Genomic DNA, 72,089 nt, shown 5'->3' with positions numbered 1-72,089 from the left:
AGCCTAGAAGTTGTAGAAAAGGTGCCAACCTTTATTGGTAGAGGGAGTTTTGTCAACCAGAAGTTTACCCTAACAATGAAATCACGGATCTGGTCCCTACTCCTTATCTCTAGCATTGACTTGGAAAAAGGCATAAGTCACATATCAAATTGCTTGCCTTCTCAATGAGGGGTTGGGGCAGGAGAGGGAGAGGAAAGAATTAGGAACTCAAAAAAAAATTTTAAATGAGTGTTAAAAATTATTTTTATATGTAATTGGAGAAAAATTAAATTGTAAATTTTTTTAAAAGAAAAAGGCATAAATCATATGCTTATCAAATTTGTAGATGAATAAAATTTGGCAGTTCTCTAAGATTTTAGATAATATAATCAGGATCCAAAAAAAAATCTTAAAAGATCATAGATTTAGAGCTAGAAAGGACCTGAGAAGCCATCTAAACTAACTCCTTCATTTTATATATTAGGAAACTGATGTTTAATGAGATTATGTCATTTGATCATAGTCTTCCAGCTAGTAAGTAAAAGAGGCAGGAGACCATGGTACAGTAGGAAAAAAAAAAACCCACTGGTTTTTGAGTCCAAGGTCCTAGGTTAAAATCCTGACTCTGATGCTTAACGCCTGGGAGATGTTAGGCATGTCACTTAACCTCTTTGTGCCTCAGTTTCCTTATACATAAAATAAGGCAGTTGCAATAAATGATCTCTGGGGCTCCTTCCAGCTCTAGACATAAAATCTTATGATTTGAACCAAGATTCTCTGACTCTAAATCAAGCATAGTTTCTGTATACCACATCGCCTTTCTTAACACACTAATGGTGAAACTTCATAGAGATGAATGTAAAGTCTTGGACTTATAATTTATGAAACTGGGGCTATACTTTAGTGTTCCATCACTATTGAAAGCTCTGAAATCATGGAGAAATGTCTTGGAATAATTCCATAACCTGGGTCTATTGCATAAGGCAAAATTTAAAAATCCGAAAATCATGCTGAACAAGAACACAGAAAAAGCCTCACTCTGGAGATAAAGAGACAGATAAATGGGAAAGGGTATGTGTGTGTATCAAATCAAGAGAGAATTTGCTGATTCTGCTACTCCCTAAGTATCAGTAACAGATTTAGAACCAGAAGAGACCTCAGAAATTGTGTAGTCCATTTCCTCTCCCACTCCCCTCCATTTTACAGATGAAGAAATTCAAACCCAAATAGGTTAAATGATTTGCCCCAAATTACAAAGGAAATGGGTGGAAGTTTTGTGGTGAGATTGCACAGCAGCTAACAAGCTAAACTGACTTGAGGTCTCAAACAACAGGTCTCAAATACATCAGTGACTTAGTGGGTCACTGACCACCCCAAACATGTGAAGATTTCCCCTGGCAGAATGGGTGGATGAGAACGTTCTAATAGCCATGAAGGCAGCTGAAAGAGGCACTGAGGAGCTCTTAGAGCTTGGTCAGACATCTGAAGACACCAAGGTCATCCACTGCATGCAGAGCCATAGCCAGTCATCTTTTGTCCTGCCACTAGACTTTAATGACTCTGGAAGACAGAGTGAAACTGACAATTTTTCACAATTCTGCCTCACTTAAATCCAGTTCCAGGGCAAATCAGGACATCACCCATATTCTGATATCATTGACCCTCTTCAAAAAAGAAAGATCAACAACAATAGTGGTGGGGTTGGAAACAATCAAGTTCACAAACAAAGAAAGAAAATAATGAATTTCATATTCTCAATTCCACTTAGGTAGTCCTTCTTGTGCATTCTAATCAAATTCCCTTTTTATTCAAGCATGAGTTAACGAAGTTGGACTCCTCCAGTATTGCTCTTCTCAAACTGGTTTCCAAGATCCATATCATCATAATTATCATCACCAATGTCAATATTTACTGTGTCCTGGTTTAATGGAAAGAAAGAGGGACACAGAGTCAAAAGATGAGTGTTAAAGGATTGACTCAGTTGTATCTTAGCCTATGACTACATACACATTATTTATCTATCTTTCTCACATTGATATCATACAGTCACAGGATTTAGAATTGAAAGGGAATTTAGAGATTGTCTACTTCAACCCCCTCATTTTATAAACAGGGAAACTGAGACCCGGAAAATGGATATGATTTGCCCAAAATTATACAAATAGTTAGCAGAGGAACTAAGGTTAGATCCTAAAGTCCTCTAATTCCAAATCTAGTACTCTATATAATACTAACCCTGGTTACTTGTGTCATAGTTACTTCTTTTACTACTACACTGTCATTTCTTTAGACCAAGATCTCTAGTGTATATATTTTTGTAACTCCAAGATAAAGTACAGAGCCTTGGCCATAGTATTTACCTAATGTTTGTTAAGTCTTATAGATTTTAACCTTGCAGAGCACAGTTTCCTCATCTGCAAAATGGGAATAATATATTATTTACCTCACTGGGTTTTTCTGAGGAAAGTACTATATGTTATTATATTTTAAAATGAAAAACATCAAAATGAAAGATAAGATAAATTTGGTTACAGTTCCCAAAGAACTTTGTATATTTCCAGGGATTCCTGAATAGAAACCCTTGGTTTAAAATGCCTAAAAGAATTTTAAAATAAAGATCATGGGCTTAAGATAATTTAATAATGATTAATGATAATCACTAATATTTATATTGTGCTTTGAAATTTACAAAGGGCTTCATATATATGTGTTATATATAATGGTGTACTGATAAATATTTAACAGTCAACTCTCAAAAAAACCCACAATAGTATACAGGAAACATTTTAACTTTTGTTTGCGTTATTAGTATTTTTCCTATCACTTTCTTAAGTCTAGATAATCAACAGTCTCTGGAACTGATCCTCAAAATTCAACAATCAGCTTGGTTTGAGCTGACTCTAGCCTTATACATACACGTACATGTGTGTGCATATATACATATATGTGTATATTTTGTGAGTACATATATATAGGGTGTGTGTATAGTCACACACATAATACCATTTGATCCTTAAAACTACCCTATAAAGGAAGTGTTGTTATTTATTATATCCATTTTTACAGAGAGGGAAAGTAAGGTTGAAAAAGATCCACTGACTTTCCTGGAGTCTCACATTCAGCAAATCTCTGAGGTAGAATTTTAACCCAGATCTTCCTAAACCAAACCAAATCTAACCATTACACCATCTAGCTGCTCCATAACAATTTCCCTAACAGAAGAGGTAGTAAATAGGCATTCTAGTATTAAAACAAGCAAACAAACAAAAAATCCAAGTCCCATAATTCCAAGTGAAATGCCCTTTCTACTCCAACACATTCCTCTTAAAAGTCACAATATTTTGCACATTCCTTCAGTGTAGGCGTATGTGTGTGGACAAACCAGGATCCATCAGTCCCAACGTCAAGAAGAATCAACATTTTTACATCAGAATCTAGAGGTCCCCAACTAGACAACCAAAGGGAGTCCAACAGAGAATTTTAACATTTAATCCAAACTCAAATAGTTTTAAGTTCAAAAAGGCAAAGCTTATTCTGGGCCTTGGGCCTGGACTTAGCTCCCAAACTGATGCAATCAGATACTAAGTCCTACAAGTGTTTACCAAAGGGTATGTCCCAGAGGAGGAAGATTTCTAAATCTCCCAAAGTGATGTACTGCCTTGGGGCCCAGAGACTAGATCCTGCTTACGTCTGTGGGTTGTTGTCGTGGCTTAATTTTTTTAATTCTTTTCTGGCAGCAAGTGCCAGGAAGCTCCACCCTTCCCTTTCCCATTCCCTTTGAGTAAATGAGGAAACCAAACTTGTTGGTATAGAAAGTACTCATGGTGATGGGTGGGGCTAGTAACTAATGGAAACTGGAAAAGAAAAAAGGAGGGAAGGGTCAACTAGAAGGGGTTGATACCAACTGGGGAGAGGAAGACTCTGGAGATTTTAGCCTCTTTCTTACACCAGGGAGATGGCATTTAAAAGACTGGGGTTCCTTTTCATCTAAAATAAGATGAGGATTCACCCTTACAACACACAGTTTTACTTAGATTTCACTCTCTCCCCTTGCTCCCCGGCTTGAAGATTTTATTGGACCATTCTGAGAATCACAGTACAATTTGCAAGTTCATGCCTGCAGGGCTTATTCATAGCAGGATGGAAAAAGAAAAGCTGTGAACTTTCTCAAGGATGACTCACCGAAGAGGGGTCCTTAGATTACTCTCAGGCCCCCACCCACCCAAGGCTATAAACCCCAGTAACCTAGATTATTTTCCCCACCCCAATCCCACCAGGTGTAAGGGTCACTGAGGACTGGAGGGCATCTGGAAAAATATGCATTAAGTCTTCCCTCCTTTGTGGCTGCAAACACACATCCTTTGTACACTCTGTGTCCCCCTCCTTATTACCTGCTTTGATAGTGATTCATCCACTTACTCATTTGGCATTCATTTATTTTATTAACTCATTCTGTTAACATAATGCTTTCCTTCTTTCTTTCCTCAAATCTTATTTCAGTGTGCTACCTGTAGGGAGAGAGTTTCTTTGATTTGCTTCTTCATTCATTCATCCACAAACATTTTAAGTGCTTATGCATAAGACCTCATGTTCCATCATCTTGCCTTTGTCTCTTTCACTTTACAATCAAGTTCCAAGGTTGAAGTTAGAGACAAATTCTGTCATTTTATATTTGCTGAGTGCCCTGAAATGGATCCCTTAAAAATGCCCTAGTTTCTTACTTTTTGTCAGAGGAGATAGATGGCAGATAATAACATCTGTAGAGCACTTTAAGGTTTGCAAAGTACTTTCTATAGATTACCTCATTTGATCCTGACTATAGCCCTATAATGGGCAGCTAGGTGGAGGAGTGCATAGAGTCAGAAAAACCTGGACCTAGAGTCAGAAAAACTCTTCCTGATTTCAAATCTGGCCTTGGTTGGTTGTTGTCCTTCATCTTCAAAGAGGACCAAAATGACATCACTATTGTAAAGTGAAATTTCAGTGTGTCCGACTACAGCTGATCAGACCAACACGAGCTCAGAATGCTCTACCACAGGTTGGGCATGGATAATCTGTGTGAATTTTTTGGGGTGGATACCCCAAATCTGCACATCCTGCGTTTACTTTGTGCTGTCTCAATTCTTCTTTGCTCAAAGAGCACAGCACCTTTTCTTATGTGGGCATGCCATGCTGAGCAGTCCTGTGCCAGTGTCTCCCATGCTACACAGTCAAATACAAAGTTCTTGAGAGAGACCTTGAGAGTGTCCTTGTATCGTTTCTTCTGGCCACCATGTGATCTCCTGCCCCATGCAAGTTCTCCATAAAATAGTCTTTTTGGCAAGCATACATTTTACATTTGCACAACATGGCCAGCCCACTGAAGCATAGTTTGAATGCTTGGCAGTTCAGCTCAAGCAAGGACTTCAGTGTCTGGTACCTTACCATGCCAGGTGATCCTCAGAATCTTCCTAAGACAGTTCCAATGGAAGTGATTCAGTTTCCTGGCATGGCGCTGGTAGACTGTCCATGTTTCACAGGCATACAACAATGAGGTCAGCACAACAGCTCTGTAGACCTTCAGTTTGGTAGTCAGTCTAATACCTCTTCTCTCTCAAACTTTTCCTTGGAGCCTCCCAAACACTGAGCTAGCTCTGGCAATGCATGCATCAACCCCATTGTCAATGTGTACATTCCTGGAAAGTACACTGCCAAGGTAAGTGAACTTATCCACAGCATTCAAAACTTCTCCATTTGTTGTAACCATTGGTTCCATGGATGGATCGTGTGCTGGTGATGGAGCACTTGTGTTTTTTTGGTGTTAATTATTAGGCCAAAATTAGCACAGGCAGCAGAGAATTGATCCATACTTTGTTGCATCTCAGCTTCAGAGCTGCATTGAGTGCACAGTCACCTCCAAACAGAAAATCATGCACCAACATTCCCTCCACTTTGGGCTCAAATATTTACTAGCTGGGTGAGCTGGGCAAGTCACTCAACCCTGTTTGCCTGTCTGTAAAATGAGCTGTCAGAAACAATTGTCTTACCAAGAATTCCAAATGGCCATTAGTGAATTTAAGAAAAAAATGTTTATTTTACATCCTTTCAGAGCAGTAACATCTAAGAAAAAGGAACAACAAGCGCTAGGCACAGCCAGCTTTTTAATTCCCCTTCTAGACTGCCAGGTTCCTTCCCTGTTCCCCATTGGCAGGATACAACTTCCTGAATTGACCATTCCATGTTCTTCTCCTAGATGGGTTCCCTCACCCTTTCATGCATTGCATGTGCATTCAAATTAGCTCGCTCCACCTAGGGGTGTGTTGTTTAATATTAAGTAACTTCTTAAGCGTGCATACAAGCTTCTGACATTTTTCTCCATCAGAAGCCTGCTTCTACTAGGTCACAGTTCTGGTTGGAAAGAGTTATTTTTGATTTACATCCTGTTATCTTTCCTGCAAGACTGAGACATGTTACTTCTGTGGAAACAGAATACCTTCCTCTGTTTCTCACAAGCTGTAGAAGGAAATGGCAAACCACTGCAGTATCTTTGCCAAGAAAACCCCAAATGGGGTCACAAAGAGTCAAACATGACTGAAATGACTGGACAACAGCTCTGTAAAGTAGGTAATGTTATTATCCCCACCTTACCAGTGAAGAAGGAGACAGAGGGACACAGAGGCACAGAGAGAGAGAGAGAGAGAGAGAGAGAGAGAGAGAGAGAGAGAGAGAGAGATTAAGAGACATACACTGGTCACTCAGCTAGAAGTGGCTTTGGCAAACTTCAAATTCAGGTCTTCCTGACTCCAAGGCCAGCGCTGTAGCTAGCCACCCATCTTCTTTTTAAAATTCCTTATACTCAAGAGAATTTCAGAGTTGGAAGAGATCACACAGATATTCTAGTCTGAGGTTCCCAGTTTTATTTGGCTCACTGCACCCTTTTCAAAAAACAAAATTACTCAGTGTCCACCTGGAAATTTACTGTCTTTAACCCTTTAACTTTTTTAAAATTGCATTATTTCAAAAGTATGTATATTTTTAAAATGACATTTTAAATTAATAATTTATTGTAAACTTGTGGGGGTTTTCTGCATTGAAATTTTGATGATAGAATATTGCATCATGTAACCATATAATACTGTATTATAAACAAGTCATTACACGCATATATTCAGGTTGATGCATCCTGGACTTTCCAACAGTGTTTGACACTGTGCTGCATACTTGCCTGCCAATACTTGCTTGTTAAGACCTATCAGTGGACTTGATCACTGATCTGTTATAACTTGCATTTTGTATGTTTATTTGGAAAATAATATAATCACTATGACTTTAACTCTGTTACACAACAGATGAAACATATAGGAACATTTTTCAAAACTTTCTTTTCTTCTTTATGCTTCCACCACCCCCTTTTTTTATTTAACACCCCCCAATTGCACCCAAGGCTACTACCACCTGGATGGATCATTCCAGTACTCCCCAGGGGGCAGAATAACCCACTTTGCAAACCTGTGTTCTAATCCAACCCAAACCTGAATTGGAATCCTCTATCTAAAAGCACTGAGTGGTTGTCCAGCCTCTATATGAATACCTCTTTCATCACTACACTTTTGTATAATTAGGGAAGTTATTGCTTGCTTATTCTGCTTTCTTATTCACAACATATCCAGTCCCACACTGATCCACATTTCATTATTTCAAATGCTTGCTTGCACTTATTATATCTACCTAAGTTTTCTCTTCTTCAGGTTGAACATCTTCATTCTCTTGAACTACTTCTTGGGTCATGAGATCTCCGATTCTTTCACTATCTTCAGTATCCTCCTCTGGATGATAAATGATAAAATATAACTATTATTTTGATCAAATATATTAAATTATCAATGTTGTCAAAAAATCTAACTTCCAAATACACCCTAAAAGGAGTCAGAGTTGAAAAGTCAGGTAAAACAGACATGTTACCGTTGCTTTGATTTGAGATAATAATAAAATGGAAATAATTATACTTGTCCTACCTCCTCATAGAGATGCAGTTTAGGTTGCTGGAAACCCCAAAATGTCTGGGTACAAGGTAGTATCCTCCTGGGATAAATTTATACACTCAAACCAACTTTCAGACAAATTACAAGGTTTATTGTAACACCATTAGTTTAGGCTGAGGTTCTTAGGGAAGCTTCAACTTCATGGGAGTGAGACTGATGCTTATATACAAAAAAGGACAGTGAAAGGATCTGGATGGGATTAAGGAGTGGTAAGTAGTCTGGGGTGGGCCAAGAATGTCAGTAACGACTGTCAAGTAAACTAAGTAAGTGATCTAGGTGGGCTGGGCAGGCCAGATATCTTGGATGGAGACACTCATGACTTGCTACTGAAATATACGGGAAAATTCAGGGACTGAGTTACTTTCACAGAAGACTGTCTTTTCCTTTTAGGGATCCAGGTCACCTCACCCCATTAATAGGACTATGGCAACAATAATAAAATTAACATATCATGATTTAAGGTGTCAATCTCAATTAAGGAGAAGACAGACAATATAGCAAAAATTAAGATCTTTATTTAGGGCAAGGAAGTTGTAACTAGGGTTCCATGAAGCAACAAGTACTGGGGAGCCCAAAGCCAGGGGTGGATGCAGGGTTCTGGTAAAGTATTGGAGCAAAGGGAGAAGAGCTGCAGGTTCGAGGTGGTTGGGACATTCCCTGGTTTCACAAGATAAATTGTTCTGCATAAAGACTGAATATTCGTTGAGAAAGCTTGAGAAAAGCCTGAAGAAAGAGTTTAAGATACTTACAAAATAGTCCAAGACTGGGAGTGATAATATCTGGTCAGCCTCAGGCAATTCATGGTTCTGGGAACAAGGGCTAGGACAGTTTCAGTAATCTGGGGTACAAAAGTTTGCAAAAAACTTTAATAGTATGTTCCCTCATTTGATGTTCACAACAACCTTGTAAGGTTATTATTGTCCCCATTTTATAGATGAAGAAACTGAGGCCCAGAGAGATTGAGTGATTTACCCAAGGTTACATGATAAGTAAATGTCTGAGGCAGGATTTGAACCTATATCTTTCTGATTCCAAGTCCATCAGAGGTTCCCAAAGTGGGTGATATTGGAATGATGGGGGGGAGGGCCCTGCAGTAGTAGCCTTGAGTGCAATTGGGGGGAATTGAATAAAAATAAGAGAGCAGTGGAAACGAAAGGAAAGAAGAGAAGAACATTTCAAAAAACTGTTCCTACACGTTTCATCTGTTGTATAATAGAGTTAAAACCATAGTGATTACATTATTTTCCAAATAAACACACAAAATGCAAGTTATAACAGATCGGTGGTCAAGTCCACTGACAGGTCTTAACAAGCAAATGTTGGCACACAAGGGAGTAGCACAGTGTTACATATTGTTAGGAAGTCCAACATCCATCAGCAGGAATATGCATAAGTAATGATTTATTCACAGTATGATACTATGTGGTTACATGATGCAATATTGCGTCATCAAAATTTCAATGCAGCAAAAAACCCACAAATTTACAAATAAATTATTACATTTAAGATGCATTATTTTTTTAATTTAATTTTTTTGAATGACACAAATTTCAAGGATCATAATGAAAGCCTTTGGATTCTGTCAATTAACTAGACCGTGTATTATGATGAACACTAGAATATGAGTAATGAAGAAAGAAAGTCCTGAATGCTGCTTCAGCCAGTACTATGACCTTAGTCTTCTTAGCTTCAGTTTCTTTTTTAAAAATGTATTTTGATTTATTTCATTAAATACTTCCCTATATGTAAAAAATTTTTTTTCCTTTTTATCTTTTATTTTTTCCAGTTATGTGTAGAAACAATTTCAAGATACTTTAAAAAAAATTTTGATTTCCAAATTCTCTCTCCTTAACAAGGCAAGCAATTTGATAGAGATTATACATGTGCAGTGATGCAAAATATATTTCCATGTTAGCCATGTTGCAAAAGAAAACACAAAAAATAAGAAAAATAAAGAAAAGTTAAAAAGTATGCTTCAGTCTCCATTCAGAGTTCATCAGTTCTCCCTCTAGAGATGGATAATATTTTTGTCATGGATATTTTGGAATTGTCTTGGATCACTTTCTTGATCTGAGTAACCAAGGCTTTCATAGTTGATCATCCTTACAATAATGCTGTTACTATGTACAATGTTCTCATTCTGCTCACTTCACTTACTGAAACTATCTCCCTCATCATTTCTTACAGCACAATAATATTCCACTACAACTGTATCCCTTAATTGATAGGCATCCCCTCAATTTCCAATTCTTTGCCACCATGAAAAGAGCTGCTATAAATATTTTTGTTCAATAGGTCTTTTTTCTTTTTCTTTAATTTCTTTGGGATACAGACAGCGTAGTAGGTCAATGGGAACGCATAGTATTGCAGTTTTTGGTACCTCCTCAGTTTCGATGGGAATAATGATAAGTACCTCCTCACTGCTCTGGAAGTTATTCCTGATCAGTAGTCTTCCTGCTTCTGGGTCTTCTGCAATTTATTTTTAAATTAGTAATTTGGTTTTCCTCTCTTTTTATATTCAAGTTAGCTTTTTCTATGTTATTATAATCGTGTTTTTTAAACAGCTCCTTATTTATTAATTTAATGTGGGGTTTTTTGATTTAAATTTTGTTAAGAAGAGCTTTCATTTTCAGAATTTCTGTTTTAATATTTAATTGACTTTATTCCTTGGTTTTCTAGTTTTTCAGTTGTGTTCCCAATTCATCAATCTCTTCTTCCTCTTTTATTGATGTAATTACTTCCCTTCTCCCACTCCTCTGTCTCTTGTTTCTCTGTTGAGTGAAATGTAGTTCTACACCCAACTACGTGTCTGTGTGTGAGAACTATTTCCTCTTTTAAACAGTTCAGATGACAATGAGGTCCAAGTTTTGCTAACTCCCCTCATTACTCTCTCTTCTATCTGCGCATCCTAGTTATATATTCTTTTCCTTACTTCCCATAAGATCATCGATACATAGCAAAACCACTACTAGGTCTTTTGTCTTATTTGACTCCTAAGATCTCTGAAAATATTAGGACTCTGAACAGATATTTGTATCATTTCCCACTGTTAGAATGTAAACACTTCATCTATGTTTAGTCCCTTATGATTGTTTACTTATATTTACCTTTTTGTGTTTTTGTTGACTTCTTGATTGTATTTCAGAAGTTCTACTCAGCTTTGTATTTTCATCAGGAATGCTCAGAATCCCCCTATTCCATTAAAGATCAATTTCTTTTCCTCTTAGTATTATACTCAGTTTTTCAGGCAACTTATTCTTGGTTGTATGACTGTATCTTTTGTTTCTCTAGGATATTATATTCCAGTCTTTCCACTCCTTTTTTAGTGGTAGTTGCTAAATCTTGTGACTATTTCTCCTTGGTACTTGAATTCTTGTGTTTGTATTGCAGTATTTTCTTCAATGACCTGGAAACTATGAGTTTTGTCTATGATCTTCCTGTCAGTTTTCGTTTGGGGGTTTCTTTTAGGAAGTGACCAATTAATTTTTTTTTTCTCTATTTTCATTTTGCCCAGTACTTCTAATAGAACTGGACAATTTTCTTAGGTGATTTCTTGAAATTTGATGTCTAGGCTCTTTTCTTTTTTTGGTTATGACTCTCAGAAATTCCAGTGATTGTTAAATTATCTTATCTTAATCTGTTTTCCCCCTCAGTTGTTTTTGAAATGAGATATCATATGTTCTTCCTTTTTTTACCCCACTATTTTGACTTTTAATATTTCTTGTCTCATTTAGTGATTAACTTCTATTTGATCCATTCTCATTTTTCAGAAAGTCTGTTGCTTGGGTAAGGTTTTGTACCTCTTGTGATAACCTGAGTGACAGAATCAGAGTTCTCCTATTTGCCTACTACAGGAATCAGGGGCATTTTTTTCCCTAAAAGATAACAAAGCTGTCCCTGGGACCTGATTGTCCCCTTTCTCCATCCATTCACACAACTTTCTAGCTACCTAAGGTCATTAAAACTCTAACCTAATGGAGTCAGGGACTCTCCAATGTGGTGGATTTCTGAACACCTTACCCTGCTAACCAGACTTTTCTATATGGAGATGAGGGGGGGGTCACATCTACAGAAGCTAAATGCCACTATATTCTTATTGCATTTCCTGGTTTATCAGAGCACCATAAACTACCTTTCATTTACTTTTTAATGACTTGCAAGTATCTCATTGTGTCCCAACATAGAACCTGAACTAACAGGGTGCTAGTGTTAGACTCACCACTGACAAACTGTTAATTTTGTTTCCCTATCTTTCCTCCATAGCTCTCATTTGGTTTGTTTTGTTTTTTCCATTATTTTTCTCCAGCACTCTTATTTCATTTATAACATCATCTTAAATAACTTTATTTAATATTTTTGCAAGGCAGTTGTGATTAAGTGACATGTCCAGAGTCACTCAACTAGTAAGTGTCAAGTATCCAAGGCCAAATTTGAACTCAGATACTTCTGACCCTAAGGCTGATACTCTATCCATTGCACCACCTATCTACCCTTTAAATGTCTTTATAAATTTTAAATATCCTTTTAAAAAAAACAATTCTTTCTTCATTTCTTCTAGGAATTATTTCATTGAACTCATGCCCAAGTATTTTTCTTTGAGGTTTTGCTTGTAGATGCTTTGGAACTGATCTCTTCTCCTGAGTTTGTTTTAACTATCCCTGTCATCATAATGGCTTTTTATGATGGAGTTCTTTTGTTGCTGTTGTCTGCTTGTTCTTCCAGCCTTTCTTACCAAATTCAGACTTTTTGTTAGGGCCAAGTTCTATTTACTTCTGGAGGGAATGTCTGGGCCTTGCTTGGGCCTGTTTTGTATTCCCTTAGTTCTGCTGCTTCTTTTTTCTGGATATTGAGTGCTTTCAGTGCATCTTGAGTGGTTTGATCCAAAAAAAGGTCTAATTCCTGCTTTTCTGATCTGAGTTTTGCAAGCTCTTAACTTGAGTTTGGGCCTGAGCAGCACACCTGTGGCCTTAGCCCTAGTTAGAGTTCCTGTAGGTTACTGGTGGACCTAACTACAGCCAGCAGAGTGAAGATGCAGAGTGACTCTGCTTCAGGCTTCCCTTTGATAGAAGCTCTCTGTCCTGGCTATCTTGCTACAAGCTTCAAATTGGACTGTGGATTGAATCTGAAACCTCTCTCTGCTCCCAAAGTCAGAGCCACATAACTGCTTTCCTCTTCTATTCCCAATACTCAGCCTCAGACCCACACTCACACCCGCCCCTGTGTGCACTCTCCTCCTTAGTTCACAGTGGATCTCTGATCCAGCTCTGGAGAACGAGTGATAGACAGAACTGACAACTGGCACCTGTTCCTGCTCTCTTTACAGCATCATGACCTTCTGTGCTGGATCAGAGATCTGTTCCTGATCAAGTACACAGCTGCCAATCCCAATTCATTCCCTGTGTGGGAAAGCTCCATCTAGTTTTCTCCTTGGTAGACTCTGCTCTACATTTATGTCTGCAGACCTTTTTCTCCCTTTGCCAAATTGGGCTATAGAAAGGAATCACTGTGATTTTCCCTTGGATTCCTTGATCAGGACCCATTTGGGTGTTTTCCCTAGGTCTCTGTGGAATAGTTCTGGGGCGGGGGGGCTGGGTAGCAATGCTTCCTGTACACTATCATCTTAGTTAGCCTCTCAGGATCTCTCCATCTCAAAGGTGAAGCAGAGATGAAGGCAAATAGATCTTTTTTTTTCATTTTGCAAAAAGCTCCTAAAAGCAAACTAGAACACCAAGTGAACAGAGTGCTGCTGGACCTAGGTCTGAATCATACCTCTGCTGCCAACCCCCTGTATAGCCATGAGGAAATCATTTAATCCCTCTGAGTCTCAATTTCCCCAAATATAAAATGAGGAGATTGAACCAAATGTCATGAAAAGTCCCTTCTAGCTCTAATTCTATGACGCTAAACTCGTCTCATAGAAACTCTGTCAGCAACATCCTAGAAAACTGTATTTCCTTAGCCCATTCACTGCCACAGCCTCCTCATTCCCTTCAGCACTAGTCTCTCATTGTAATGATCAAATTCTTAGATACTTCACTTTAAACACATCAGCCCCTTCCCCTGAAACTATACAGACTACTAAATCTTTCCTTCTTCAGCCTTTTAGGCTATTCCCATCAAACTCCTCAGCTGCCTAACTACAATTTTTTTTTTAGCTATTCACCCCTCCTCAGATCCCTTAGCACCTTGTTAGAATTACAATATCTCATAGTTGGAAGGGATTTGAACAAGAATCACTTTATAATAGGGGATCTTAAACTTTGATATGTCATGAAGCCCTTTCAGTCTGATGAAGTCTGTGGCCCCTTGCCCAGAATAATACTTTTAAATGCATAAAACAAAATGTATATGATTATAAAGGAAATTAATTTTATTGAAATAAAGATGTAATTTTTTTTCCCATTAATGTTCTCAAACTCCCCTAAAATTGATCCATGGTACTCCAAAGTGGTTCAATGAGTACAGTGTGGGATTAGGAGTCATCTGACTAACTAGGTGACCCTGGGCAAGTCACTTAACCCTGCTTGCCTCAGTTTCCTCATCTGTAAAATGAACTGGAGAAGGAAATGACAAATCACTCCAGTATCTTTGCCAAGAAAACCCTAAATGGGGTCATGAAGAGTCAGACATGACTGGAAAAAGATTGAACAACAACTTCCAAAGTGAGAATGGGAAGTTCAGATCCCTTGCCCTACAACATTCATATGACATGTAGTCATCTAGTCTTTGTTTAAAGAATTCTAAAGAGAAGGAGCCCTCTAGAGACAACACATTCCACTTCTTAAAAACTCTGGTTGTTAGGACGTAGTTTTTTCCTTTCATGGAGTTGAAATCTACCTCTTTGCAATATCCATGCATTGCTCCTATTTCATTCCTCTATGGCCAAGTTGATGAAACCACATTTTTCTTCCATATGGCAAACCCTCCAGGTAGACGAAAACTGCTCTCATGTTGCCCCTTCTCTAAAATAAACCTTCCCACTTTATTTAACCAGTCATTATATGGAATGGTCTTCCTATGGAGACTCTCCAGTTTTCAATGTCCTTCATAAAACCTGGCATCTCAGAATTGAACAAAATATTCCAGAATTGACCAGAATGAGATGAGAGTAAGAGGGAGGAAGCGAACCAGAAACTAGTAGGAACTTATGAAGTGCTTACTATATACCAGGAGGGTAAGCTAGATGACAAAGTCAATACAATACCAGGCCTCAAGTCAGAAGGACCTGAGTTCAAATCAAACTTCAGACACTTACTAGCTGAGTGACCCTAGGGAAGTCACTTTACTCTGTTTGCCTCAGTATCCTCATCTATAAAATGAGCTGGAGAAGGATATGGCAAACTACTCTAGTATCTTTGACAAGAAAACCCCAAATGGGACTTGCTCACTTTGCTAAGCTGTGTTAGAACTGTACTAAATTATTTACAAATATTATCTTATTTAATCCTCACAATAGCCCCATGAGGTAAGTGCTGTTATACTCCCTACTTTACAGTTGAGGAAACTGAGACAGACAGAAATGGAATGTCTTGCCCAGAGTTAAATAGATAAGAAGGGGCTATGGTTGGGATTTGAACTCAGGTCTTCTTGACTCCAACCCCAGCACTTCATCCCCTTTGCCACCTAACTTTGCAGGACAGTGGGACTATCACTTCTCTTGTCCTGAGTACTATCATTTTAGCCTAGAATCACATTGGCATTTTTGATTACTGTATCACACTATTGACTCATATTGGGTTTGGAAGCCACTAAAATGTCCGGATATTTTATCAAATAACCTTCTACCTACCCTTCACCCAACATCTACCAGTAAAATATAAAATATTAGTCATTAATGTCTACTCTAAATAGCTGTGAATCTACCTAAGTATTGTCTCATCTAGTGCTTCTTAAACTGTGGGTTGCACAACTGAATGTGGGGGTTGTGAAAAATTTGGCAATAGTTGGTTTCTGAACATGCAATGACCAAAAATTAATTCAAAATCAAATGGTGATGAATGTGAGGTGTTTCTGGCAACTTTTGCCCACAGTGCATCATATGACTTCTCTGCAGCCTTGGCTCTGAACACACACTGTGCATGCCATCACACCACACAATGCCAACAAAGGCTGCCAGAAACACCTCAGCTCATATTCAAGACTGTAGTGTGTTATCAGTTGCAGTGTTTTTACTATACATACAAAGTTTTCTGCTCTTACAGGAACATAATAATTTAATTACAGAAAATAAAGACTTTTAATATTTTCCTACTGTTATTTCTCAGCATGTAAGTATCACATTAGTGTATCTTTGGATTGTATTGTGTTAGAATTTTTGTTTTTTAAAACTGCTGTTATCTCCTTTTATAGAAACATAAGTGTTTAATTGCAGGAAATAAAGACAAAAGTCCTTTAGTAATGGGTTTCTCCTCTATCATTACTGTATGTATAGGTAAGTGTGAACATCAATTTTTTTTAAAATTAGGCACAAACCAATGTAATTTCCTAAAGCTAGTATATTATTTGAGAAATTATTAGCAATGTTTACATTTTAGGACAAAAATATTTTTCAGTTAAGGATAAATGGCTAAATTTAGGCAGAAAAGGTAAAAATAATGATAACAGTGTGGCAGAGTCTTTGCTACCAGGTTGTATTACAGATAAATTGACAAAAAAAAGAAAATATATTGAATCATTTTTGCAATATGGATTTACAAAAATTTCTTTACTTATTTTGTAATGAAGTTTTGTCTGTGGAGAGCATGAAACCAGCCAAACTAAAATGACATCTTAATATCAAGCATGCAGTGTACTGCAATAAATCAAAGGAATATTTTGAATGATTTAAAATCTTCAAATAAATAAAAAACAATGTTTTGAGGAATTTGTTATTGTCAACAAAAAGTATTTACTTGCATCTTATGAAACTTCTTATTTATTTTCAAAGACTAAAGAGCCCTATGTAATAGGAGATCTCATGTTACCTCCTACTACTATTAAAATGTCAGAAATGTATGTGTTCATCCTTCATTGTCGAAGAAGACTATGCCATCAGAGAAATAATGACATGACTTGCACTTGACTTTGTTTTGAGTGAGGGAGGGCTGTGCAGGTCACTAGCCTCACTTCCCCTCCAGAGCCATCTGAATCCAGGGACAAGATATTCATAAGGATGACTGGAGATGACCCAGGATGAGGTAATTGGGGTTAAGTGACTTGCCCAAGGTCACACAGCTGGTGAATGTCAAGTGTCTGAGGTGAGATTTGAACTCAGGTCCTCCTGACTCCTGCAGTGGTGCTCTATCCACTGCACCACCTAGCTGCCCCCAAATGTCAGAAATAGTTCATGAGAAAAAGGAGATGAAATTTGAAAAATTACTTTATCAAATGATACTGTTTCCAAAAGAATTTCTGAAATTAATAATGAACAATTCCAACACCTATTACCAGTCTTAAGGGCAGCCCAAAGTTTGCAAATGAGTTAGATGAAACAACTGATATTTCTAATATGGCACAATTGTTATTTTATGTAAGATGTTTATCAAGGAAGCATACATGAGGAATTGTTTTATCACCTTTTGGAAGGGCACACAAGAGGGGAAGATATATATCTTAAAGTCAACGAATTGTTCAGTCAACGAGTTTTTTCACAAATGAAGGTTTACAGTGGAAAAATCATGTCAGATATTTGAAAAAACTCAATGATTTAAATGTTTCAAGAAAAATTGCAACATATTTATGTTAAAAGATAAAATTGAATTTTACTTAAAAATAGTTAGTATATGGAAGAATAGGGTAGAAAATGGTTCTTTGGAAATGTTTACAGGCACAAATGATTTTATAATTGAAAATAACATTCCAAAAGACAATGGTAAGCTATAGTTGATCATTTGAAGTGACTGGAGACAGTTTCAATACTTCCATTCAAATTTTGATTCTAAAAAACTAAATTGGATTCATAAATCATACTCAATTGAAATAAAAAAAGTTAGTCACCTGCCATTAAAAGTCCAAGAAGAATTTGCCTAGTTATCAGGCAATACAGTGGTGTGGTCTAGGGGTGCTAGGAACCTCGAAATGCAAGGGTACAGGGTAGTGGTCTGCCTTGAAAGAATTCAACCACTCAAACCTTCTTTCAGTCCAAGTAGCAAGTTTTTTATGACACTGGTTGGATGGGCAATATTTCTAGTGAATCTTTGGTATTTGTGACACCAATACAAGTGGTTCAGATTATAAGAATGTGAGCAATTTAATGGAGGTAAGATTAATATTTTTATACAGAAAGACTGTGAGAAGATCTGGTGGGATCAAGGAGTGGCAAGTAGCTTAGGGTGGGCCAGGTGCAGACAATGAGGACCACAAAGAAAGGACAGTTAAAACGATTATACTGGGATATACCCTGGGATGGCTAATGCCCAGGATGTGGTTGCTGAAATTTCTAGGAAAGTTCAAGGACTTTTCAGGGGTCCAGGTCTTATTACCATCAGCAGGTTTAAAACTTGAGTTTCTAAAAAAATCATTAAATGAATTTTGGCTTGATGATGGAGTACAGACTCTGGGAACCCCCTTGAACTCTCCATGAATCCTTCCCACTTGATCTGGCATTCTCCTGAGGCCATAAGCTTTCATTATCAATTTGTCTAATTGCTTTTGGCTGCTTCCCATCCTTGATTCTATCAAAATACCCTTGACCTAGCCTAGCCCTCCATAGTCTGTTACCTTTGGATTGCCTCCAGCTGTATATAAATTCCATTTCTATATATAAATTCCATCTTGCCTCTAGGAAGGTGTTCACATTCAATCTAGCTCAGATTCTATCTACCTCAGATTCTATCTGGCCCACTTGTCAATACAAGCATCACAAATAAATGGTGAGACTTCTTAAGAGTTAACCCAATATGGCAGATCTGAAACAAACTGTTTTACTTTGGCTGAAAGAAGGATTGGATCAAATTCATTTGGGCAGGATCCAGAGTGTCAGTATTTTGGGGTCTGTAGTACCCTAAACCTCAACATTGGGATTAAGACAGGATTTCCAACAATTTCTGAAATGGCCCGAAACATACTTTTGCCATTTTCAACTATGTATCTATGTGAAGCAGCATTCTCAGCATTGATGATTATAAAATCAAAATAGCAATAAATTCTGAAAACCCCTGAAGACGCTCCACATCCTGCGGTATCAAATATTTTGCCAAGATTTAATTCTTCATGAAAAAATAAACAAGCACCTTCATCTCATTAGTTTGCAAGTTTGTTTTCATCTCTAACAAATGGTAAAATTATAAATCAAAGAATTGTTTTAAATTTCTTTATGATTATCAGTAAATGTTTAATTTGTATACCTATTTTATATACCTATATGCCCATGTATATAGGATCACGTAAAAATTTCTCTGGTTAAAAAAAAAGTGGAAAAAGTTTAAGAAGCCCTCGTCTAGTCTATACTTCTTTATCTTTTTCTACGAAAATAACACAAGTAACTTTGACAAAGGCACTTTTAAAAACAAGGGAAGCTGTCTTTCAGAATTACTCTGATCTTCTAGTTAACCCTCCCACTCAGCCTGATTGGCAGTCCTAGACTAGAAAATACCAGTACTGTATGTTTTAGGCACAAATCATCTAAAAACAAATTTTATTTAACATTAAAATAATGTATAATTCATTTTCAGCTGGGGATTGGGGGAGAGGAAGGGAAAAACAAAGACACAGAGACATGAAGGAAGAAACACAGAAAGAGAAAGTTTCCTCACAAAGTGGCACAGTTCTTTCATGCCCTTGGATGTGATTCCCTACCCCAAAATGATCTGAGATAACATTTATATAAATCTAGAATAAGGGAAAGATCATACTATAATAAAAACACAATTTGGGGTTTTTAAATTAAGCAACAAATTCGTGTCATTCTTTCCTGGAGTACTCCCCTTAAGTGTTCTCTCTGAAGTAAACAAAGGGAATTCCTTTCCTCTAAGTCAATAGGGAAGTGTTGGATCCTCCCACCAATTGTTTCTAGTAGATGGACAAAGTATAGGCTGCTTATCTTTTCAGGAATTGGTTATTATCTTTAATCTATTTCTCTAACAAAGACCTTAGCTTTGTTCTGCTGATTTGCCTAAAGGAAATATTATAGTCTGCAAAGGGTTTTAGGTTGGAAGGGGAGTGAGAGAGAAACTATTATAATAATATATAATATTTTCAGTTTTACTAAAAAGAAAGGGTTTTTTTTCAGTGTTTCCTACAATTGTTCAGCTTTTCCTTTTCTTCCCAAAAATCCTTTAAATGCTTTTTCCCCTTTCTAGTTGTCCTTGCCAACCCTTTCCCTAATCTTATGGAGTAGAATGTAAGCATCATAAGAGCAGGTGCATTTTCATTTCTGTGCTTCTATCCCTAGCACCAGGCAGCTAGGTGGCTCAGCAGGGAGAATGACTGGATTTAGGTACCATCAGGAGTTCAAATGTTTATTTCATTTTATTTATTTATTTATTTTAAGTTTTCAACATTCATTTCCACAAAATTTTGAGTTCCAGATTTTCTCCCCATCTCTCCCCTCACCCCACCCCAAAATGCCAAGCATTCTAATTACTGCTACCTCCAATCTGCCCTCCTTTCTAACATCCTTCCCTTCCCTTATCCCCATCTTCTCTTTTGTCCTGTAGGGCAAGATAAATTTCTATACCCCATTACCTGTATTTCTTATTTCCCAGTTGTATGCAAGAACAATACTCAACAGTTGTTCCTAAAACTCTGAGTTCCAACTTCTCTTCCTTCCTCCCTCTCCACCCACCCCAATTGGGAAGGCAAGCAATTCAATATCGGCTACATATGTGAGGTTTTGCAAATGGCTTCCATAATAGTCATGTTGTGTAAGACTAACTATATTTCCCTCCATCCTATCCTGCCCCCCATTTCTTCTGTTCTCTCTTTTGGTCTTGTCCCTCCCCAAGAGTTTTGACTTCTAATTGCTCCCTCCTCCCATTGCCCTCCCTTCCATCATCCCCCTCATCCTGTTTATCCCCTTCTCCCCCACTTTCCTGTTTTGTAAGATAGGTTTTCATACCAAAATGAGTGTGTATTTTATTCCTTCCTTGAGTCAAATGTGATGAGAGTAAGTTTCATGTTGTCTCTCTCACCTTCCCCCTTTTTCCCTCCATTGAAAGTCTTTATCTTGCCTCTTTTATGAGAGATAATTTGCCCCATTCCATTTCTCCCTTTCTTCTCCCAATATATTCCTCTCTCACCCCTAAATTTTATTTTTTTACATATAATCCCTTCCTATACAACTCACCCTGTGCTCTCTGTCTCTCTATCTCTCTGTCTCTGTCCCTCTCTCTCTCTATGTGTGTGTGTGTGTGTGTGTGTGTGTGTGTGTGTGTGTGTGTGTGTGTGTGTAAAATCCCTTCACCTACCCAGATACTGAAAGAAGTTTCAAGAATTACAAATATTGTCTTTCTATGTAGGAATGTAAACAGTTCAACTTTAATAAGTCCCTTATGATTTCTCTTTCCTGTTTCCCTTTTCATGCTTCTCTGGATTCTTGTGTTTGAAAGTCAAATTTTCTTTTCAGCTCTGGTCTTTTCATCAAGAATGCTTGAAAGTTCTCCATTTCATTGAAAGACCATTTTTCCCTTGAAGTATTATACTCAGTTTTGCTGGGTAGGTGATTCTTGGTTTTAGTCCTAGTTCCTTTGGCTTCTGGAATATCACCTTCAATCCCTTAATGTAGAAGCTGCTAGATCTTGTGTTATCCTGATTGTATTTCCACAATACTTGAATTGTTTCTTTCTAGCTGCTTGCAATATTTTCTTCTTGACCTGGTAACTCTGGAATTTGGCTACGATGTTCTTAGGAGTTTCTCTTTTGGATCTCTTTCCAGTGGTGATCGGTGGTTTCTTTCAATATTTATTTTGCCCTCTGGTTCTAGAATATCAGGGTAATTTTCCTTGATAATTTCGTGAAAGATGACATCTAGGCTTTTTTTTGGTCATGGCTTTCAGGTAGTCCCATAATTTTTAGATTGTTCCTCCTGGATCTATTTTCCAGGTCACTTGTTTTTTCAATGAGATATTTCACATTATCTTCCATTTTTTTCATTCTTTTGGTTTTATTTTGTGATTTCTTGGTTTCTCATAAAGTTGTTAGCCTCCATCTGTTCCATTCTAATTTTTAAAGAACTATTTTCTTCAGTGAGCTTTTGAACCTCCTTTTCCATTTGGCTAATTCTGCTTTTAAAGCATTCTTCTTCTCATTGGCTTTTTGAGCCTCTTTTGCCAATTGAGTTAGCCTATTTTTAAAGGTGTTATTTTCTTCTGCATTTTTTGGGTCTCCTTTAGCAAGTTGTGGACTCACTTTTCATGATTTTCTTGTATCTCTCTCATTTCTCTTCCCAATTTTTCCTCTACTTCTCTTACTTGATTTTCAAAATTCTTTTTGGATTCTTCCATGGTCTGAGACCATTGAATATTTATTTTGGATGTTTGGGATACAAAAGCCTTGACTTTTATGTCTTTCCCTGATGGTAAGCATTGTTCTTCCTCATCTGAAAGGATGGGAGAAGTTATCTGTTCACCAAGAAAGTAACCTTCTATAGTCTTATTTTTTTTCTCCCTTTTTTGGGCATTTTCCCAACCAGTTACTTGACTTTGGGGTCCTTTGTCAAGAGTAGGGTATACTCTGGGGATCTGTAAGATTTCAGTTCCTCCAAGGTGGCACAATCAAGCATGTATACTGGTCTGGGAGCAACAAGAAACTTTTGTCCCCAGAATCTGTGAGTAGTAGAGTTTCCTCTCTACAATCACCTGGCCTCCAGTTCCACAAGCCAGAACTGGGGGCTGAGATTCAGAGAAGCTGCTCATTTTCCCCAGGAGCATTAGGTGGGAGCAGGGCCACTACACAGGGCTGAGGTATGGATCAGCTGTTCAGTTTCCCCAGGGGCTTTACTATCCAACAATGGATGCAGGCTGCTGTGGGAGCTGCTGCTGCTCGATGCGGCCTCTGCCTCTGCCTGGGGCTGGAACTGTGGGGAGACCCTGCTCCCTTCTCAGCCAGCTGAAAAAAACCCTCTCACTGACCTTTGGCACCTGTGGGTTGAGGGATCTGCAAACTCTAGCTACTGCTGCTGGGGATTCCACCCCTGAGGCCTGCTCAGGTCCTCATCCAGGCACCTGGGCTGGGCTCCACTCTGCGTCCAGGTGTGACAGACCTTTCCTGTCTGCCTTTCAGGTAATCCTGGGCTGGAAATCTCCTCCACTCCATTGTTCTGAGGCTTCTGCTGCTCTAGAATTTGTTGAGACTTTCTTTACAGGTATTTTATGGATTGTGGGGGAAGAACTAGTGTGTGTGCATCTTTCTACTCTGCCATCTTGGCTCCACCCCCCAGGAATTCAAATCTTGTCTCTGATTCTTAGCTGGGTGACCCTAGCTGGGTGATTACCTGAGTGACCCCTGGGTAAGTAGCTTAATCCAATTTACCTCAATTCTTCATCTGTAAAATGAACTGGAAAAGGAAATGGCAAACCATTCTGGTATCTTTGTCAAAACAAACAAAAATGGGTTCACAAAGAGTCGGACGCTATAGAACAACAACATCTGACCAAAAAAAGGTAATTTTTTCAATGCTGTTGAATTGGAAAATGTGTGTGAAATGAAGATATTAAGTTTTCCCTTTTTAAATTAAAATTTTTCAATTATCAAAAAAGATTTTCTTTCTCTCCCCCTACAATGGAAAAAGAAAAAGAAAATACTCTTGTTAATAAATAAGCATAGTCAATAAAAACAAATTCCCACATTGATCATGTTAAAAATTATATGCACTCTCGGTCTATATCACCTCTCTGTCAGGAAGTTGGTAGCATGTTTCATTTTCTATCCTATAAAATTATGAGTAATTATTGCATTGATCAGAATTAAGGCTTTTAAAAAACTTTCATAGTGCTGTTATTAAATAAATTGTTCTCATTGTTCTGTTCACTTCTAAGACCATACTTTTCATTGTTTCTTAGGGTACAACAGTATTCAGTTACATTCATATACAATAATTTATTTATTCATTGTTCAGTTGTTTCCCCCTTAGTTTTCAGTCTGGAAAGGAGTTTTTCTTTCAACTCCACAGCAAAGTTCCTTAATCAAGGAACTTCTATCAAGGAGAGGATTGTAGGACTTCAGCCATTGAACACCACACAGGAAATATCTAGTAACTGCAAAAGCAGTTCAGAGTTGAGGAATAACTGAGAGGGGGTACTTCATCTAAATTGCCCATCTTTCATAATCATTCTTTCTTGTCTATCTTTGATTTCATCATGTGTATGGGTCTTTTAAAAATATAAGCTGATTGGTAAAGTTCCATGGACAACCATGTTGGCCTCTTTATATCATAAGGGAAAATATTTAAATTAGAAAGAAAGGTGACTATGAAGACATCTAAAAGTTGCAAACATCTTTAAATAAATATTATTAGACCAAGGAACCAAAGCAGGATGTTCCAGAATGGTTTAAGAAAGAAATCTTGAGAGAAGAATTTAGATAGGAATAAATGGGAACATTAATGGTATACAGAGCAGAAATAATTAGCAGAATGAAAAAACTTGAATCCATAGTAGCAAGTATCTCCAAAGAAATGAAAGAGAAAAACAGATTAAGAATACAATTATACTGAAGTGAAGGACAATCTGAAAGAAGACAAGCAAAAACCAGTAATCTTAAAAGAAGACATGATCTCTACACAAATAAAATACATTGGACCTTAAAGACAAGATGTATAGAAACAACTTAAGGATCTGTGGCCTATCAAAAGAATATGAACAAGTCAAAAAAAATCTGAATACCATAATGGAAAGTAATGTAAGAAATTGCCCAGAATTTCTGAACACAGACAACAAAGCATCAATTAAAGGATTAAAACATCATATGCTTTCAACTCCAAGATGAATAATCATTAAATTTAACAATTCCAATGACAATAAATTTTATTGGAGACCAAATAAAAAGGAAAGAAAATTTGAAAAACGTAAGACTGAAATGATAACTATCAAAAGAATTTTGAACTATTATCCAACCATTTGAAAGAAGAATTCAAATCATAAATAAGAGACATACAAATCAAAACAACTTTGAGGTTTCACTTCACACCTGGCAAATTGACTAAGAGATGACAAAAGACAGGAAAAGTCAAGGTTGGAAAAAAGATGGTCACTCTACGGTACAAAAACTTTCTTTGTATTCCCAGCAATTAAAAAGATGCCTAGCCTGTAGTAGACACTTAATAAATGCTTAATAAATTTGACTTGGTCCAACCATTCTGCAAAACAATTTGGAATTACATAGAGAAAGGGATTTAAAAGATCCATGTCCCTTGATCTAAACATTTTACTAAGTTATATACCCTAAGGAGGCCAATAATAAAAAGGCTCCATATACATCAAACTATTCATATCATAATTTTTTTTGAAGTAACAAAGAATTGACATCAGAATAGATGCTCATCAACTCAGATATGTTTAAACAAGGTGTGGTACACGAATGTAATGGAATATCACTATGTTGAAAGAACTGGTGAACAAGATAAATAGAGAAGCATGGGAAAGTTGATATTAACTAGTGCAAAATGAAATGAACAGAATCAGCAAAACAATATACTGTACATATTGACTACAAACACGCAAATGGAAAGAACGATTGAAACTACAGTCTGTGAAGTTGTAACAACCGAGTTTGGGCCCAAAGATGAAACAGAGAAGGAATCCCTCTCCCTTCTTTGCAGAGATGGGGGCTTATGGGTGTGGCACGCTAGTGATGTCAGACACATGTTGGTTAGTTTAGCCCAATTGCTTTTTTTTCTTTTAAAAATTTTCACAATGACTTCCTTAGAGGAGAACTAGATGTACTGGAGAAAGTGAGTGACGTAAAAATAAAATTTTATTTTAAAAAGTGAAGAGGGGAAAAAAATACCCTGTTCTCCCCAAATCTAGGTTGCCCGTCTGGCTTCTTCTATCAGAAATGCATAGATGGAGTAGTGACTTTCTCACAAAATTCCCATCATTACAGCAGGGAAAAGAGCTCCTCCTGGGTACTAAGCGGCCACTTGTTGGGGACTCTGGTCGGGGGTGGGCTGTGAGGTTCTGGTTCAGGCCAAGATTAGCTGGGGTCCTGCCAAATCTGAAGCAACCGTGATTCCGATTTTGCTTCAGTGATTCTTCTCAACGTCTTCCTCATTCAGAAACCTCCAGCCCTCTCTCTAGCCAATCCTCAAAGCGGCACCCCACCTGTAGCTCCTTCTGCCCGTACGCTCATCTCCACGGGGAGAAGGGAGTGTGAGGTACGCGGGAAATCTACAAGTGAAACCTACAAGGGGAGCAGCCTGGGAGGCGTGACTTCTCCGATACCTGAGCCCTGGTTGGTCGGGCGTAGTGAAGGGGTGGGGCGTGTCGTGTCGGGGCGAGGCGGAGGCGGGGCGGGGCCCGGGAAGGGGTGGCAGACGTTGGGAGACGAAGGACCGACCACTTCACTGATTATCTGCGGCTGCAGCGGCGGGGACCGAGGCTTACCACCCAGAGGGACCATGTCTGACAAGCGGCCTGTAGCGACCGACCCAAAAAGCCGGCGGCTCCCGGACTCTTTCAATGGTGAGTTCGGAGCTACGAAGTCTTCCTACTGAAGCCCGCTAGCCCCCCCGCCCCCGCCCTTTGCATTTACTACCCCATGGCATCACCCCATCCCCCTGATGCCCCACCGTTATTACCAATTAGTGGGGTAGGGGAGCAATTCATACTCACAAATTGTTAGAGCTAAAACAGACCTAAGCTCATGGAGTGTCAGAGCTAGAAGAGAAGCTGGTACGTTAAAAGTTAGAGAACATCTAGTCCAAACCTCTTATTTTTACAGATAAGGAAACTGAGGACCTGAATTGCCTAAGGTCTGCGTCAAAGCTCCCAGCTTCATTTAGAGACCTCCCCGCTATTTGTCAGTTTTCCTAACGTACAACCCACCCCCGCTTTTGGCGCCCTTCTCCCCATACACACACTTTATTTTTCCCTTGGGAAATATTCACAGCTGTCATCCTCAAATTAGACGCTGCTCCCCATACCGTGGTACTTTTAAGGATTTCCACTTTCATTCACTTTGGCAAATCCAATCTCCACTCTCACGGTCTGTTGGCTACCTTAGAATCATGGCATTTGACAGTGGATGGAGAGGTTAATCTAGTCCAAAAGGTCCGTGGAAGATGAAAATGACTTGCTTGGAGACACTGAAAAGATTAGTACTGGAGCCAGAACTTAATCCAAGGTTTTAAAACTCCTAAAACAAATTCCCCTTTCCAGTATTAGATGATGCCCCTCTTACTTCTTCTATCTCCCATCTTTCAGTCTTCAGGGATGTACATTCTCTGAAACTATACTAGACCAGGAGTGCATAGAAAGGTTCCATGTTCTAAAAGCCCTTAATAGAGCTACCATTCCATGATTGCATGATTCTTCTTTCCATCCTGAGTCCCCAGGTAATTTTTATTATTATCCCTGGAGGGAACACTATACAATACCTCCACCCTCCTGCAGCTGAGAAATGGGTCTCTGCTCCTCATCTGAGTCCTTTGGCTTTACAAATAAAATAAGCTGAGTTCTTTCTCCCTTCTTAAGCATAGATTATTATGCCTATAGGACCCAATACAGTACCTATGAAATTTTGCCCTAGGGTTCTCAAAATGTGTTGTAAGAGACTATTATTCCTTCTTTCTTTTCCTAGCTCAGGCTAGGCAAATAACATCTCTCCCATTCCTAAAATATTTTGTACCTCAGCAGCCTTCAGCTGAACCACTTAGGGTATGAGGTGATAATGATCTAAGATGTTACTCACCCCCAAGACCTCCTCACTCTAGTAATTGCATTTTCTTAGGACACTTTTTAATTCAATAAGCATTTATTAAGTGCTACTATGTATCACGCACTGTGCTAAGCTCTGGGGTTGTAAAAGAGGCCCAAGATGGTCCCTGCTCTGAAGAAGTTTATAATCCAATGGAGGAAACAACTTTTAAACTATATGCAGGATAAATTGGAAATAATTAAGAGGGAAAGCACTGGAATTAAACAGGATTAGGGAAGATTTTCTGAAGAAGGTGAATTTTTAGTTCAGACTTAAAGGAAGCCAGGAAAGTCGCTCTTAAGACTAAAGAAGTAATGCCATTAATGGTAACATTAGTGCATATTGGGAATGTTTCTTCACTGTAATCCCATGAGATAAGTAAAACAAATGTTATTATGCTTATCAGAAGCTTCTCCCAGAAACAAAAGTGGTCTCTTTAATGCCAGTATTGTACCCAGTATGTCATATGGCTGTGAGAAATGGACTCACAGTGTCCCTAAGAATGACAAATGAGTATCACCCTGAGGGCAGTATAAAGGCACATGGCAGATGTAAACAGGCTGCACCTCATCATAAGGAACTTGAAAGAACTGGTGTAAAGGATAATCAGGGATTTTTATGATCAGAAAAACAATGGGGTTGGTCTGAGGGCAATGAGCAAACATGGAAGGGTTATCTGCATCCATTGAAGGGAACGGCCAAATCAGTGATCTCACAGGTCCATTTGAGTATAGGCCTTATACCTGAAAAAATCCTAGTTTGAGGTCACAGGGCTAGTAAATATTAGAGCTGGACTTGATCTCCAGACCAGTCCTCACTTTGTTACACTGGGCTGGCATGATAGTAGCCAAAAGAATACTGGATTTAGAGTCTGAATACCAGCTCTGCTACATTGTCTCTGAACACCTGGCCAAGTCATTTGACCTCTTTGGGAGTCAACTTTTTTCATCTGTAAAAAAAACCTCGCTTTCCAAGATCCCTTCCAGCTCAAAAGTCAAACCAAAAGAATTCATCTTTAATGGTGGGAAACTTCTGGTAGAATAACATAGTGAAGGAGATAATGTTTGGTTAGTAAGTGGGAGATTTCCAGCATGCTTCAAAAAAGACCACTAATGTGGCTATTGATTCTGCTTCCTTAGAATACTAAGAATTTGTGTTCATTTTTCTCATTATAAAGGGCTGTGTATATATAATCTCATCTATAACAATCCTGTGAGACTAGTATTCCACTTTATGAAAGACAAAATTGAGACTCAAGAATTAAAATATGTTTCAGAGCTGGGGTTGGATTCTGAGTCTTCTGTCTCTTAAGGTAATGACACAGTGTTCTTTTTTCCTAGGCACAGCCCTGGTTTCTCCCCACCACACCCACCCTTGCCTTACCACTAGGCTTATCTGTTCTCTCCAGACATCTCCATTTATTACCTGACTTCTGGGCTTCCCAAGGAGGACAGTTGGTTCCCTTTCTTGATAGAGAAAGTGATGAGTCTGATAGCACCATAAGATATACTTTTCTACTCTATTAAACATAAGAAGCAGACAATACTGGTATAGTTATTCCCATTTTGTAATTGAGGAAGTTGGGGCTCAAAGAGTTGAATTTTCTTGTTGGAAGTGACATCGTGAAGTGTGAAGGGCTAGAATTTGAAGCTAGGTGTCTTGGGTCCTAGTCTGTTGACTGAAGAGACAGAGGACCCAGTTTAAAATCTTGGTTCTACCATTTATAAACTGTATGACTTTGGGCAAGTGATCCTCTCCATTTTCTCACCTGTAAAATGATAGATGTTGAATTGGATTTTAAATGTTCCTACTCATTAATATCACCAACACTTCCCTGAGCTTATCTATGATCTCTTATTCTTATCATTGCTGCTACAGCACGTCATTAGATCAAGAGCTCCTTGATAGCAGGACCTTTCCCACCCCTGCTTCCCACTTTTTTTTTGTTTCTGACCCCTTAGCCCAGTACCTGGAACATAGTAGGTGCTTAATAAATATTTATTGATTGACTATTATGGTCCTCTCTTGGCTCTGAGTTAATACTAAAACAACATCTGTTAAATTGGAGACGTTTGGAGGTATGTGTGGACATAAGATTGTGACAATGGGCATAAGATTGGGTTTAATCTCTATCACCAACCCTTCTTCTGTGAACTCCAATATTCAGCAAACATTTATTAAGCACCTACCACATGCAGAGCCCTATGCTTAATACAGAGAAGAATAGCAAAGTTTAGGTAAGATACTTCCCACCAATATCTATCCTTTCTATTGACTGAGAAATGGGATACTGCAGTGTTCCAAAGAAATAAACACTTCCCAGAGATGCAGGATGGTTGTGAGTCTTCTGCACTATATTTCAAATAAAGAACTTCAAAGAAGAACTTCTTTAGAGGATGCAATCAGGAAAAATGGATCTTTGAAAAGGAAATTGGACTGGTCATGAGTGTTGGAGCATTTAGTAAGCACATGCCAGGCTCTACAGTAAGTACTACAGATGCAGACACAAGCAAGCAAAACAAGAAAGACCTCCTTGACACCAGGAGCTTCCATTTGAATAAGAAAAAACAAAGATCTGGAAAGGGGAGAATACAAGGGTTGTACTGGTGCCAGAAAGTGGCCTGGCAAGATAAAGGCTTAAAGTTCACTTCTCAAAGCTGAGAGATCTAGGGGCAGAGTCCAGGTTAAGCATGGGGAAAAGGTAGAAGTGATGATCAGTGTAGAAAATGATTGCCATAGACCCAACTGAGCCAGGAAGTGACCATATTATTTATTTTAGGTGATAAGTGCATCAACAGGGAGCAAGCAAAGCATTATGGGAGATCCAACAGGGAAAATCCTTAGTGTCCAGGAAAAGCTTCCTAGAGGAGGTGGCATCTGAGCTTGGGCTTTGAAACATGGGTAGAATTCAAAGGTAAAGAGAAGTAGGGAGGTATCTAGATGATACAGTGGATAGGACACTGGCCCTGGACTCAGGAGGACCTGAGTGCAATTCCAGCCTCAGAGACTCTTACTAGTTGTGTGATCCTGGGCAAATCACTTAACCCCAATTGCCTCAAAAAAAAAAAAAAAAAGAGGAAAAGAGAAGTAGAGAAGGTGTTAGGGACAACATGAATAAGGGCACAGAAGTAAAAGAAAACAAGGCATAGGATCATCATTATCATTTGTAGCAGGACAGGATATGTTCAGGAGACAGAAAGTAGTAAAGTCTAGAATGAAATAGACTACACGGAGGAGAGTAATATGAGAAGCTATCATAGAGTCAGAGCCAGAAGGAATCTCAGAAGGAAGGAAATAAGCATTTGTAGGTGCCAGGTGCTATACTAAATGGTTTACAATTTTTTTCTCATTTGATCCTAACAACAGCCTTGGGATAGAGGTACTATTATTAATCTCATTGTATAGTTGAGGAAACTGAGGCAGATAGAGGTTAAGTAACTTGCCCATTGTCACACACCTTTAAGTTTCTGGGGTCAAATTTGACTCTTTTTCCTTACTCCAAGTCCAAACCTGTGCTACCTAGCTGCCTTGCCTCAGTAAAGAGATGAAGTGACATGTTCATTGCACAGGTGGTGTCAGGTGGGAACTGACCTCTAAGTCCATGGCTTCCTCTGATATAAAATGGAGGTGATAATGCAGTCATTAGCTATCTTAGAGAGTTGTGAGGTGTAAAACTAAAGTACTATAGAAATAGTAGCTAATGTTAAGACAAAGTCTGTGACTCAGAGAGGCAAGAGAATTGGTATCTGGGAGATCTAATAACCAAGAGAAGGCTAGGTCATGACCCATGTTCTAGAGCTGCATTTGTCTCATAATGTGATCTAGAAATCCCTGGGGATCCCCAAGGTTCTTTCAGGAGGACCATGAGTTCAAAGCTATTTTCATAATGATATAAAAATGTTTAACTACTAATGTCAGTATCAATTGATATTGACCAAATATAATTGATCAAATAAATCACAAAAGCTTTTTGGTGGATGCTCAATAACTTTTAAGAATGTGAAGGGGTGGGGCAGCTAGGTGGCTTAGTGGAGAGAAGGCCAGTCCTGGAATCAAGAAAACCTGAGTTCAAAACCAACTTCAGACACTTACTACATGTCTGACCACAGGCAAGTCACTTACCACCGACTTCCTCTAAAAAAAATAAGAACGTAAAGGGGTCCTGGGACCAAAACATTTGAGAACCACTATTTTAGAGGAAGGAGAATTGGAAGAGAGAGGGAGGGATCTAAGACTTGAGAAAGAAAAAAAAGAAAAGCTGAAATCTGAAGGACAAGATCGGGAGCTCAAGAGTCCCTTATGAATCAGAGGGAGACAAAACTGTTTTCTGTGGGGTTGACATGTATGGGTCCCTGAAGGCAAAATGAACTGGGTGGAGGTTTCATGTCTGGAGCACTGAAAAAGCAAGCATGAAAGAACATTGGTTTAGGAGTCACAGGAACTAGGTTTGAAGCCTGGCCCTGCTACTTACATCTTGGTGACCTTGAACACATGACTTAACCACTCAGCATCTCCATTTCTCTTCTATAAATGAGGGCAAAGAGAGTGTGTGGTTAACCTAATGAGCTCTAAGGTCGCCTTCTAGCACTAAAGCTATGATCTAGGATCTTTATGATCTGGGACCTGAGCAAAGACATAGGCCAGGATCCCAGAAGGATCTTGTTCTCTACAAGAGATGTGCGGTTGGGACCTGAGAAGGGACTCGACAAAGATCTGAGTCCCAACAGAGAACTAATTTTCAAGGATTGGGAGATACCCTCCTTGGAGCGGGATTAGATTGAGTTTTGGGGCTCACAAAAGGAGAGAACTGGTTTGGAAAATGTGAGGTCAAGACCTGAGGGGAAACTATCCCAGGCTCCTAGTCCCAAAGGAGAGGTCATGGAACTAGAGAAAAAGAGAACTGATTTTAGTGGGGGGGAGGGAATGTGGAAGAGAGAGACCTGGGGCCTGAGAGGGGAAAAGCAAGTAGAGAGAAGAACTATGTGTAGGAAACAAGAGATCCAAAGTCCCAGAGAAGACTAGGTCAGAGTGCCTGGATCTTGAAGAAGGAGACGGTGGGTTTCTGGGGAGACTGAGGGATTCTTCTCCGGTGCTGGAAGTTTGGGGGTGGGGAAGAGAATATGAGATTAAGAAACCTGAGCAGAGACTATATGACCACCTCTTCAGCCTACAGTGGATGGGATTACTTTGAAGGTTGGTCTTGATGGCCCTTCCAGGGGCTCCAAAATAGTGTGAGCATCAACATTTCTTGAAGAGTCTGTAACACCCAAACTGCCTCCTTATTACTCTAGCTAATAAGATGGGAGATATCAGTAACTTATAAGGCAGTTGTTATTCCTGTCTCATCTAGTCTGGTCAATGGGATGGCCCATATTGAATTTTATAGGGTTGGGACATAACCCAATATTTTCCCTAGTTTATGCTTCTCCCTCACCTGTAGGAATAATTATTTGTTAAATATTTTATTTTCCCTAATTATACTGAAAAATTATTTTTTAGCATTCATTTCTTAAAATTAAAAATTTCCCCTATCATTAAGAAGGAAAGCAATTTGACATAGATTATACATGAGCAATCATGCAGAACATTTCTATGTCAGTCATGTGAAAGAAAACACAAAACAAAAGCAAAAACCCAAGAAAAATAAAGTTTAAAAAAAAGGCACCTGCAGAAATTTAAGGATAGATTGGCTTCTAGACTTTGCCTCACAGGACATAACAGTTAGCCCTTAATCATCTACCTTAATTAATTGCACCTTGAGCCTGCTCTGTCTCTATGAGAACCGTAGTCCTTCAAAGCTTGGGATAGCAGTGCCCCACCTATTCCCTGAAAGCTGAGCCGAGCTTATGAAAAATGTTGTCCCTCCTAGGCAAGAAATTGAAGTCCTACCAGGCCTTAGATCTGTTTTATAGTCCCTTTGGTGGATGCATTTTTCACATGTTAATGTATACATCATTTCTGTCTTTGTTATGTGTAAATATGTATTTAAGGAGAGGTCTTTGGGGTAGCTCTTTTTACATGAATAAAAGGTCTAATAAATGTTTGACCACAAACTGGACTCTTGGCACTAGAAGTCATGTAGCTAGAGGTTGCTTAGCAAGCTACCTCAGAGACAACAAGGAAGGCCAGTATAATCATTCCATTTCTGCAGAGCAGTAAAGTTTATGATGTTCTTTCCTCACAATAGTTAAACGAGATGTTGCTTTATTACTCTGGAAGGGATTCTCCTTTCCTGGAGGCTTTACCATTACAAGTATTATTCCCATTTCATAGGGGGGAAAACTGAAGCTTTATGTTCTAATCACAAGGGTGGGTAACCTGTGGCCTACAAGCCATATGAGGCCCTTTTATTGAATTGGAGGCTGAAGGACTGAATTCAGTCACTGATACTCCTGTATCTAAGGTCTTTTTCAACTGTAAGATGCCATGATTCTCTAGAGCAGCTATCCCTAATTCCAGAAAGCTCTGGGTGAGGCAGAATAGATGATCTACATGTCTGCACTTGGCACCATCCAGAGTTTACATTGTACTTCGTCAGTTTAAATTCCTGGAGACAGAACATTAGACCAGAGCAACCCAGGGATCTGACCTAGTATGGCAATTCTTATAATGTAACCGAAACCATAAGACCAAAGCAGCATTCTCTTTACATCAGCATTTCTGAAATAAATAAGAAGGAAGGGAAAAAAAACCCTCAGGAAATGCCACGAGGGCCCAGCTTAACGCTCATAAATTGAGAAATACGGGAAAATATCATCTTTGGATTTGAAATAAGAAACAAACCATTCAGCCCACACCCATTTTTGCTGGAAACTAGTAACAGAAATGTAGGCATTGCTTTCCAGAAAGTTCTTATGTCTCCTGGAAGAGGAGGCAGATTCAAGTCTAAACTGATCTACAACTTTTTTTTTAATTATTTATTTTTAGTTTTCAACATCCATTTCCACAAGATCTTGAGTTTCAAATTTTCTCCCCATCTCTCCCCTCTGCCCACCCCAAGACAGCATGCATTCTGATTACCACTTCCCCCAATCTGCCCTCCCTTATATCACACCCCTCCCTTCCCTCATTACCTCTATTTTCTTGTAGGGTACAACCTCTTAATAGTATTAGTGGAAAGCTGCCCTGACCCAGTGGCCCCACAGCCACTTTGTCAGGAAATCTCTTTGTGACACTAGGAAGTCACCTCTCTGAGAATTTCTTTCCTTATATATGAAATAATTGGGTTGGACAAGATGATTTCTGACATCCCTCCTTGCTCTAACATCCTAAAGTTTCAATTCTAAGACCCCCTCCCTCACTTCCTATCCAGCTTCAACTTTCCATCAAAGACAGCAGAGCATCAAAACTTTGTAATGAAATAATGTAGTTTGATTGCAAAGAAACTTAGTGATAGGTGGCATTATAATTACAAACGTGAACAAATCCTTTTGGGACAATCGTGACAGGAGAATAAGTAGGATCATGGGACTGATTTGTTTATTGCATTGTTGTTAGAGCTGATAAAATTGTAGGAAACTGTAACTTTTTTATGAATTAATCCAAGTAAATAAATACTCAGCGGGGCCATACACTGTAGCATGTAACCTGAACTTGCTAATTTATGACTACACATGTTATGGGAACTACTTGAAATCTTAGTTATAGAATTTTTATTGCTAAACTGGAGAGGGATGTTTAAGATATACTAATAGCAGCAGTTCACATTCAAATGGTGTTTTACAGTTTACAGAGTTCTTCGAACATAATGTTAGATTTGGAAGGGACCTTAGAACACAGACCACATAAAATATAGAAGGTTTGAACATGGAACATAGAATATTGGATATGAAAAGGCTTTTGGAGATTATGTAATTCAACCCTCTCATTTTACAAATGGAAAAATGGAAATCCAGAGAGTGATTTGTTTAAGATAGAAACTTGAGAGACCAGGGAGAGGATGGACAAAGAAATGGGGATTGAAAATAATCCGGTTGTAGTAAAAATGTACTGTAACAAGGAATTCCACTGGTCTCATTCCTTTGTACTTTATTTAAAAAATTTTGAAGATGGATATTTATAGAAAGGTTTGGATGAAGGGTAAAAATGTTAAGATGGTTTGCCCATTATCTCAGCTTCTCTAGTGGGGAATCTACCATGGATATTATTTCCTGTTTAGTTCTGGTCTTGCTGGATACTCCAGCCTATAAGTATTTTGGAGAACAAATTAACGTTTGAAAATACAATCTTGTAGCTGGAATGAGAAATGATCACATATACAGTTATTAAGTAATACTACAAGAAGCTAATTCCTTCCTGTTTTGTATTTTATAGGATCAGTCTTTTTTATACCTGAAAGGAAATTTCTCTAGCTAACCAGTGTGACATTCTCATTTTCAAAGAAAAGTGATACATTCCAGTCACACAGGTGTAGTCTGTGGCAGAGGTAATAGCCACCTTAAAAATGGCTATTGAAACTAGCAAAATATTAGTTATGATTTGATATATAAATATTAGTATATGGTGAATATGATTCTGGCATTTTGTTACTTAACAAAATTTGATATTATTTTTGAGTGAATTTTATTGTTGAATATATATTAATGTATACATTGTGTGTGTGTGTGTGTGTGTGTGTGTGTGTGTGTGTGTGTGTGTGTAGACCATGCAGTGGCCCAAAAGTGTTAGTGCATGGTACTTTCCTGCATATTGAGAAAGATACACAGATAAACAAGGTGCCTTTCCTCAGGGAACTTGTAATCTGCTAGAGTAATATGATAAATATACAAGAAACTACATACAAAACAGAACTTTAGTGTATTAGAGAGTTAGAAAGTGCTACAAATATTTGGAAAAAGCTTTTTGTTCAGAATTGAGGAATCAGTGAAGGTGAATAGTGTGGATCATTGTATTCCCTTGAAGAAACAATTTTTAAAGTATAGTCCACATGCAAGGCCCTGTGCTGGAAAGGTAGTTTGAAAAAAAGTGGCAGAATTTCTGCCCCCAAGGAATTTGCCATTCTGGATCATATCATTATCAGAATAATAATAATCACTTAAAATCCCATAAATAGTATTTTCCTCACTATGCTCCTATGGAAACATTACTGTTCCCATTTTACTGATAAGAGAACTGAGGCTTGGATAGATTAAATGTTTTGCCCCAAGCCATGTGACTAATAAGTCACATGGGAAAATGCAGCCCAGATTTCCCAACTGCAAATTCATTGTTCTTTCTACAGTCAGTGATAGGAGAGTAGAATTTCATTATACTTTCTCACATTTAAAAAAAAAAGTTGTATCATTTATAGAAAAGGATAAAAAATTAAATTTTTGGAAATGTTTTTTAATATAAGAGAGAGTTCCTAATTTGGAGTGAAGAGAACTCTGAGCTCCTTATAAACTGTTTAACCTTGGGCAAGTTTCTTCCTTTCTCTGAGCCTCAGTTTCCTATTCTGTAAAATGAGGGTTTAGGTTAGTTTATCCCAACATGCTCTGGCATTCTAGTTTCTGAAGTCCATTCTGACTCTTAAGTCCTCTGAAGGGAAATGAGTAGTATCCACTGAATGAAAGAATGAGTGAGTAAAAAGGCATTTGTCATGTGCCTATTCTGTGTAGAGCACAAATAGAAAAGAGAGCTGATCGCTGCTCTCAAGGAGCTTAGACTCTAAGAGGGAGAGGCCACACACAGAGGTTTCTGCTGCAAATTGAATGGAAAGGCCCAGTGGTCCTTAGAGTTTAGGAGCAAAAGCAGATGGTAACACATCTTCTTTAGTCTCATTTCTTTCAGTAAAATGACATCCTTTTCTGAAGTTGGGCTATTGGACAATGAAAATTACTTTGTTGGTAAGAGCATTATTTTCTAAGTCTTCAGTAACTGAGGCCACTTAGGAGTTGAAGGGTTGCAGTCCCTCCAGAGGGCTTCCCACAAACACTGCTCAACTGGCCAATGGCCGTGTGAGCCAGACTGGAAGCCAGACCACTGGTGTGGAGGGGCAATTCTGTTCTCAGGCTCTTAGCCTTCACTGCTTGTCAGCAGCAGTTGGTTGACAGTTGGCGTTGATGGTGTCCAGGATGGACCCCTTTGCAAGTGTTGTTCCCTCCAGTAATGGCCAGCAGGGTCAGGATGGAAGCACGGCTCTCAATCTGAGTGGTGTTGCTTTTCCTGGGACCCATAGGCTTACCTCCCCATCAGTAGCAGATGGTGATGGCGGCAGTGGCAGTCAGGCACCTTCTCTCGAAGGACTGCCTGTCTGTGATGGTGGCTAACAAGGCTGGGTTAAAAAGCAGGGCTGGTGGGTAATGGTAAGGGTGCTTCTGTTCCCATGGCTCTTGGGCACAGAGTCCTGGAACTATCTCCACCTGGGTCTGAAGGGAAGTGTAGGCTGAAGTGGCAAGAATGTTTTGTTTCTGGAATGTCTGACTAGTTAATGCTGGGAACTTTTCTGTTTATTCTCCCTGTGTGTGTATATGTATAATTTATTGAATTTGTGTTTTTAACCTCTGTGTCCAGAAATTTGTCTTATTATAGAACTGTCTCTAATCTAAAATGAACTTTGCATAGCGCTTATATTCCCAATTGACTTATCTCTGTTTATCAAAGGGAATATAGTTAGTGTTCATAATAAAAACAGTGTTCTCTGTTTACCAAGACCTGGGAAAGAGAGACAGATCATCAGGAAGAAGGAATTGACGTGCCAGTTCCTCAATTTTGTTTCTCCTCTAACCCCATTTTGACTGCATGAGATCTGACAGTTGGGAGATCAGTTGAACAGCTTTTTCTGAACCTCAGTTCTCTCCTTTGTAAAATGAGGATACCAGATATTGCACCACCCTTCTTCCCAAGGTCGTTGTAGGAAAAATGTGTTGTAAAATGTTATCAAAATGGGAACTGTTGTTCTTAACAGAGCAGTGTGAAAGTGATTAGAGTCCTGGCCCTGGAGATTGGAAAAATTCTGTTTGAATTCTTGTTCCTTTACTTACTTTAACAACATGATTCTGGACCAGTTACTATAATTCTCTGTTTCCTAATTTGTAAAATGGGAGTAGTAATACTTCCACTTCTTGGCTCCTCATGAAGTGCTTATTATGTGCCAAGTAAATGCTGAGGGCATTTTTATGAAGGAAGAAACCAAGATTCATAAGCTGATCCAACTATCTGTGGTTCTATGCAAAGATATTGCTATGTTAAGATGGCAGAATCCAGGGTCAAGACCACCTGAGATCCAGCACAGCCTCATATATTTAGCAGCTGTGTGACTCTGGGTGAGTCACCTAACCTCTGTTTGCCTCAGTTTCCCCACTGTAAAATGGAGGCAACAAAAGCACGTACCTCCCAGGGTTATTGTGAGGACAATACAAAATAATGTTCGTGAAGCATTCGGCAGACTTCGCAGCACTATACTAGTAATGATGATCATGTGGCGGTTTGGATCTGCCTTGGGAGAGACTACCATGTTGATGAATCTCAAGACCCTGGAAGAATTTCAGTAATTCCATTAATAGGACAATAGGTCCTGTTAATTGTGGACTGTTGTGAATTGTATCCAAAAGTGTGTTTTTCTTGTCCCTCAGAGGGGAGACTGAGTCCCCAAGCACATTGTTAGTCTTAATGTTTTCTTTATAGTATCCTGGCCCCAGGTGGCATTTCACTTAATATTAGCTGACTTGGATAAGAAACCAGAAAAAGCTCTTGACTCTGAACAGTGGTTCTCATCTCTAACCAGAGGAGGGAGAATCTGAGGCCTTGCTGAGATGTTGGGCCTACAAAGGAGAGGCCCATGGGGTGACTGCCTTCTGGTACTTAAAAGGCTCTTGTGTGGAAGAGGGTAGCTTTGTCATTTTCTTTCGCCTTGTGCTAGAAAGGAGAACTAAGGACAATGGGTAGAGGTTAAGAGGAAAGACTTGCATTCAGCTGAATGGAAAGAAAAATTTCCAACTAATTAGAACTATCTTGAAATGGGCTAGGCCACCCCTGTAAGGCAATGGGTTCTCTTTTCCTAGAGGTCTTCATACTAAGTCTGGGTAACCTCTCAGGCTTTGTAGAGAGGAATTCTAAATTAGATATAGGTGTTAAGCAAGATGGCTTCTTAAAGGTCTCTTCTAACTTTGATACTGCTTGAGTTTTGTGTGATTCAGAGTTAGGACTCCTGGATTCTAATATCTGTTTTGTACTTGATGAGCTCTAAGTGACCTGAGATATACTACTCTCCTTGTGCCTCGGTTTCTCAGTTGTCAACAGAAATATAGGTTTTCCACAAGCATGCTTTCTAAAGAGGCTGTATTGATGTGGCTTTTTGCTTTTAATACTTCCAGATAAAAGTTCAAGATAAATGTTGATTTTTATCCATTAAAATCTGTGATAGTATGGTGTAATGTAAAGAGCTCTGAACTTGAGATCCAAAGATCTGGATATAGGTTCCATTTCTGCCCATTATTACCCCTATAACTAGAGGTAAATCCCTTTTTCTGGTCTTTTCAAATGGAGGCATTCACATTTACATAAGCATTTTATCATTCTTATTCCATTTGGTCCCCATAACCACACTGTCTTTGGGGGACAGCTTTTATCTACCCATATCCTTAGTTTGTGATCTCTTTAACTCATTCTCTCTCTCTCTTTCCCTCCTTCCTTCTCTATTTCTTTCTCTCTGAATCTCCCTCTCTCTCCTTCTCTTTCTCTTCCTTCTCTCTTTCTGCCTCTCTCCTTTTCTTCCTGAATTCTCAAATCACTCCAAGGAACTGGAAACCTTACTTACTGTATTTCAGTTTGTACTATTACAATGATCACAATAAACATTTAAATAGCATCCTTACAACAATCTTTTGTAGTAGGTAGTGCCAGGATTAACATCCTCTTTTTTTTAAATGAAGAAACTGAGGTTCAGAGATATGAACTGACCTGTAATATAATCAAAATAAAGTAAAACAAACATCTATGTTAGGCATCAGTTTTATGCAGAATACATAAGAATTATGTATTAAAAATTGGAGTCAAGATTTGCACCCAGGTCTTTGGGCTGACTTCATATCTAGTGCTTCTTTTGTGCTACTCCAATGTAAATGTCATTCCCAGGCCCCCTACTCAATTGTCAACTGCTAGGAGGCTGGGATAGTGCAAATACTGAATCACCATGAAGTGGGCACAATCTATATTCCAATTCACATTATTTGAAATTACAATTATGTAAGATGTGGTCATTGATTCCAATCCAACAGAAGTACACAGTGTGAATTCAAATAATGTGACCTCTTCAGAGCATTCTTAGATCCAGAGATGTAATCTCACTAATGTCCATCCCCCTCCAATAGCACAAATCATAACCCATTCATGCCTTCTAATCCTGTGTGAGTCTTGTCCACATCTTCCCATAAGTCCTTCGTGGGAGATCACACCCACTTTTGAGCAACTTCATCTCTCTTTCCTGGTATTACATGGGCACAGGGGAAGGTCAGGGGCTCTCTCTAGTTATGTGATCAGTGTACCTCACTAATTGTTCATTTCCTCAAAGATACCTTTCGTTGATCTTGATGTATAGTTCTTCCTTAGAAACAAGCTACAGTCAGTACACACTTGCCATCATCTTCAGTACATATTTATTAAGTGCTTACTATGTGCTAAGCACTGGGGATACAAAAAGAGGCAAAAGACATCCCTGCCCTTGTGGAACATGTTGTTGTGTTCATCCTTCGTTGCCGAAGAAGACCACGCCATCAGAGAAATGATGACATGACTTGTACTTGACTTTGTTTTGAGTGAGGGAGGCCTGTGCTGGTCACCAGCCTCACTTCTCCTCCAGAGCCATCTGTGGAACTTATAATTTAATGAGGGAGACAACATGTAAATAAATAACAAATTAATTATAATTTTATAATTATATTATTATAATTATAAATAAAATTATAATAAATTAAAAATAAATAACAAAGCAAGCTATATATAGGATAAAAGGGAAATAATTAACAGAGAAAAGTCATGCTTTTCTCCATTGCTTTTTGAGTGATCTACAGCTTTCATTCTTTGGAGACTCCATTGCTTAAAGCCATATGGCATCTTAGGAAGACTATATCAGTACAACAGGACTCTAGGATCAATGTGGGAATTCCCAAAGACATTTCAACCCATTTTACTGAGTTATCAAGCCAGGTTTATAGCTAACTCAGCTTCCTCACTGAGAATTAATGTTGGGTTGAAAGTAGCAAATTATGTCACCTACTGGTGGAGTTCATCCTTGACTTGTTCCTAGGCCAGTGTTTCTGGAAAATATGGTAATTCAAGAAAGCAAGTTCAGGGGGCCATTCCACATATCTTAGTAGCTAATAGCAACTTTAGCTGCTGAGGTTCAAGGACAAATGCCTTGCTGGTGGTCATACAACCAGTAAGCATCAGAAATTGGATTTGAACCTAATACTTTCCAGTTCCAGATACAACATCCTGTATGCTATGCCACACTGTCTCACTATCCAGTAGAAGTGTTATTAAAAAGATGGGGATTTATGTCATAGAAGGTAGGGAGAGGGTCTTGTGTCTTGTTTGTCTTTACCTATAGTACCTAGCACACATTAGGCGTGCACACATTAGGCACTTATAATAAAGGTTTTTTGAATTGATGAATTTTTGATCTGCTGCCCACACGTAGCAGGTATAATGTAAAAGGCACTGACCTTGGAGTCAGCAGATCTGAGTTAAAATTTTACTCCAGACACTTAGCAGGGTGGCCATGGGTAAGTCCCTAAACTGTTCTGAGACTAATTCCTCAATGACATAATAATTTTAGACTATTTGTCTCACAGGTTTGCTGTAAGGAAAGCACTTTGTAAACTCTTTAAGTAGTATAGACATAGGTGTTACTTCGAGAAAAACAAAGCCAGATGTAGAGCAGATTTTGAAATAAAACTCTAGAAGTTAAAAGCAATTTGAATTTTATTAAAAAAACAAAACAATTTACTGTAATTCTAAACTCAGCCTTGTATACTTAGAAAGCTTAATTACCTGGTGATGCCTGCCTCAAGATATAACTAAGAGCATGTCTAACAGCATTGTCATAGTGCAGTGGGAAAAATGCTGGATTTGGAATCAGAGCTTAAAACCTCATCTCTGCCACTTTGTATGACTTAACCAACATGGACTCAGTTTCCACACCTGTAAAATGAGGAAGTTGGACTAGATTGAACAGAATGTAAAACCATGTATTTTACACTGTGCCAGGTATTGCACTAAGCTCAATTCTCTCCCTTGCTCTTTGAGTGACCTAGTCCTTGTATTCTTTGGAGACTTCATTGTTCAAAGCTATATGGCATCACTGGAAGACTATATCAGTACATCAAGATCCTCAGATTTGCACAGGGAGAATACAATAGAAAAACTAGACGGTTTCTGCTTTCAGGGAGGTCACATTCTAATTGGCAGAGACTGAAATGAGAGTTCAGTTTCCTGGCAGATGGAGAGGGACCAGTTGGTACTTAGAGTCCAGAAGGAAAAGTAGTGGGGCAGACATTAAGGCCAAGTGGACCTTGGGAGACAGTGACATGGTAGATAGTTCCCAACCAATCGCTGTTGAGAAGAAGATAGTACTCCCGTGGAGTTATAGTGGAGTGGGGTTCTGGGTTCCCTCAGGCAGAGGTAGTTATAAGGGAACATCCAGATGATAATGTACATCCAGCACCTGGAGGGAACTGTACATTGGGAATTAGAATGGCAAAGTTGATGTTGGACAGGTACCTTAGGCCTGTTCTTGCTGGTCCATTGGGTGCTAGTGGGCAAGAGGATGACTAGTAGGCCACAGCGGAGGAGGAAAAAGGTCTCTTGCTACTATCCGTGCTGGTAAACTGTAAAAGCCCTTTAGATCTTAATCCATGGTTCTATTTCCCACTCCCCTTTTGTTTCCTCATTCTGATCACTCTGCTATTGATACTGCATAACCTGGCACATGTTGCTTGACTCCCAGGCCTCTTTGATAGTTTATCTTTGAGGGGTGTTGACACAGAGAGCCATACCCTTCTTTATTGGGTAGGCTGACCCTTCTCTGGGTGTGGTAGAATGCCCATGACTGTGAGTCAGGGGTTGGGTAATCTTGTGTGTCTGAAAGACATTAGGCAGGGGATAGTTAATAAATTCTAATGACAAGGAGGAAGTATTGTCCTCTGCCTGATCAGTAGGCTCATTAGGTTCTCCAAATCTTTCCACAGCCTTCACTTTTCAGTTCCCTTTATTGATTGAATTAATAGCCTCATCACTCCTAGTTGCTTGATCGCACACCCTTTCTGCTCCTTCACCAGCTTTGTCCAATCAGATTCCAAGTCTCAGAGAGTCTTTGTCCATGTTGTATTCCCCATCCGTTTGTTTGTTTTTGCTTATACAACTGTGGGAGTTCAGATATTTTCACCTACAGTGTTGCAGCAACCTCCTAATTGTCTCCCAAAGCTTCCAATCCCTCCTCTCTAGTCTGTCCTCCACATAGCTGCTAAAGTAGTCTCCTTAAAGCTCAAGTCTGACCGTGTGACTCTCCTGCCCACAAAACTTCAGTGGCTCCCATTTCCCTCTAGCATAAAATACAAACTCTTCAGCTTGCCGTTTCAAGCCCTTCTCAAGGTAGCTTTACTGCACACTACTCCCCTCCATGCTCCCCTGTCCCAACCCAACTGGCTTCATTACTGTTCTCCAAACTCACTACCTGAGAATTCCAGCTCCCAAATCTCCATCTCTTCCAACTTTGCCTAGGCCATTCTCCATGAACTTCTGCCTCATCACAGCCTCTTAGATTCCCTATCTTCCTTCAAAGCTCAGCTTATGTCCTATCTCCTAGAGGAAATTGTTTTTTTTTATTTTTCCCTGTAGTTGTCTAATGTTCTCTCTATTATTATCTCCATTTTAGAGTGGAGGAAACTGGGGCAAACAGAGATTAAGTGATTTGACCAGGTTCACTCAGCTAGTAAGTTTCTGAGGTCAAATTTGAACTCAGGTCTTCCTGACCTACTATCTGTGTATGTAGCTTGGCACATAGGAGACTATATAAATGTTGATTCCTTTTCTCTTCCCCACTATTTTATGATATTGAATAAATATCATAAATATTTATAAATATCTCTCCTTCGATTTCCTTATCAGTTAAATAAATGCCTGTTAAGACTTGCGTTACCGCACACAGAATTTGACGTTACAGTTAACCATAGCTCCTATTTCCATAGCACCTGATGATTTTCAGGATCCCTTCCTAACAACAACCTTGTTTTACTTTTCTCCATTTTGCTGTAAAAATAGTGGTTTAGAAAAGTTAAGTAATTGGGACAAAAGGGGAGACAAAACTTGAATGCAAAACAGCTACCTCTATACCTACTATTCATTTTTGCTTCCTCTTCTTAGACATAAATTAGTTCAACTCTCCTCTGATCACCTTGGACAAGGTACTCAAACTCTGTACCTCAATTTCCCCATCTATGAAATGGGATTAATTAGAACTGTACTATTATCTCCTGAGGCTATTATGAGGTACAATCAAAAGCACTTTGTAAACTTGAAATGGTAATTATAAGTGTGAACTTTGAACTTGGAAAAAAAAAAGCAAAAATTAGTTTCCAGGAAAAAGTCCTCCCATTCATGTTCAACTAGATTGAATGAATGTTTAATGCTGTACTCAAGAGGGTAAACATTGTCTTTTCTGTGCCTGGTGTTCCTTAGCCTACTCGCTTACTCTCTTGGAATTTACAGCTGTGAAATGAAAAAATGACAAACCTTTGTACACTGGAATGTTGGAAAAAAAGATACTTGGTTTTTAAGAATGTTCTTAGTGGTCCAGTAATACCAAACAATTGTTGCTTAGAGATACCATTGCATTGGCTCTTCCTTAACAAACTTTTCTGAGATCTTAAGATATGAAAGCTTTCAATGTCAATTGAATAATCAAATGAAGGTTGTGGACCTCTTCTCAGCATAATGCTTTTAAATGCATAAAATTACAGAGGAAGTCAAATAAACAAGTATGATTTATTAAACACACTAATATTGTGGAGACAACTTTGAAAGGCTTGAGAATTCTGATCAGCACAATGTCAGCTATAATTCCAGAGGACTCGAGATGAATTATTCTACCCACTTCCAAATACAGGTGATGGGCCTTTTTTTCCCTTTTGGATATTGAAAAGGTGGAATTTGTTTTGCTCAACAATACATATTTGTAACAGTTATTTTTCTTCCTGCTTTCTCAATGGTGGGGAAAGAGAATGTCAAGGGAAGCTGCTGTGAGAGAATTCAGATCTGAAAAGGGCAAAAATAAGGGAGTTCACAGTCTAATGGGGAGTGAATTACTTATATTTAGTATACTGAAGTAGTTATAAATATATATTGAAATAGTTTCATATTGAAATATATTTACTATTATTGAAATAGTAATCAAAATTTTTCTTTTAAGTCCACAGACCCAAAATTAAGAACCCTTGATCTAGTCTAACCTACCCTTATTTTACAGAAAAGGAAACTGAAATCCCAGTGAGATTGCATCCTTCCTAGATCACACTAATGACAGAATCAGGATTCTAACCCAGGTTTTCTATCTCCAAATCCATTCCTCTGCCTTTCAAGACTTCTTCTCAAATAGATCAATAGAATTTGCTTATCATTTTGGTGAGTTATTTTTATTGTGATGGAATATCTGGAAGGAAAGTCGAATTTTCTTTTCTACCTATCAAGGCTTGCAGTCATATGGGAGGTAAATCTGTAGACGTTTGGTAATCCTGAAGATTTGGGAGTTTAGAAATATGTCAAGATGTGTTATCTATCTGGGCCACTAGTGAGAAATTTCAAATAAGGTAAGGGATAGGAACTATGGTAGAATGGTTCCATTTCAAAGGCCTGGGAAAGTCTAGAAATGAACCCTCTGCAAACATCTAGCCTTTCTGTTTATACTTCTCCAGACACTGAATATCATGAATTTAGAGAGGCAGCATGTCATAGCTGAAAGAACACTGGATTTAAAGTCAGAGGACCTAGGTTTCACACTTGGCATCATCTGTAAAATGATGGGGGTTAGAGATGTAGTGTCATGTTCAGAGCTAACCATTTGCTACCCATATGACCATGGGCCCATCTCATCTGATCTTCCTTCTCTCATCTGTAAAATAAGGGGGGTTGGACTAAATGACCTCTGGGGTTCCTTCCAGCACTAACGTTATGTGTTCTATGCCCAAATGCGTTTCATAAACCAGCCTCAGAGAGCTACATAATTTCCTTTTCATCCCTGAAATTTCATCACTTGGTTTTGAAAGACCATCATTTCTTATGCATCTAGCAAAGGAAAAAACCAGCCTGAGTATCTGGGCAGTGTTGAGAAAGCCAAGGCGCCAGCTGATGAACCTGCAGGCAAATCTTGCAGATTTATGAAACGTTCATTGAGGACAGGCCACTATTCTTAATAGTCTGTCTTTTTCTCCCTCTCTCTCCCCATCTTTGCCTCTCTCTGCCTCTGTCTGTCTCTCTGTCTCCGTCTCTGTCTCTGTCTCTCTCTCTCTCTCTCTCTCTCTCTCTCTCTGCCTCTTTTTTTGCATCCTTCAGTATTTAGTGATTTGCAAATTTTCTGTAACAGTAAAAGAGTTAACTAGCTGGTGTACATCTGCTCTTTGTTGGAGAGCCTCAGGAGGCCAGACTTAGGCCTGGCAGGGAGCCTCCCGCTGTCTCTTGCCATAAAGAATGTTGTTTGGAAATAAGAGGACTTACTCTGTGGGAATCTCAGATTTCATTATCAGAGCTTCTCCAGTGCATTCCCAATTTGGATACAGCTGTCTTGGGAGGTTGCCACTGACACCAGACCACTGGTAATTAGGGCTTTTGGTTTCTGGTTTATGATAGCAAAAAGGCTTTGATACAAGCCTTCTCCAAAAATACCACATTGGAGACTTTTCTTATAATCTCTCATGGAACTGATTTCTTCTTGGAAAAGGATTGTGTAGAGCTCCCCAAGATCACCTTACTATCATATAACACTTGGATTTAGAATCAAAAGAACCTGGGTTTGAGTCCTAGTTTTGAAGCTGTGACCCTGGACACTTTACCTGTCCAGGCCTTGGCTTCTGCATCTTTAAAATGAGAACACTATTTATATGGTTGGTCTGAAGAAACCACTTTTTAAACCTTAAACTACTATAGATATGGGAACAGTTAATAATTATAACAATGGTAATTATTATTATATGTATTATGTATAATTGTATAATTAATAATCAGTATTGTTAATAATAAAACAATGTGTATTATTGATAACAATGAAGAAGAAATAGTCCAAAGGGCAGACACTATCTGCACTTAGATTCAAACACTGCTTCTAATGCTTTCTTCTTAACTTGCTAAAATCATTTAGCCTTCCTGGACCTCAATTTCCTCAGCTGTAAAATGGAAGAGTTGGTCTAGATGGCCTCTCAGGTCACTTTTAACTCTAGAACTATAATCCTAAGAATCCTCTGTTTGGCCTTTGTACAACCTAGCTCAGTATCACAGTTATGGTTTTAATAAAAATAACAAATAGCATTTATAGAAGCAACCTGACATCATGGCTAGGGAGCTAGTCTCCGAGTTAGAAAGACCTTTGTTCAAGTTCTTTTGCTGATACATATTAGCCATACTACCCAAGGAAAGTTGCTGAAATGTCTCAGTGGCCAAGCACATCTAAGAGATGTTGCAGAGAATTGCAGAGAAGGTAGAGATCTGAATTGGAAGGTGTTCCTCATCAGGTATTCTCTACCAGTGAATACAGATCTGATCCAGATTAGAAGCCAGTGAACTGCTCTTGTTATAAATTGCTTGATGTGCATTATCTTATTACCTATGAGGCAAATAGGACAAGGAATATTCTCCTCAAATCATAGCTTAAGGGAATGAAGTCCGCTAGTGGCATAGCTATTTGTTTTGTGTCACACAGCTAATCCCTATTAGGGATAAGATCTAAGATTTAAAGTTGGAATCAACCATAAAAGTTTATCTAGTCTAACACCCTTATTTTCCCAGTGAGGAAACAGAGACCTAGAAAGAGGAACCAATTTGCCCAGGATTCCACACAAGCTGAACCCATGTTGGAACCTCATGACTTTGGAACCAACATTCGTTGAACTTGCTGCTTTATGGATATTCAGTATCCGTTGAACCACCCAGCTTATGGGGGAGTCACAGATGTTATAACTCAAGTGCAATGAGCACCCTTCCCGTTACATTGAACTGATAGTGACAATAAGCTAATAGCTCTTCTCCAAGATACTACCAAGTAGCTTGTATATAGTAGACATTTGATTCTTTAATTAAATTGAATTGAATTTGGATGAAAGCCTGATGCTAACGAGGAAGCTGAAATTCAAAGTCCTTTGTGACAATCATGCAATTTGCTCTTTTCTTTGTTAGGTTTTGGTTGAGATAAAAAGATAAATACTTCCCTATCAGTGCATCCCTTTCCTCATCAGGTTTATAGTCTCTAGCAGTAACACTATAATATTCCCCACTACTCCTATCTATTTCTTTCACCTGCAGCTCAGCAGCCTCACTATGCAAAGATTCTTACCTTGATGCCATGTGATTCTGGGAGAGGAATCGGGAAGACATGGGTTCAGTCTTCGTTGTCACCTCTGTGACTTTGGTCAAATCATTTTCCTGCTCTTGGCCTCAGTTTTCTCATCTGTAAAATGAGGTGATTAGATTATTGTCACTAAAGTCCCTTCTAGCCCTGACATCCTGTAGTGTAAGATCATCCTCATTTCTAAGTCATATGATGAAAGATGAAATTTTGAGCCCTTGATCATTCTAGAATACAAGACTTGGACCTTTTCCAAGTAAAATAGCTCAGTGGCGCCTTCCTCTGTAACTTATAGCTTGGGAGATTTCACAACTACTTGGCTCCATTGCATCATTAGACTATAGACGGTATGGTACAAAAGGGACAGTCTGCCCTCCAGCACCCATTTTCTTGCTGGTCTGATGTACTACTATGGGAAATGTAGTTCCCAAACCTTTCCTGGTGTGTCAGACTGGTTGGCTACTCAGTCAGTTCTCATGGCTTGTGGGTACAACATTGATTGCTTCAAGCCTTCCCTGAACCACACAGTTCTTTCTTTACCCCTTGTGATTTTTTAGCACTTTGTACCATTCTTATATGCTAATTTGTATTATAATTTATTTGCATTTTATCTTTATTTTAATGTACTTCTTGGAAATGGCCAATATGGGAACTTGTTTTGCTTGATTATGCATATTGGTTACAAATTTTGTTTTTCTTTCTTTTTTAATGTAAAAATAACAAAAAAAACTAATTAAATCCAAGCCTGACGGTAGAAGATGGACACATGAACTTGTAAAAAAAATAAATAAATAAAACATAGACTGTAACGAGGTCATGGAGCTGGAAGGGACCTCAGATTATTTTTTCTCATTTTTCAGGTGAGTTTAATGAAACTGAGAATAATTTGCCTAAGGTTGTCACACATGGAAGTGAGTACCAGAACTGGAACCTACCCTAAGTCTCTTGACTCTCACAGCGTAATATATTGACCTATTTATTGAATGAATATTTGAATGTTTCATTTATAACTTATAAAATGATAGAGTAGGAAAGGACCTTAATACTCAGTCTTAATTGTTCCTATTTATTTATATGGTGTTCTAATGTTTGTAATACGTTGCCTCCAAACCCACTGAAGAAGGTAGTACAAAGTTATTACCCCCATTTTAAAGATGAAGAAACCAAGGCATAGGGAAGTAATGCCATCACACAATGAGGACTGGAAGGTGACTCATCAGAACTGAAAGAAACCTGGGAGATTATCCATTCAGTTTACCTGTGATCCATTTACTTTTTCATAGCTTGATAATTATATTTCAACATAATTGGTTTCCTTTGTAATCCCATGTATTTTACTTCATGCGTTTAATAGCATTATTCTGAGAAGGGGTCCACAGGCTTCACCAAATCGCCAAAAAGGCCCAGTATCCAAAAAGTTAAGAACCCATGGTTGGTCTAGTCAATCCCACTTCATTTTACAAAGAAGGGCATAAAAGTCCAGAGAAATAAGATGAGTGAGTGGCAGAGCTAAAACAAAACTCTAAGTTTCTTGATGACTAATTCAGTGTTCTCTCTAATGTATCAGGCTAGGCTTTCTAAACTCTTTGGTTTCCTATGGTATCTTCATACTACAAGAGTGGCCTTCAAGAATCTGTTTGGTCTTGATAACATGAACTACATATTCTTTCCTGCAGATAGCCCCAGTAAGGGCCTTGGTTTTTGTGGATGGATTCTGGTGGTTATATCCTTCTTCTTCACGGTTATTACCTTCCCATTCTCAGTCTGGATGTGCATAAAGGTAATGGAATATTTACTTGAGAAAGCTTTAAAATGGGATTTAAGTGGCTCCTTGTGGTTTTGGATAGGGCAACTGTATAATCTGTGGATGCATTTGTGGCCAGGATTACTCTTTACCTTGAGGTCTCAGGATTTGGAGCTGGGAGGGGTCTCAGACACCATCTAGTCCAGCACTTTCATTTTTACAAATGCATCACTGAGACTCAGAGAGGGCAGTCTACTTTGCCTAACATAACATAAATAGTAAGTGACAGAGCGAGGACTCAAACATAGTTCTTAGGACTCCCAATTTAACGTTCTTTCCAATGTATCACTTTGCCTCTTATTCTTTACTCTCCCTTTGGAAAAATGCAATCCTATGAAGTCTTAAGAACTCTTTCTTGGGTCCACTTAAGATTTCCCCAGTGTGTCTAGAGTAAAAATCTCTCAGGCAACTTTCCTGGAGGGGGCCTCTCCTTTGGCTTGAGGGATTGAAGAAGTTCGGAGATGGGCATTGGCACCATAGGACACAGTCAGTGAGAAGCTGATAGCCTATTTCCTTTTCCACTTACTGCTGAAAATGTCAGAAGACCCAGTAAGTATTTTCCAATTTTTTTCCTAAACCAGACCTTTGGTTTTATTAGTATAGAGAACTCTGGGTAAGGAAACTACTAAATAAAAAAATATCAGCAACTGCTCTGTTTTTCTTACTTAATGCCTGACACTTGGAAAGAAACAAAAGAATCTACAAGGCCTTAATTTTTTTTTTTCTCTCCTGACAATGTAAAAATAATTAAACACTGAATCATTGAACTTTGAGTTGGGAACTTTGATACTAGGTACTCTGACCCCACTGGAATCTGCATGAGCTTCTCACAGAGTATCTCCAACAGTGGGGATAGTTCAGAGATATCCTGTGATGTTGTTCTTTTGTATCTCAGGCCAACATTTACCACTTTTCAGACTCTCTTTTAGTCACTGTCATTCATCATTTACAGAGTCACATAGATCCTCCGAACTGGCAGGGATCTATCTCTCTGAGGTCTTCTCTTTCAAGTCATAAGTGAGCAAGAATCCCCCCTTACAAACATCTTTAGCAAATGATCTCCTACACTCTTTGTGCCTTCTAGTGATTCGATACCCTCTAGTAGGACATCAGTTCTGCCCTAGGAGAGCGAAGTAGAAACCCATGTTCCCTTCTTTTCTATAGCTGCTCTTCAGCTCTCTGTAAACAATGAGCCATGTCCCTCCTCCTCTCACCTTCTCTTCTCCAGGTTAAATACTCCCAATTTCTTCAATTTTACTTCTAGATTTTATCTGCATAAAAAAGTAGTGTGTGATGACTAACTCACGCAGAGTAAAGGTTGTGATCAGGGAGTCCAACCATATAAAAATTTCAACTCCCTTTATTTAGTATTCAGGAAGCATTCATTAAACTTCTGCTGGATGCAGATCCCTGCATTTGGCATGATGGGTAGTACAAAGAAAAGACATCAAGGAGCTTATAGTCTCTTAAGAAGTTAATTTGCTGTTTTCTTTTCTAGATCATAAAGGAGTATGAGAGAGCTATCATCTTTAGACTGGGTCGAATTTTACAGGGAGGAGCCAAAGGACCAGGTGAGTGCCAGGAATTGTCTTTAGCAGAGAGGGACATTTTGCTTCAGTTTTCATCCACTCCTGTTAACTGCAGCATCTGAAACGTCCACACTTCCATACATGGGGAAGAATGCTAAATTCGTTTTGATTGAGTAAATATCTATTAATGCCACCCTGGCATTATATCATGTATTAAGTACCTACCTGATGAATACCTGATGACCAGATGGTCACTGGATCCAGATAGCTCAGAAGGGGAAAGTGAGGCTAGTGACCTTACACAGCCTTCCCTCCCTCAAAACAAAGACAAGTGCAAGTCTTGTCATCATTTCTCTGATGTCATGGTCTTCTTTGAAAATGAAGGACAGACACACAGATCACATATAAAATGGGCTCATTGTTGTTCAGTCATTTCAGACTCTTCATGACCCCCTTTGGGATTTTCTGGGCAAAGATACTGAAGTAGTTTGCCATTTCCTTCTCCAGCTCATTTTTATAGATGAGGAAACTGAGGCATGCAGGGTTACATGACTTATTCAGGGTCACATAGCTAGTAATTGTGTGAGACTAGATTTGAACTCAGGAAGATGAGTCTTTCTGACTTCAGGACTTCTATCCACTACACCACCTAGCTGTCCAAGTTGGGCTTAACATGTGTATATAAGACTTGGAGCTCAGTACAAGGATGAAAATCCACATAGCCTCTGTGCTTGAAGGAGCTTAAGGGAATGGAGTGGAAGAGTCTCTCAATGCTAGTAACTGAATCAGAATGTAATAAATGTATTGAAGAGACCAGAAAGGAAGAAGAGATTGAAAAAGAGAGGGATCACTTTTGACTGGGGTATTGTGGGGGGAACACAAATTTAGCCATAGGGTTCTCTGAGGTAGCACCTTAGTGGGGCCTGCTTAAGGAAAAAGAAAATTTCAGTAGATAGAGATGTAGGGAAAGTCTATAAGGAGGCAGTCACCCAGAGAGACTGGAGAGAACAGGACAAGATCTGGCAACTGAGGAATCCAGTTTGGCTAAAGTGTTGAGGTGTCTGAAATATGGCTAGAAAGATGGGGCAAAGTGGTGGAAGACTTTGTATCATAGCCTCTTAGTAAATTGTGTGACCCTGGAAAAGTCACTTAACTTCTTCAGGCATCAGTTTATTCATCTGTAAAATGAAAGAAGGGATGGATACAGTGACCTCAAAGTTCCTTCCAGACCTACATCCACGATCTTTCTGCCATGCCATTCTGCCCCCAGTAGGGAATTGGGAGCCATTTCAGCAGCAGAATGAGGTTATTGGACTTGTGTACTAGGAATATTACTTTGTTTGAAAAGGATCATTTGGTCAGAGAGGGAGACAAGACAGGAAGGAGCTACAGTAATCACTAAGCTAGAAGAAACTATGCCTAGACTCTTCCCCTTTTTTTCCCCTTTTTTCCCCCTTTTTGTCCCCCTCCTACTCTGACCTTTGATAACTCTTAGAACTTCCTTTTCTAGAGTGCATTTCCTACAGTGACCCCTGTGAGGGAGCCTGGTACAATGGTGATTTTCCTAATAGATAGTTTGGTTTGGGGCTCTGGGAAAGATTCCACCCAGGAGTCCAGGCCAAAAAAGAGGAAGTGATATATATGCACATTCACGCAATTAGAGATTGGCTGAACTGGAGCTTCAACTCAACCCTGACACCTAAGCCAGTCCTCTTCCTACCATTCCCTGAGGACAGTGGGCTTGACTCCATGAACCAAACTATTTTATCTAAGGAGTAGCTGCTCAGCCAAGTAAGTATTAGATTTAGATCTTGAATCGAAGTCATGTTGCATGTTGATGTCTAAACCTAGATGTGGAGAGTAAAACATTTGGGACCAGATACAGCTAATAACTAGCTAATAATAACTAACATTTATATAACACTTTAAGGTTTGCAATGTACTTTGTATCTCTTACCTCATTTTATCCTCACAGTACCCTGGAAGAAAAGAAAAAGGGAAATAAGTATTTAATAAGTTATTTACTTTATGCCAGGCACTATGCTAAATGCTTGATCCTCACAACAACCCTGGGAGGTAGTAGCTATTATTCCCATTTTACAGATGAGAAAACTGAGGCAGATAAACTTTCCCAGAGTGATACAAATAGTAAGTTTCTGAGTCTTTATTTGAACTCGGTTTTTCCTGACTCTATAGCCAGTGCTCTATCTAATGCACCACCTGGTTGCCTCTAGAAAGTTGTGAAGTAGACACTATTTATTATCTTCATTTTACATATGAGGAAACTGAGGCAAAGAGATTATATAACTTGCCCTAGGTCACATCACTAATAAGTACACAGAATAGATTGCCAAGTATAAGATTTGTTGGTTTCAGAAGACCTAACTTTCTCCAACAGTTCTTGAGTAAAATTCACTCCAAAATATGACATCCTAAGAACCTGCTTCTTTTTGGGAGAGAAGTGGAGGACTTTCGTTGTGAAACACAGTATCTGTTGAGGTCCTCTGTTGACTGGTTTTGCTTAACTGGTTTTCTTTGTTACATGGTAGAACTTATTTTGGAAGGAACATGGGGCAATAATACCTGGGAAAGACAGTCAATGTACAAACAAAGGGCTTCAATAAAACTTAATTTTAAAAAGAAAAAGAAATATGACATTGTATTGAAGAAGTCAACACTGAGACTTGTCCAAGGTTCTCGGACAAGAAAAATGTATCTGTTGATGGAGAATGGCCTTGCCCAGACTGGCCCCTTCACATGTCAGTCTCGATGTAACATTGGTTAGATTTGATTCTCTTCTGATTTAATGACAGAATAAAGTCACATTAGATGTCATTGTCTCTCATTAATCATCTGGCTCTTTCCCTGCACAGGGCTCTTCTTTATCCTGCCTTGCACTGACAGCTTTATCAAAGTGGACATGAGGACCATTTCTTTCGACATTCCTCCTCAAGAGGTGAAGTTTCTCTTCATTCTTAACATTTCTTTTCTTTGGGCTTCTAGTGGAAAATATGATTTGCTGTACTGTGCCCTTTTGTTCTTAGAGTCTTGACTTTTTTTATTTTAGATTGCTTAAGATGGATTCTATTATGTCAAAGTCGATATTCTCAGCAACCCTCCCAGGTGGATAGGATTGGTACCATTGTCATGAGGTCAGAATTTCAGCTTATAAAGAACCCTAGTGGCCACTTGTCTAACCCACAGCTGAAAACCAACTACCTTTACAGAATAGCTGATATGGTTCATATAATCTCCGCTTAAAGACCTCCAGGGAACAGAAAGCCATTACCTCCTGAGACAGCTCCTTCTAGCCCATTTTGAACAGCTCTGTTATGAGAAAAATTTCGATCAAGCTTAAAGTTTCCACATTAGACAGAAGACAAAAACAGGCTAGAAAAGAAATTACCTAAGGGCATGTGATGAATGATAGCTTATCCTAGAATATTGAGCCTGGAAGGACTGTAGAATCCTCAGGTCTAGAGCTGAAAGGGGGGACCGTAGGGATTATCTAGTCCAGTCTCTTTAGAAAAGTTAAGTGACTTGTCCAAGGTCATGGAAGTAAGAAATCACAAAACTGGGCTTCAGTCCTACATCCTGTGCCTCCAAATTCCCTGTTCCTTCTACTATGCCACAGCTTGTATTTGACATCATTTTAGAGCTGGTTGAACCATCTGGTCTAACCCCCTCATTTTACAGATGAAAATCAACCCAATCCCAAAGGTTATGACTTACAGATAACACGGTGAATCATTGACAAAGGTGGGTCTGAAGCCCAAATCTCCTGCTTCGCTTCTCTCTTCAACTACCCTATCGTAGGCTTTTGGCAGCAGAGATAGAATAAGAAAGATGGGGAGAATGAGAAGGAAGAATCCCTCTGAGGCCATAGTTTTGGGGGTCAGTGACTAAAACCTGTTCCTTTGCCTACCAGCACATGTCTCCGTTGGTGTTTGACCTTATTCCATGAGCCATAAGCAGGGAAAATCTTATTGGGCAACAGTGAAAGCCCGGGACTAACCTTCTCTTAGTCTGTCCCCTGCACTCCGAGTGATGGGATTGTTGCCAATGGAGCCTCTTTTTGAGACGCCAGCCTAGGTCAGTGCATAGCACTGACGCCCTTGAGCTGGGTTACTCTAAGTTGCTGCATTTCAACTGCCTTTCCTGTCCTCAGGAGACTGATCAGAGCCCTTGGCAGAGACTTCTATTTTCTCATCCCTAGTGAGTTTAGTGTGAGTTAAAGTAAACATTCTGCCTGAGATAAACAGTGGGCTAAGGCAATGGAGGCAAAAAGAATGTTAACATGGATAAAAGTCAATTGGCAAAGATTTCTTTGGAGTTACAGGATCACAGATGTAAAACTAGAAGAAACTTTCCTTTTATAAATGGAGAAGCTGAGGCCTGGAGAAGTTTGAATGAGTTGCCCAAGATCATACCAGGTAGTAAGTGACAGAGGTAGAATTTGAATACAAATCCTCTGACTGCCCAAGTCTTGCTACTCCTATTTTATTCCAAGAAGCCACTGAATCTGTATTCATAAAGTCATAAATTATGGGTTATTAGTTGGATCATTGCTTTGATGCCTGGTTGTGTGATTATTTTATCATCATCATTTAATTGATATATATTGTAAAATCTATTTGGCTGATGTTGCTATCAATAATTACAATAATTCTTCCTTGGATTTATAGAATGTTTTAGAAAAGAAAGAGAAGGGTTTGCAGTCAGAAGTCTGGAAAGGGACCTTAGAGCACAGAATGTGAAATCATCAAAGGTAGAATTTTTAACGGAAAAGGAATTTAGAAAGGAGAATTGTGAAATACCAACCTCTACCACCCAAGGTGGGTTATAAGGAAAGTGCGTCATAAACTATAAAACTTTATAGAATGTGAACTGACATTTTGCTTAGTCTCGATGAAATGAGGTTGGGGACAGATGGCATTTTTCTCATTTTACAGATGAAGAAAGTCCCTGAGACAAAAAATGACCTGTTGGATGCACAGAAATAGCACTTGAAAGACCCATGTCTTCCCAGACTCATAGAGCAATCAGAAGGGAGTTTAGAAGTCATCTGATCCAACCCATTTGTTTTATAGTTGAGGAAACTGAGATTTCAGGAGAGAAATGACTTGCTCCAAGTCAGCCAGTCTAGACTTCTTTGTTAGAGGCTTTTATTTGTTGGGCGTAATTCTCCTCTTTGCCCATTTTGTAGGTGGAGAAGTCAAGTCTCCTTTGTTAATTGGGTGGAAGGCTACAGGGGAACTTCCTTTTCTTAGGTGAAGAACCATTTCCACCTAAAGCCACAATCCTAAGTAATGTGTACTTTTGCCATTTCCACCTGAAGCCACAATCCTAAGTAACGTGTACTTTTGCCATTTCTTTTTAGAGTAATTTGGGTGATGCAGTATTCTACTTATTGCTAAATTAGCTCCTTACAGAAAATTGTCTTAACAGGATGAGGTGGGGCAGTCTTCATATTGCGTGGTAGAGTCCTCCGGATGAGGAGGATAAGAGAAGGTAATTCTCTTCCCCTTCAATCCAAGAGATTTCTTTCTTCAGAAAAGATTAGATAACTCACACACAAGTTGTAGCAGGCTGCAAGTTTTCCACTTTTTTTTTTTTGTCAGAAAAGTGTGAGTCCCCTGGCGTGTGTTTCCCACCTTGGTTGTGATCCGAAGCCAGGCGGAAGGCCTTCTGTTATCCAAGTTCCCCAGCTCTATCCTACCCCCCTCCAGACAATTCTGACATTCTGGGATTAGGGGTAATCAGTAACTTCCTTACCTTGAGAATTCAAAGTACTTGGAGACATTTAGCCTGGGAAAGCCTGGGAAGGAATAAGGACTAGCAGAACTAAAAGTCGTATAGGAATGTGACAAAGAAGCAAATTCATTCTTACTATAAGACAAAACTTACTGACAATTAGGCTAAACAGTCTCCAGAGATAGATTCCCTCCCTCGAGTGCTTAAGGCTGGAGCTGGACAAATATCAATTGAATGTAATCCCAGAAGAGGATTCCAGTTTAGATATGATTTGGACTGAATGGTCCCTTCCAGCTCTGAGATTCTGTGATTCACTCCTTTGTCCCCTATTAAAATGCAGGTGCTCCTTGGTGATTGAATGATATAATAATCATAGCTCACATTTCCACCCATCAGTCAGTTAACAAGCATCTATTATATACCAAGCACTGTCCTCAGTTCTGAGATACAATACTAAACCCTGAAACGTCTTTACTCTATGGAAATCCAATTTGATAGCATTTTAAGCTTTACAAAATTCCTTTTCTCCCAGTAACCCAGGAAGAGAAGACTTACATTTAGAAAAGAAAACTGAAACTCAGGGAGTTGAATTGCTTTATCTGATGTAACTGGGGCTAAGTGTCAGAGCTAGGATTTGAACTCATGTCCTCTGATTCCTAGGCTGACTGTCTTCCCACAAGACCTTGGAAAATGTAAAGGACAGAATCATTTCGGTCACCTTTAATTCATTCACCGTTATTTAGTTCTTGCTGTATGGGCACTGAGGAGTCAATGTTGAAAAATCATCCAGTTCCTGCCTTCAAGGAGTTTATACACTACTTGTAGCGGGGGAGGAAAGGCAAGGCATCAGGGAGCAGGATGAAGGGGAGATATAAGATGGACACACATATAATACAAGGAGTATGATAAGGGCAAAAAAAAATCCAAATTGCCTTAGAAAATTCTAAGGAAGGAAGTTCAGTTCTCCTTAGCTAAAGATGATGCCCCTTTCTCTTCTCTGAAATTGGCACAGGCCTTCATCACCTCACATCTGGACTATTGAAATAGCCTTCTGGTTAATGTCTCCTCCCCAAGTCTCTCCCCTACTCTAATCCACCTTTCACTGAGTTTTCATAGAGTTCTTCCTAAAACACAGGTCTGACCATTTCACCTCCCTATTCTGTAAATTCTAATAGCTCCCTGTTACCTCCAGGGTCAAATATTAGATGCTCTCTTTGGCTTTCAAAGCCCTTAGTTATCAGTGGCCCTTTCCTACCTTTCCAGTATCCTTACACTTCACTCCTTTCCATGTACTCTTTGATCTCATGACAATGGCCTGAGTATTTTTCCTCACCCAAGACTCCAGGCTTTCTCTCTAATTGATCTTCCCGGTTTCTTTCAAGTCTTTCAAGTCCCATCTTCAAGACTTTACTCAATCTTCCTTAATCTTAGTGCCTTCCTTCTGCTGCCTAACGAGAGGAATCATCCCCAGTCTATCTTGTATAGATGTTGTGTATACATGGTTGTTTGTGGGCTGTCTCTTACCATTACCATTTTCCCTTGAAAACAGACTGATTTTTGCCTTTCTTTGTATCTCTAGCACATAGCACACTGCCTGGCACAGAAGGAGGCCATATCTTCACACGATAATAAAAGCTAGTTGACTGATTTCTGACTGGGGGAATAACAATAATTATAGCTAACATTTATATAGCACTTATTATGACTAGACACTGTGCTAAGTGAACAACAAAGAATTCATGGAAGAGGTCACACCTAAGCTTAGATCTTGAGGTCATGCCTGAGCTTAGGCCTTGAATGAATAAAGTGATTGTACTTGAAAATCATTTTTTGGTTTACAAAAACAAAAATTATCCATCGTTCATGTTTCCTACAGTATATACTTAAGATTTTGTCTGTTAAGTTAATGAACATAAATTTCTCTTTTCTTCTTATAGATTCTCACCAAGGACTCTGTGACGGTCAGTGTGGATGGAGTGGTCTATTACCGTGTCCAGAATGCCACCCTGGCAGTGGCTAACATCACCAATGCTGACTCAGCCACCCGCCTCCTGGCACAGACAACTCTGAGGAATGTCCTGGGCACGAAAAATCTCTCCCAGATCCTCTCTGATCGGGAAGAGATTGCCCATAACATGCAGGTTGGTACAGAAGTCACCTCTTCTCATCTAATCAAGTGATTAGGAACTGGTTTCTCATGTTCTTATCCAGAGTTAGGAATTAAAATAGACTTTGGAAAAGAGGGTAGGAGGGCAGTTAGGTGAGCACTGGCCCAGGAGTCCAGGAAGACCTTAGTTCAAAACTAGCCTCAGACACTTGACGCTTACTAGCTGTGTGACTCTGGGAAAGTAACTCAAGTCTGGTAGCATCATAAAAACAGAAAGAAAAGCAAAGAAAAGGAGGGATAAGGTGAAGAGGGTAGGAGAGTTCGAAGGTCCCAAAGTCCTTGCCCTGAAATGTTCTCCCACGTAGCTGCCAAACTGGAGGAAGGGGATGCTGAGACAGTGTTTTTTGCACTAATGACTTTTATTAGCTCTTAGGATTTAATGGTATTACATAGGCCAACCCTTTAATTTAACAATTAGGTAACTGAAGTCCAAAGAAGCCACATGGTGGTAATGGAAGGAGCATTAGACTTGTAGTCAGAAGACCATCCTGGGTGAATTCCTAGCTATTGATACTTGCTACCTGTGTAATCTAGGAACTTAGAGTGCCTCTCAGGGCCTCTATTTCTTTATTCATTAAGTCAAAGAATTGGACTAAATGATCTTCCATCTCTGACCTGTGGATTCAGTGATTTAGATCTTGGTCTAGTGGTTCATAGCCGTAGCCAAAAAAAATTTCCCACTTGTAGGGAATTCCCCTTTGGTGATGAATTTCTGTGAAATGAGCTTGGCTGGTCCTCAGGCAGCAGTCACTCAGTTTGTTGTCAGACTCAGAAGCAAAGCCCTTACTGGATAGCATCAGTCCTTTGGATCTGTATTCTTTTCAATGTAAAGATTCCCTCCAAACAACCAGTCAAATCAATAAGCATTTATTAGGAGCTTACTCTGTACCCAACAAACCACCCTGACTCTGAAGATAAGAGTGCAGCTTTGCTCGGACAGAGGTTTCTGCTTCTTCCTACCATGTGTTCCCCTGAGATTTTCTCCTTCTTCTCTAAATCTCTTTCATGCCTTTGCCTAAATCATCAGTCATTGATTTTCTTGTGACCCTTTATGCTAGCTCACATTTGTATATCATTGTATGTACTTACAAAGTATTTAACTCATAACCTCATGGTGAGGGTACACTATCACCCTATGCCTGTGATAGATTGCAGCCCATCCTTACCTTCTTATCCTGTGTAACTCTTGCCTTATAGTCTCCCATAAATCCTCCACGGGATTGGTCCATCCAAAGTGCTAAAGGCTTTTCTCCAGATTTCTTGACATCACAAAGTGTTTTTCCTAAATCACAGCTCTGACCTTGTCACATCTCACCCCCATCCTCACCTGGCATTATAACTTCCTATTCCCTCCAGAATCAAATATTAAAATTGTCTGTTTGACTTTTAAAGTTCTTCACAACCTGCACCCTTCCTCCCTTTCCAGTCTTTGGTCTTTGGATACTTTACTTCCTTCCATATATGCTATGATCCCACAACACTCTCCTTGCTATTCCTTGTACGCTGCTGCCCATCTTCCAGCTCCATGGGTTTTCACTGGTTTCTACCATTCTTGGAATGTTCTCCCTCCTTACTTTCTCCTGGCTTCCTTCACAAATCAGCTCAACCCCACCCACTACGAGGAGCCTTTCCCAATCTCCTCCCTCCCCCAACTAGTACCTTCTCTCTGAGATCACCTCCCATTTTCACCATATATATGTATGTTTACATGTGTGTGTGTATGTGTACACATACATAGAGTTGTTTTCATTTTGTCTCTTCATTAGAACATATTCTCCTTGAGAACAGGGACTGTTTTTGTCTTTGTATCTCTAGGGCACCCTTAGCATAGTAAGTGATTAATTAATGCTTGTTTATCCACTGCCCATGGTCACATAGCTAGTAAGTGTCAGGGATGGGAATTGAATCTTGGTCTTCCTAATTCCACGTCCAACACTTTGGCCAATACGCAATGTTGCCTCCACTTTACAGTTGAGGAAGCTAAAGTTCACAGAGGGGAAATGACTTCTAAAGTGTTACAAAAGTAGTTAATGCTGAAGATGGGGCTAGAAACCAGGCCTCCTGATCCTCAGATCATTGATCCTCCAGACTGAAAACTCGGCAATTCCAGCCTCCACTCCCCATCCTTTCCCATACCAAGGGCTAGAGTCACTTATGGGACTTGGCATCCATCTCAGGGACCTTTGCCTCACCCCTTCATTTTGTATGGTTGGGACTTTTGGGCAAATTCACCTTCATTCCTTTTGTCCCCAACAGGCCACTCTGGATGACGCCACTGATGATTGGGGGATAAAGGTGGAGCGTGTGGAGATTAAAGATGTGAAGCTACCTGTGCAGCTGCAGAGAGCCATGGCTGCAGAGGCTGAGGCTTCCCGGGAGGCCCGAGCCAAGGTAACCAACAAACCACTCTGACTCTGAAGATGAGTGCAGCTTTGCTTGGGCAGAGATCTGCTTCTTCCTACCATGTGTTCCCCTGAGATTTCCTCCTTCTTTTCCAAATCCCTTTCATGCCTTTGCCTACATCATCAGTCATTGTTTTTCTTGTGGCCCTTTATGCCAACTCACATTTGTATATCACTGTAAGTACTTACAAAGTACTTAACTCATAACCTCTTGGTGAAGTGGGTCGCACAGGGATTAGGATTCCTGTTTTAAGGATGGAGAAACCAAAGCCTAGATTAGCTCTTTAAGGCTCAAAGCACTCTCCTTGTAACATCCCTGCTGGGAAAGTAGCATAGGAATTATTGTTCCCATTTTACAGCTGAGAAAAAAGACCACTGGAAAAGAATCAGGTTTTCAGACCTTGCCCCTGACACTAGAGATGGCTAAAACCTACTTTCACGAGTAACGAGCATTTATTTCTACACTAATGATTATGTATGCTGTTTCTTTAGTGGTTTCGTCATAGTAATCTAGTGAGGCTCTGAGTTCAAGTATTATTTTCCTCGTTTAACAGCTGATGAAAGTGGAGAAAGGAGAATAACTTGCTCAGAATCACCAGGCCGCTAAGTGGCCGAGTTCATCTCATGACTCCAAATCCAAGCAACCATATCTGATTTAATGGTGAGCAATGAGCTGCCTGTGGACTTGGCCACTGTGAAGCCAAGGACACACCCTAGTGGAGCATTAGTGAGGACACTGAAAACCATCCCACTCCATGACCTGCTATATGCTTAATTGCTGACTTGGGAAATCAGATTTGCCATGGTTTTCTGCGAACATTTCCTGTTCCTTTCTCCCCTCCCTCCCTCATTGTTTTTTTCTATTACATTGAGTCTGACTCACTTAGAATGTATAGTGTTTATAAGAACAATGAAAGGATTCTTCATTGTGGTTACCCCTAGGCGTTACCTGACCAGATGCCCGAGAGTCATAAGTTTGGTTCTCATAGAACTTAGGGCTGGAAAGGACCTTAGAAATTGTCTAGTTCAAGCCTTTTATTTGGTAGATGAGGGAAACTGAGAAGGCTTAGAAAGGTGCAGTGCCTTAACTGGGGCTATTCATGGTAGTAGTAATAGAACCAAATTTTTCCTATCCAGGAGAATGTTTCTTCAAAAGGGTTTAAATATCAGACACTTGAGGGTATAAGAATCCTCAGTGGAATGGCTAGTCCAACCTGACCTGTAGCAAAAGACTTTCCGTATATAACATCCCTAATGAGACATTATCTGTCTGAACCAGCATCACCTGTAGTTTACGCTGAAGGAGACCTCTCTGTAGCACTACAGCAGCTTCTTCCAGGGTCTCTCATTGTTAGCAGAGCCCTTCCTCATGTTGAGCCAAATCTACCTCCCTGAATTAGAATCCTTAGCATAGGTTCTAGATCTACCTTCTGAGACATTCTAATCCCTCTGGTTTGAGATGAATGGCTCTGCAGAGATGTTAAGACAGAACAGGCTCATGCCTGTTACTTCACATAAGCTTTTTTCTATGCCTGGAAGGTACTCTATCTTCATCTCCTTCAATTAATCAATCAGTATTTATTGAGCACTTACCATGTGCCTGGTATTGTGGTAAGTGCTGAGGGTACAAAAAGAGTTCCTGACCTCAGGGAGCTCACAATCTAATGGGAGAGACATCATGCAAACAAATATATACAAGGCAAGCCACATACAGGATAACTAGGAAGTAATTAAGAGAGAGAAGGCACTAGAATTAGAAGGGTTTGGGGATGGCTTTCTGTAGAAGGTGAAGTTTTAGTTGAGACTTAAAAGGAAACCAGAGAGGTCAGTAGTCAAGAGGAGGAGGGAGAGTGTTCCAGGCTTAGGGGACAGCCAGAGAAAATGTGTGGAGATGAGAGATGGAGAGTCACGTACACAGAACAGCCAAGAGACTGGTGTCACCGGATCCAAGAGCACAGGGTAGGGACTAAGGTGTCTAAAGACTGGAGTGGTAGGAGGGGCTGGGTTATGAAAAAGTTTGAATGACAAACAGCATGTTTGGTATTTGATCGTAGAGGCAATAGAGAGACACTGGAGTTTAAGTTAAGGAGGGCTGGTGACATGATTAGATTTGCAATTTAGTGGCCAAATAGAGGATATCCTGGAGTGGAGAATACTCCTTACTCATCATTCTTGCTTTTATGACTCTTCCTAGAATTTTTCTCAAATTACCTCTTGTTTATTTCTCCTCCCTGGCACACAACGAAAATCTAAACTGCTCCAGGGCGATTTCATTTTTGTCCTTGTACCATCACACTCACTTAGTAATTGTTTAATAAGTGTTTAATGAATTTATTTACTTTTTGGTACTAGGCCAGTGATTTCATCAGTGGAAGATTCCCTCCGTATGAAACTCCTTGTACCAATGTAGATTGGCATCTCTTCTGCAACTTACTGTGACAGAGTTGCCTGCAACTCAGGTTGAAGCTAAAGACTTGGCCAGGGTTACATAGCCGATATGTGGCAGAGCAGGACCTGAATCCTGGTCTTCTGGACTCTGAGGCCAGCTCTTATTCACCACAGCATTTTCTCCAGGCTAATCATCCCCTGTTTTTTCATGATTTCCAGTCCTTGCATCATTCTGGTCACCTTTTTCTAAATAAGCATCAACTTGTTAGAGCCTCCCTAAAATGTGTTGCCTGGGCATTTTTATCCACAACAGATAACAATAAGGCCTGCTTATCCTCCCCAACATGCAGGTTGAATTGGTTTCAACCAAAAATATTGTCGCATGAAATAAGTTACTGAAACTTTAATAGAGAGTAACTCATTTATAGAGTAATTCTTTTCAATAATGCTTTAGTAGGCATGGAGCCCCACCTTTGACTCTTAGCACTCTGGTGAATTGATACTCAGTTGTGGGGTCTATATAAGCCTTTTCGGTTTTAAGGTCCTGATAGATGGAAAATGAATCTCTTAAATTCTCTCTTTTCCAAAGAGAAGGTGGTACAATGTAAAAGAAAGAGCTCTGGCCTTGGAGAATGGAGGCCTGAGTTTCAATACCAGCTCTCTGTATGTGACCTTGGCCAGCACTCACTTCCTCCCTTTGAACTTGAGTTCTCATCTGTAGAATGGGGCAATTCATATTTGTACTTTACTGAACCTTATAAGGTGATTGTGAATTATGCGGGAGCACACCACCCCAGAATTATGAATTTGTCAGATCTTAGCAATAGAGAAACATGAGTTGTTTGTGATGTGGTAGTCAGATGTGAATTCAGATCATGACCCTGATACTAATTGTGTGACCTTGTGCGAATCACGTCAAGGCCCCAGTTTCCTCTTCTATGAAATGAGAAAGTTGGAACAGGTGATTTCCAAAGTTTTCTTGCGGCTCCAAACCTGCCATCTCATATATGATGTGATGTTAAACAGACACAGTATGATGAGAACATGAAGAGGTTCTAAGCTGCCAGCGTATGAGTCACTGCTCAGATAAGGAAGAGCTGACTAGGTGATTCATTCCTGTTCCTAAATGACCACTGCCTTTCTTGTGCTCCAGGTCATTGCTGCTGAAGGGGAGATGAATGCTTCTCGGGCCTTAAAAGAAGCATCAATGGTTATCACTGAATCCCCAGCTGCTCTTCAGCTGCGGTACCTGCAGACCCTGACGACCATCGCTGCAGAGAAAAACTCGACCATTGTCTTTCCTCTGCCCATAGACATGCTTCAGGGCATTGTAGGGGCAAAGCACTAGACTTGCCTCGGACTGGGCAGAGCTGAGCTGCCCAGAAGGAAGGCTGAGCTGGGAAACCAAAGTAGCCTTTAGCCTACAAAGAATGAATGGGGTGAGGGAGCTTTCACCCCTTCCTCCTCCTCCTTTCCTTTCTTCTCCTTTCTGTCTTGATATGCCGAGTTTGATGTGCTTAGACTATCTAGTGATCATAAGAACAAGCCAATGAAGCATTAGCTTTGGTGACTTTTGAAAGAGATCAGACAGCTGAATGATTTATGATATTTTACACTTTTCATGCTTTCAATAATCCTTTTGTAGTTAAAATACCTCTTTTGGTTGAATCCATCCATTGCTCATCTCGGCAGCCCAGGGAGAGGGCACGGATTGACCTTCCAATCACCCTACCCCTCTCTTTCCCTTACCCACATTTACTAAACTCAGTCTAGAAAGTGATACCAGCACATAATGAAAACACAGAGTATTAGTACATGAAGTGGTAGAGCCGGAAGGGACCTGTAGAGACCCTAAGATGAGTACATTGGACCAAATGATCTTTAAGATGCCTCCTAGTTCTAAATCTACCATCTAGTTCAACCCCTTCATTTCACACAGGGGAAAAAAGTTGAGGCCTAGGGAGGAGAAAAGATTGCCTAAGGCCACACAGTGAGGAAGTAGCAAAGCCACCCGGATCCTACATCTCTTGATACTCAGGCTGAGGTCCTTTCTGCTTAACAGCTGTTGCCTCCTGCTAGGATAGAGGACTCTATTCCAAACCCTACACTAGTTTTCTTATGGGAGGCCTCTATTCAAAAGATAGTTTCTCACTGGTCCCCTTCCTTAACTTCCCCTGTTGAACTCAAACCTTATTTTAAATTCTTTGTTGAAAGAGGCCTCTTGCTTCTTCATCACAGGGAGAGACTAAAGCTTTCAGCCCCTGCTCTTGATACCAGATGCTGCCTTGAAAGACGTCATTAGCCTCTAGTTGCCACGGCTGCAGACTGGTAGTCATGGAGATGATAACATCAGAGCCCCATTTCTGCCATTCAGAAAGATTAAGCTAACCTTTCTAAACCTATAAGACCTTTTATAGATCTGCCATCATTTCTATCCTCTGCAAAAAGAAGTTTGTTTTTTTAAAGTTGATCTGAGCCTCTTTAATGAATGAGTAATGTGTTGGCCTTCTTACAAAGCAGCTGAAACCCCTTCCCAGAAGTGCTTTATTATCTCAGACTTGCCTATCTTCAAGCATCAGGTTTAAAATAGTTTTGTATTCTAATTTTTTTAAAATGAACCTTTCTCTAACTTCTATAAGCCAACATTTGTAGATCTCTCTCTGTACCTTTAGAACTCAATGTGGTTGTCTTTAAAACAAAAATTACAGGGAGACAATGTACTTTATAGACATCATGGTTCCTGTTATGTACACACCTTGGTTTGTGAGTACTTACAGAACAATTTCCCTTACCCTTGCTGAGGATTTTGGGATGGAGGGGAGCAGCCTCTCTGAATGTTCATTGTACCCACTGTTAGATTTAAGGGCTAAGCAGGGAGGGCCCTTGGAAATTAGAAGTTTAAATATGCATCAGAAAACTTCAATTCCATTTCATCTGTTTGCTGGCTCCTCACTTTTTTCCCCCATCATGTATTTCACGCTGAGAAAATTAATTAATATCTAATACTCTTCTCATTGATAGAAGAAGCAGTGGTCTATTTCACACTTCCTCTGAAGCTTGGGGCTGACCTGGAAACATCCTAGGGTAGAGGCTTCTTTACACAAAATCCTCTGTGCTCCAGTTCTCAAATTTGGACATAGTCATTCATTCCCCTGGCTGATTTGCCATCACTTTTTTTTCTTCTTTCCACTTAAAGATTTTTTTTTTCATTTTCTTTCTGGGTCTCTGGGCTTTTTTCTTTTTTTTTAACTATAGAACACAAAATTCATAGATATATTTTTTTAATTTAAAGTTGTTATTTTTTTGTTACCCAATTCTAAAATGGCTTTCCTACCCTATCCCATTACTCACCCCTTAAACTGGTCTGTTGACCAAAGAAACTATATCCTGGCTGTGTGCTCATTTCTCTATCTCATGTTTGTGGAGTTTACTATTTTTCCTGGTTGCTTTAAATCTAGGTCCCAAGCTGCCTTCCCTTGTCTGTTTTAGAGATATCACAGAACAACAACTTTGGGTGGAGGAGCTTGTTAGGTACTGGACTGGAAGCTGAAGACCGAGGATTCTTCCAAGGGGGCCTTAATAAATTATTGTGTGCCTCTCTTCCTGGTCCTGTTGTCTTTTTGTCTGTAAGCCTCCATGATGCACACAGCGTATTCTGTAAGCCTTGCTACCTTCGAGGTTGAGGCTGCTAGATTTCTTGAGCTTGGGAGTTGAGAGCTGCAGTACATACAAAGGCAATTAGATGTCCTTCCATTTTAAGCCCTGCCTTAATACATGGTGAGCCCTTCAAGGCTGCCCAAGGAAGTGGTTCATTTTGGAAATGGAACAAAGTTCCCATGGCAGTCAGTGGGACTGAAAGGCTCAATCTTTAAAGAAAGGGCAGGGGTATACCACCCCAGAATCCTGAGTGCTCTAGTTTTCCAAATGTTTATGAATACTCATCGCCAAAAGAGGAAGAAACTTGGTTTAACCTCATCTGGCATCATCCCTATGAGCTCAGGGTCTATTACATATGGAAGGGACCTTAGAACAAAGAAGGTCAGAACTTGGGCCTCACAGCTGCCGGAAGGGACGTTCGAGATCATTTCATCCAACCCCTTAATTTTTTATAGATGAGGAAACTGAAACCCAAAGATGTTCCATACTGTAGGAAATGCGAAAACTTTGGCTGAGACAGAATTTCCTTTTCCACCCTCCCCAAAAAACTCTTAGTTACTTAGAATCCTTTCAACTACACCAGCATGATACACAATACGATCTGCTTTCCTAACTTACCTCATTCCTCCTTCTGCACCCAAGAGGAGAGGGACCCAGGGAATAGGCTGCCAGCAACTAAAAGTAAAAGCAAACATCTGCAGTCTTTGAATTGAGCTTCATAGATGTTTGCTGGCTCCTCACTATTTTTCCCCTATCTTTTATTTCCCTGAGAGAAGTAGTGCCTGATATTTTTCCCACTGATAGAAGAGGCAGCAGCCTATTTTCACACTTCGTCTGAGGCTCAGAACTGACTTATAAACATCCTAGAGTGGAACCTTCTTCCCTTCAAAAACCCTCTGTGGCTCAGACATATTTCCCCCAGTTGATTTGCTGTAATCTATTTTGTTCCACTTAAAACTTCTTTAAAATTTCCTTTATGGGTCTCTGGGCCTTCTTAAAAAAATATGTAGAACACAAAATTCACAAATATGTTTTTTTAGTTTAGATCAGATTACAGATTTGATCCCAGGCTGTGCAGCCCATGAGCTAAGAATGGATTTCACATTTTAAAATGCAATTTATTTAATGAGCCAAGAATAGTTTGTGCATTTTTAAATACAAACAATTTTATGAGGTCAATATGGTTTTTAAATTTTTAGATACAATCTAATGTCATTTAATTTAAATTAAGTGACATTAATTTATTTGATTAATTAAAATTAATAATTTTTAATTAAATTTAAACTATAAAAACCATACTTAGCTTCCCAGCTGGTAGGATTTGACCCACAGGGCATTGTTTGCCTTCCTCTGGTTTTATTTTGTGGTTGCTCTATTTTCTAAGGGCTTGCTAGAAACTAGGGCCCCAGAGACAGACGTTGTTTTCCAACCAATCAGATAGACAAACCTTAAAAAGGAGAGTAGTTGAGTTACCATCAGGAAGGCAGAAGCCCTTTGAAGACAGATCTCTACAATGCCAAAAGTCAAAATTACCCCGATTTCATTTCTGACTGCTCACCTTGACTTTCCTTGATAAGGTATCATTTTACCTGGGAACTATTGCTCTCCAAGCCTTTTGAAATACTTTAGATACTTTTTAATCCCCTTAAATGGATGTAGATAAGATTGATCTTATATTTGAAGTCTCCAGATAATTATCCTAAATACTTAGCATCATTAAAAACCCTGTGCTGTTTCCCACTTTACACCAGTCTCCAGTTCTGGTCCCAGCATGTTGTCCATCCTGCAGCATCCATCCAAGGCAGAGATACTGATGGAAATAACTTACAAACTTAAATCCAGCACAAAAATCTTTGGTGAGAAGAACCTCCTGGTGGTGTTATCTAGTGGCAGTTTGATGACAGTGGATAGAGCATCAGATCTAGAATCAGGAAAACCCGAGTTCAAATCCAGCCTCAGACACTAGCTGTATGATTCTTTGAAAGTCACTTTTAATCTGTGCCTCCTTTTCCTCTCATGTAAAATGGGGGTTGTAATAGCACCTACTTCTCAGCATTGTTGTGAGAATCAATATAAAGCTCTTGGCCCAGTGCCTGGCACGTAGTATTATGCGTTTATTGTTATGGCTGTAAGTCATGGAACATCATGATCTCAGAAGATTAAAAATCTGCAAGCGGCACAAAAGGAACTGCAAAGACACAAGGTGGATATGAGCAGTTACCAACAATGTCTTGTAAAGGAAGAGGTCACAAAGGCAACCCCTGATGACTTGAATATGATGGGAAAAGGAGAAGGACTGGTCATGTAGAGAGACAACAGGAAAGCTTGTAGCCCATTGAATAACAAAGTTGTCCAACAAGCTAGAGGACAGAATCTAGCAGAGGGCCTTTATGGAGAATTTCACAAAATCTGAGAGCTGAGGGGGACCTAGTTCAACCTCTAAATGAATAGAATCTCCCCTGTAAATATACCCCAAACGGTGGTTGTCCAACCTCAGCTTGAAAACCCCCAGGAAAAGGGGTATCCATCACCTCTCAAAGGCCACCCACCCATTCCTCTGTGGCAAAGCTTTAATTTTTAGGAAGTTTTCCCCCACATCAAGCCAGATTGGCCTCTGTGCCTTCTACCCATTGCTCCTGGTTCTGTTCTCTGAGTCCTGACAGAACAAATACAATCCCTTCTCCACAGAAGTCCTGTAAGTAACTTGGATAACAATCAAGTCTCCTGAGTTTTCTGTTCTGCAGGATCTACATGCCCAGTTCCTTCACTCCTCATGACATGGACTAAAGGTTCTCCATCGTCCTGGTCTCATCATGTGATGAGAAGGGGTATGGGAAAGGGGAATAAGGCAGAAAAAAAATGTATACTCCAAGAGACAGGAAATGTCACTCACTTTTCCATTTATATCTTCAGAGCTTAGTACAGTGCTTGGCACACAGTCATATGTAATAAATTCTTTTCCACTGTTTTATCTCTTTGTAGTTCCCTAAAAACCTCTTGGTCTCAGTCTTCATGCATGTTCTCCCTGGTGA

The 72,089-nt window shown here is 39.4% G+C and overlaps 1 protein-coding gene across 1 annotated transcript; it reads left to right on the top strand.

Moving 5' to 3' along the window:
• Window positions 1-26,418: 26,418 nt before the first annotated feature.
• Window positions 26,419-69,000, top strand: STOM (stomatin). Its single transcript, XM_072631796.1, has 7 exons — window positions 26,419-26,596; window positions 51,033-51,136; window positions 52,659-52,731; window positions 55,563-55,645; window positions 60,381-60,584; window positions 62,867-63,001; window positions 66,554-69,000. The coding sequence occupies exons 1-7, from the start codon at window positions 26,533-26,535 to the stop codon at window positions 66,746-66,748; spliced, it is 858 nt and encodes a 285-aa protein (XP_072487897.1). The 5' UTR covers window positions 26,419-26,532; the 3' UTR covers window positions 66,749-69,000.
• Window positions 69,001-72,089: the final 3,089 nt, after the last annotated feature.

Source organism: Notamacropus eugenii, chromosome 1 (genome assembly GCF_028372415.1).
Source record: "Notamacropus eugenii isolate mMacEug1 chromosome 1, mMacEug1.pri_v2, whole genome shotgun sequence".
NCBI lineage: Eukaryota > Metazoa > Chordata > Mammalia > Diprotodontia > Macropodidae > Notamacropus > Notamacropus eugenii.
The sequence above is the reverse complement of the archived record's forward strand: the minus strand, read 5'-3'. Positions and strand labels throughout refer to the sequence as shown.

Bases quoted from the DNA above. Each gene is read 5' to 3' on its own strand.
- STOM (XM_072631796.1), top strand. From the start codon at position 26,533: ATGTCTGACAAGCGGCCTGTAGCGACCGACCCAAAAAGCCGGCGGCTC. The intron at 26,597-51,032 runs GTGAGTTCGGAG...TCTTTCCTGCAG, and splicing joins GCTCCCGGACTCTTTCAATG to ATAGCCCCAGTAAGGGCCTT. The intron at 51,137-52,658 runs GTAATGGAATAT...TTTCTTTTCTAG, and splicing joins CAGTCTGGATGTGCATAAAG to ATCATAAAGGAGTATGAGAG.